Raw genomic sequence first — 64,886 nt, forward strand, 5'->3', positions numbered from 1 at the left:
CATAGGATCCTGCTTTAATGGGGCCAGGATGGCAGAGGAATGTGGTGATTTTGTGGAAGGACGAATAGATTCAGAAAGAAGGGGAGAGAATATCAAAGGGGTCATTTGGGGTCTTATATTTTGACCAGAATGAACTCTGCTCACACTTATCCATAGTCTTTTGCTTTACCTTCTCAACAGGAGCCATTTTTAAATGGTTGATTGTTTTCCCCTTGACCTGAGAGTAAGTTGAATTAAGGAGGGATGCTGGAGCCTCTCTTGTCTGTCATGCCTGAATAAGAAAGAGTAAAAGTAATCCAATGAAATAGCTAAAACAGTGCCCCCTTCCAGTTTAAATTTAGCTCTGTTTGATGGCATCAGTGCCATGGCAAACATGTGGCTTGGGGGCTGGTGGGTGGCAGCAAAGACTGGACGTGGCCTGGATGATGGGTGTGCTTCCTCCGTGGTAGGAGGTAAGCCAAATTCCTACCAGTGGACTTGCCAACCTGTGCACATTAGGAAAGATCAAATGAGAGCTGTGGATGCACACTGCCAATCATCCCAGCTCCTGGGAAACCACAGAAAGCTGCACACACCTCCAGAGGACATGAAGGCATCACCAGCTGAGTCCCCGGCAGCCTTCCTGCTTGCGGACCTTTTCCATCACCTGTGTGCTTTCTGCCTACTGCGAATATCTGCTCTCCCCTGCTGGCTTGTGAGCATCTTCAGCGGGAGCCAAGGCTGCTTCATCTTCAAGAGCAAATCCAAAATGCTTCCAGAATAAGCTCATTCATGAAGAAGAGGCAGCAATGCAGGATCATTCCAAAGCAGAATGTGGAAATATTCCTTTCCTCCAGGATTCTGTTTTCCCTTTCAGTGGTAATATTACAATATGTAACAACCAGGAAGGCACCAGCACCAACCAATCAGAATAGAAGCAGGCTTGTTCTGAAACTGGGTCTTGGGCCACCGGCCCAGCAACAAGTTCCTGGAGCATCAAGTTCCAAGGGAGAGACAGGACAAGGCAAGATTTGCCTAGTTAGCTCAGAATAGCATCCATTTATCCACCAACATGGAAATGTTGACATAAGTATGTGGGCCTGACGCACAGCATGATGGAGTTATAGTGGTTAACATTATCAGTCGTTAGACTCCTGCAGGCCTGAGGCTATGTGCTCAGGATCATCAGGTAGTTTTCCCATTTGGTGGTGGTCAGGGGGTTCACATCTCCAAAACAACCCAGGAAATTTGCCTCAGATATTATCTAGGTACTTCAGAGAGGGGCTAAAGCAGAGGATATGGTGGAAGACCTGTCCTGGGAAGGCCCAGTAGGGTTCTGCTCAGTTCCAGAAGCATTCCAATATTTTAACAACTTTATGGCTATCCTGGTGTGTCCTGCCTGAGTACCAGCCCCTGCCCCTTTCCAGGGACTCTGCTTTTGGACCCAAAGCTAGGGTGAAGCTGGGCCAATGAAAGTTCTACCTCGCACTGGCCTGTGCACTTTGGTAGGAGAGGAGTTGTCAGTGGGCTCAGTCCTAGGGAAGGTGTGAGGGTCATCCTGAAGATGACCAGGGCTTGGTGGCTCAAAAGGCAGTGTCTGGGGGCTTCCCTGATGGTGCGCTGGTAAAGAATCCCTGCCAATGCAGAAGACACAGGTTTGATCCCTGATCCAGGGAGATCCCACATGCCGCAGAGCAACAAAGCCCATACACCACAACTACTGAGCCTGTGCTCTAGAGCCCAGGAGCCGCAGTTATTGACCCACACACCACGACTGAAGCTCGTGTGCCCGAGAGCCTGTGCTCTGCAACAAGAGAAGTCACTGCAATGAGAAACCTGTGTGCCACAACTAAAGAGTAGGCCCCACTCACCACAACCAGAGAAAGCTTGAGTAGCAGTGAAGACCCAGTACAGCCATAAATAAATAAATAAAACATTAAAAAAAAAAAAAAAAGAGGCAGCGTCTGTGTAGCCCTGAGCTGGCAGGACAGGCCACAGCCTTTCCTTAGGCCCAGCAGGCATGGTCACAGTCTTCGGAGCCCAATTTCCTGTGGCCTATAACAGCTCCAGGGAAAGGCTTCCTGTGGCACTAAGACATCAGTGTTCTATTCTGTTTTTTGCCTTGCTGATTTCTACTATTGAAGAAACAAGACTTCCCCTTCCTTACAGCTCTCATCCCCATGAAAACATTTTTTTTTTTTTTAAGGCAAACTCAGTTCTGCAGCTTGCTAGAGCAAGGAAAGGCACTGTTTTAGTTGCATGCATCAGGACAGAGGTAGAGGAACCTTGACACTTGGGATCTTTGGGTGGAATCACAGACCTGGCTGGGGGCGAGGGGAAGGACAGGAGGAGGAGAGAAAGGAAGTGAGCTATTTTCAGTTTGTCAAGAATCCAAATGGAAATTATAGATGAACACAACACCCTTGTGTGGATCTAGAGAAATTCAACTTGAGCCAGCTTAAGGGTAAAAAAAAGTGGAATTAGTTAGCTCATGAAATCAATATACAGGAAGAACTGGGGTGTGCTGAGCCTCGGGGACAGCTGGGACCAGTGCCTTAAATGTCACCAGGACATTCTTGCATGTCCCCAACTCTCACCTGTGCTCTCCCCTAAATATGGGATTCCTTCTCTGGGTCAGTGGTTCTCGACCAGTGATGGAGAGTGACTTTACCCTACCCATCCCTCCCCAATCCCCTGCACCAGGGGACACTTGGCAATATCTGGGTGGACATGCTACTGGCATCTAGTGGGTAGAGGCCAAGGACGCTGCTAAACATTCTACAATGCACAGAACAGCGCCCCCCCTCCAAAAAAATAAAAGATTATCTCACCCAAAATGTCAATCAGATCAGATCAGTCGCTCAGTCATGTCTGACTCCTTGCAACCCCATGAATTGCAGCACATTAGGGAGTGTCCATCTCCCTGTCCATTACCAACTCCTGGAGTTCACTCAGACTCACGTCCATCGAGTCAGTGATGCCATCCAGACATCTTATCCTCTGTTGTCCCCTTCTCCTCCTGCCCCCAATCCCTCCCAGCATCAGAGTCTTTTCCAATGAGTCAACTCTTCGCATGAGGTGGCCAAACTACTGGAGTTTCAGCTTTAGCATCATTCCTTCCAAAGAATACCCAGGGCTGATCTCCTTCAGAATGGACTGGTTGGATCTCTTTGCAGTCCAAGGGACTTGCAAAAGTCTTCTCCAACACCACAGTTCAAAAGCATCAATTCTTCAGCACTCAGCCTTCTTCACAGTCCAACTCTCACATCCATACATGACCACAGGGAAAACCATAGCCTTGACTAGATGGACCTTTATTGGCAAGGTAATGTCTCTGCTTTTGAATGTACTATCTAGGTTGGTCATAACTTTCCTTCCAAGGAGTAAGCGTCTTTTAATTTCATGGCTGCAGTCACCATCTGCAATGATTTTGGAGCCCAGAAAAATAAAGTCTGACACTGTTTCCCCATCTATTTCCCATGAAGTGGTGGGACTGGCTGCCATGATCTTCGTTTTCTAAATGTTGAGATTTAAGCCAACTTTTTCACTCTCCACTTTCACTTTCATCAAGAGGCTTTTGAGTTCCTCTTCACTTTCTGCCATAAGGGTGGTGTCATCTGCATATCTGAGGTTATTGATATTTCTCCCAGCAATCTTGATTCCAGTTTGTGTTTCTTCCAGTCCAGCGTTTCTCATGATGTACTCTGCATAGAAGTTAAATAAACAGGGTGACAATATACAGCCTTGACGAACTCCTTTTCCTATTTGGAACCAGTCTGTTGTTCCATGTCCAGTTCTAACTGTTGTTTCCTGACCTGCATACAAATTTCTCAAGGGGCAGATCAGGTGGTCTGGTATTCCCATCTCTTTCAAATTTTCCACAGTTTATTGTGATCCACACAGTCAAAGGCTTTGGCATAGTCAATAAAGCAGAAATAGATGTTTTTCTGGAACTCTCTTGCTTTTTCCATGATCCAGAGGATGTTGGCAATTTGATCTCTGGTTCCTCTGCCTTTTCTAAAACCAGCTTGAACATCAGAAGTTCACGGTTCACATATTGCTGAAGCCTGGCTTGGAGAATTTTGAGCATTACTTTACTAGCGTGTGAGATGAGTGCAATTGTGTGGTAGTTTGAGCATTCTTTGGCATTGCCTTTCTTTGGGATTGGAGTGAAAACTGACCTTTTCCAGTCCTGTGGCCACTGCTGAGTTTTCCCAATTTGCTGGCATATTGAGTGCAGCACTTTCACAACATCATCTTTCAGGATTTGGAATAGCTCAACTGGAATTCCATCACCTCCACTAGCTTTGTTCGTAGTGATGTTTTCTAAGGCCCACTTGACTTCACATTCCAGGATGTCTGGCTCTAGGTCCGTGATCACACCATCATAATTATCTGGGTCGTGAAGCTCTTTTTTGTACAGTTCTTCTGTGTATTCTTTCCATCTCTTCTTAATATCTTCTGCTTCTGTTAGGTCCATACCATTTCTGTCCTTTATCGAGCTCATCTTTGCATGAAATGTTCCTTTGGTATCTCTGATTTTCTTGAAGAGATCCCCAGTCTTTCCCATTCTGTTGTTTTCCTCTATTTCTTTGCATTGATCGCTGAAGAAGGCTTTCTTTATCTCTTCTTGCTATTCTTTGGAACTCTGCATTCAGATGTTTATATCTTTCCTTTTCTCCTTTGCTTTTCGCTTCTCTTCTTTTCACAGCTATTTGTAAGGCCTCCCCAGACAGCCATTTTGCTTTTTTGCATTTCTTTTCTATGGGAATGGTCTTGATACCTGTCTCCTGTACAATGTCATGAACCTCATTCCATAGTCAATAGTAGTTGGGAAACCCTGGTCGAAGACCAGCTTCCTCTGTATAGTTGAAACTGGCTGCTGGCAGCTCCCAGGCCCACATCCAACAGCTTTGGCAATCCAAGAGGGACTGACACTTGCTCCTGCTGATCCAAATGTCAGTATTCCCAGGGAAGCTCCCTGATTGGCCCAGCTCTGTACAGAGGCTCACCCTAGAGTAGTCAGTAGGTCCGGAGAGATGGGATTTTAGAAGACAGAGAAATGCTTTCTAGAACTTTGTGAAGTTGGGAAGGACCTTTCTCAGAGGCAGGAGAGTAAAGGGCAGGAGGGGAAATGCCCATAAAGTTACAAATGCTATGGTTGAGGAAGTTCAGTTTATTTGGGAGGCAATATCTTTTAAAACTAGGGCTATGGGGAAGCCAGTAAAGACAAGTGGACTTTGGTGGAGTAAAGACTGGGAAACATATTAAATACCAAATCTTTCACTAAAATACCGCACAAGCCAGGCTAGTGTTCCCCATTTCAGGCCCTTTTTCCCAATTCCTCCAATGAAGACAATTCTTGGGGGACCTGTTCTTGCTCAGAATCTATGGGTGGTAAGTGGCTATCCAGATAAACTAATTATTGCTAATGTTTAGGTAGCTAATGAGTTATTCTTTCCAGATGACACAATGCCCAACCTCATTACAATGTGCTTATCGTTTAAAAGGTCCTTAAAGGAGGAAATAATGGCAGAAATTTCAAGCAAATGGGAGCTTGGTGGGAAGATATTTTTGTTTTGGTGTCCTCCAGATTTGGGTCATTCATACAGGTATCAGGTTACACTGTAACTGAATAAGGCATGTTCAAGGTCAACATATTTTGAGATATATTCTAAGGAACACTGAGTCTCTAGGATGGTAGAAGATATTATTGAAAATAAAGATCCCGTAATCGAGTCAGTTGGGAAATTCTGGTGTAGACAACATTTAATAGGTTTCTTTACTGTAAGAATCATAGCTTTTAATGGAATGAGTGTGATGTGATTCTTAAGAATGTAGTATGTAGACTATACAGTATGTAGACTTTCCAAACTTTTGGGGTCAAGGAGCCCCCTTTGTTGAGATGTATTTTACACAGGATGACCTTGTTCACACCTGCTGTCCTTGCATAATTGCTATAGGCATCTACTTCCATTCCCCAAAGTGTACCAGTTTGGAGAGTAAAGTCTATGGTCACCCTATTCTAACAGAAACACACTTTGGAAACCCCTTTCTATTGTCATCATGGAGAGAACAACTTTTTATATCCTTTTATATCAGCCTTTAGATTTCTTCTCTGCTGGAATATTTTTCACTACTTGGGTATCAAACTTAGATGCTTAGTTCTCTATAAATGAGCATAGTGTAAAAATTATTGGGAGCAATCATTTCCTATTGTCCCTCTAGAACACAATTTAGAACACTAAATTGACCCCTCCAATCAATCTTAGCATTAGAATCCCAGAATCAAAGCACAGACTTTTTAAAATTAGACAGACCCTAAGGTCACTGCATTATTAAGGCATTGTTTGTTTGTAAGAGACAGAAACTCCAACAGAACAGCCAAAAACAACATAATAAATTTAGGGAAGAAACTTCTAGAAGCAGAGGACAAAATTCAGGAACCAGCACATCTTTGTGTCCCTTGGGGGCTGGACCATTTCCTGGCTGTTTCCAGGTTTCTTTCTCCAATTATGGTTTGTCTCTGCCTTAGTGTCAATCTGTCCCCCCTGAGACCATGCTGCCTCTGTGGATGCTGGTGATTAGAGAAGACTAATTTATGACCTACAAGTATTTACATAATAAACATCAGACAAAACAATCATTCAAAAATTAGAACCATGAGAAAAAACGTTAAGCAATGTAGAGTGATTTCAAAGGAGAAGAAGTTCAAGACAATATTGTAAGGTCAAAATGTAGGATAAAAATCAGTTCTTGTAAATAATTACCTTGGAAATCCCTTGAATCCCAGATAAAGTATAATATATATGGTTTTACATCCTCAACTCTTGATATGTACAAATGACAGAGGCATGTAGTAACGTGCAGAAAATGAATAATGTACAGAAAAATAGTACATATGCAAAACGTAAACTTCCAGACTTTTTACTTTTATAAAAGGGAGCTGAGAAATGGAAGAATAAAGAAGAAAATAAAGAAAAACTACAGGTGGTTTCTTCAATGGAGCAAGTGCTCAGTTTAGAATTAAGGGATGTGCTTTTCTGTGCTGTACTCAGTCATGTCTGACTCTTTGTGACTCCATGGACTGTAGGGAGCCCACCAGGCTTCTCTGTCCTTGGGATTCTCCAGGCAAGAATATTGGAGTGGGTTGCCATGCTCTCCTCCAGGGGATCTTCCTAACCAAGAGGTTGGACCTGTGGCTCCTGTATTTCCTGCATTGCAGGCGCATTCTTTACCACTGAGCCATGGGGGAAGCCCTAGAATTAAGGGGTATTTTGTACCAAAAAATAGAATCTTTAAATACTAGCTGATAGGGCAGAGGCCATGAAACACAGGGAGTAGAGCTGCATTGTCTTCAGTCTCATGCTCACACTGAACTTGGTTCCTGAGGGAAGATGGGGAAGAGTCATCTGCCCCATTTTGAGTCTGCTTACTTTTCCTTTGGTTTTCTTCCTTCTTTCCCCTCCCCTTAGCCCTCTTTCTCTCTCCCTTCCATCTATCCCCCTTTCTCTTAAGCCAGTGTAGCAGGCAATGTAATCTAGTAGTAAAGAACGTAAGCTACTGGTGCATTAATTTAATTATGACCACAGTCATTATGGAGGGCTTCCCTGGTGGCTTAGATGGTTAAAAATCTGCCTGCAATGTAGGAGGCCTGGGTTCGACCCCTGGATGGGGAAGATCCCCTGGAGAAGGGAATGGCTACCCACTCCAGTATTCTTGCCTGGAGAATTCCATAGACAGAGGATCCTGGTGGGCTACAGTTCCTGAGGTCACAAAGAGTCAGACAAGACTGAGTGACTTAAGCACAGCACACAGCAGTACGCTGTCACTATGGGACCTTGGAAAAGTTACTTAGTCTTTCTATACCTCACACATAAATGATAGGACATGTCTCTGGGTGTTTCTGTGATGATTCAATAAGGTAATGCATGCAGAGCACCTAGAACAGTGCCAGATACTTATCTTCACTCTAATGGTTACTACTACCGTGACTACTATTTGTACTGTATGATAAAGCCAGGAGGGTCTCAGTTCTCTGGGAACCTTTGCTAATGTCCATTTTATTCATTTCCTCCAATCCCCACTGTTTATTTTGCCTGTTTGTTTTTCTTTTAAACCCATCTTTGACTGGTTTGCACCTTATGGAGAGAAAACCTCTTTTGATTCTTTGCTTAGGAGTTCCACTCCATTTCTTATTCATTCATTCATTTAACACATATTTATTAAGTGGCTTCTCTGTCACAGGCATAATTCCAGGTGCTGGAGATACAGCAGAAAACAAATCAACATGAATCCCGGCCCTCAGGAGCTGATACCCCAGTGGGAGAAAGAAGCTGTGAAGGGGAAAAATTCAAGTTTATAATCCAAATGGTATTGTCTTTCTCCTCTCACCTGCTTTAGCTTGCTTGTCTCTAATTTCTTTTTTTTTCTAATTTCTTAATGTAAACTTTTCCCCCTTTTGGTTTATGTGTGAATACCTGAGGAAGTCCCAGAAAAGACTTTAGGCAGCTTCCTTTTTTCTTTTTAATTAGAATACTATGTACTTGAAAGTATTCCTCTGGACATGATATCACTGGTATTTTTAGATATTTAAAGACTATTTTACATAAGCAGTTGCCAGCTTCCTTGCCTTTCACTCCGTTGCTTCCACATGACTTGCTCCCTCCCCTGACGTGTGTAGTAGCATTTTCCTAGGTGCTGTTGGCCTTTTCTAAGCAGGATCCATCTCCTGCCTGGTCTTTCAGAGTCCCTTCCTCTGGTGCAGGCAACAAATCCCAATTTAGCATCACTTGTGATTATAATTAATGTGCTGTTTACTCCCTCTTCCAGATCATTAATGAAGATGTTAAATGAGACCAGAATGAAACCGTGTCCCCGTGGCATCCTGCTAGACACCTTCCAACAACTTGACACCCTGCCATTTGCTGTTTCATTACCCTTTGTTTACCTCATGAGCCCAGGCCCTTGCTTCTCAAAGAGGCAGAAAACTTGATAATTCTACTGCTGCAGAGATGCCACTTTAAGGTGGGGTTTATAAAACCAGGCAGAGTGTCAACACATCTTTCTGAGTTTGAATGAAATGTTGGATTATGAATAGAGCATTGTCAGTAAATACTTGGTTGCTCTCTCTCCTCTCAGATGCCTTTGTTTTCCCAGGACTTTCTGCAGCTGTTCTGTCTTTACCACAGCAGAGAAGGGTAGATGGTTGCTGTCTGCAAAGATGTTGCTTGGATCAGCTTAACTATGAACTAGAAAGATGCTCTGTTACTTGTAAAGACTGTGCTAATGGATTGCATTTCTAACCTCAGTTTTTCTCCCTTTCCTGCGTCCATGCCCTCCCTATGTAACCCTGCCAGAGTCCCCTTCCAATCTAATTCTGACCCAGCCATGTGACTTCCTCTGACAGAAGGGATTTTAGCAGACATAATGCCGTCATTGACTTGAAAACAGTCACTTGCATCTCTCTGCCTGCATTCTTACACCTTCCATAACTGCAGTGAAAACAGGCCCGGGACAGCCTGTTGGAATATAGGACACAGAGACAAGAGCCCAGTCTCCCCAGTTGTACAGTCAGGACAACTGGTGACCTCCAGATATGCATATGGGCCCAGGGTTAGATCAGCAGAACCTCCTTCCTGACTGCCAGATGCGTGGTCAACAAGTATAGTGCTTAGGAGGTTTTGTGGTTGGTTGTCACACAGCAGTAACTGTGTTAATAGATAGCTAATACAGAAGCAGACACGGGGAGTCTCATGGCCTGGAAAACGCACTGACCACCTAGTGGTTTTCTACATAGGGTGCTCTCAACACCATTTTTTATAAGAAAGGAGAAGGAAAAGTTTTCTAAGTAGAGATGCAGAAGTACAAAATAGATCCTAGCATCTGGCTTCAGGCTTTAAAAAGCAAAAACCAGAATACGACTTCCATGTGTTTTCAGCTCAAGATGGTTAAAGCAGGCACAGGTACTATGTGTGGCATGTCATACGAACTCTGACAAGTATAGTCACTTGTATGCAGAGAGGGGCTCTGAGAGCTACAGAATCTGCAGTGCACTGAGAGACTCCTTTTTCCAGTGAAGACGGAAAAGAGAAATGAAGGCTGTCCCAAGAAGAACAAGAGCGCGCTTACTCCCCCTCAACCCTAAACTATGCTTTCTTGCATCTTTTTAAATATTTACCTTCTGAAACGGCCCCAATATTCAGCCTATGGTCGAAAAATGTTCGTTTGGTTTCTGGCACCCTAGTGATAGGTGACCTGAGTGGGATGGGTCAAGCCTGGTGAAGCTCTGTTGCTGCTGTTCAGACTTCCTGAGGGGAAGCCACAGGCTTCTAAAAGGCGGAAGAAGCAGTCTCTAATTTCTCCCTGGGTCCTTTCTCCACCAGGGCCCCTCTAAGTCTTCCTCTTCACGACTGATCCCCCACCCTAGGACCTTGCTAGGAACAGCAGGGAAGGCATGAGCCTCTTAGGCAGAATCCTGGGCCCCTCCCAGATCCACTGAATTTATACTGACATTTTTTCAAGAACCCCAAGGGTGCCATATGCACGTTAAAGTGTGAGAAGCCCTGCCCTATGGAATTTCACACTTTCCAAAAGGAGTAAGTCATTTCTTTTGGGGTCGGTTGCCTCTTCTACATGGTGGTCTTCTTTTTTTTTTTTTTTTTTGAATTTGATTTATTTAGGCTGTACTGGGTCTTACTTGTGGCTGGCTGGATCTAGTTCCCTGACCAAGGATTGGACCCAGGCCCCCCTGCCCTGGAAGCACAGTCTCACCCACTTGACCACCAGGGAAGTCCCAGCGGTGGGCTTCTTGAAAACAGAGTCATATCTTCTGAATCTTTGTATCCCCAGCACCTCATACTGTGTTTAAATATAATAGATGTGTGTGTGTATGTGTGTGTATGTGTGTGTGTGAGTTACTCAGTCGTATCTGACTCTTTGCGACCCCATGGACTGTAGCCCACTAGGTTCCTCTGTCCAGGCAAGAATACTGGAGTGGGTTGCCATTCCCTTCTCCAAGGGATCTTCCCCACCTAGGGGTCGAACCCAGGTCTCCTGCATTGCAGGCAGATTTTTTACCATCTGAGCTACCTGGGAAGGCCTGAATATATAGGAGCTCAAAACAGATTTACTGAACTGAAGTGCGTTGATGTCTCTGGGCAGTCAGAGCCCTCCAGCTTACTTCACTACTTACAGATGGACCTTTTCTCTGCAGGAATTCAAGTCTCCTGGAGTGGACGCCACCTTGAGTGTGCAAATTTGCCCAAAGTAAACTCTGCATGGGCTCTGGGCCAGCTCTGCACACACCAGAGATCTAGGTTGGAACATTGAGATGTGAATCACCACATCAAGTGCCTTTGAATAAGCAAGTTTGGGACCAGCAACCTGCATATATTAGAATGTCAACACTGAACTAAATTAGGGTCCTAGTGGAAAAACTTGCTAGACTTTCAACAGTGGACATAGAAATAGATTAGCAGGCAGGAAGGAAGGGAGAAGGAGGAGGAGGATGGTAAGAAACCAGGAGAATGACAGAGTGGGAGGAGAAGGGAAGAAAAAATAGGCCAGGGCTTATGGGACCTAAATTTTACCTTCTTATTTTCTAGTGGAACTCAGACTTTTTTCACCCTCCTCTCATGGTATTTTTGACATTAAATATCCAATCTCCTCGGCCCCATATCAACTTGAGTAATATACCACAACCAAGGTTGGCTGCGTCTGCTCTCTCCCCTACTCAATTCAAGAATGCTCCTACCATACACTACTATTGGGGTTTAAAAAACGATTTATTTTGCTACACAATTCAGACCTTTGAACCACGCTGGATGCTGGGTGCTTTGTTGACATAGTAGTTAGGGATAAAAGGAGAGTTTGGGGGATTGTGGAATTCTGACTTTCTATAAATCACTAATTTTATTGTAGTAAATAGAGGTCACCTCCTGGAACTTCAATAGCCTGCCTTGAAAAATGGTATGAAACTATCAAAGTCCATCAAAAGGAAAAATAGGACAAACGGAGTAGAGGGGAAAGAATATTTTCTCACTTTCAGCCAAGGCCATGGCAAGAATATGGTCAGTACAGTCAGAGCTACTTTTAAGAGGTTGGCCCAAAACTTTCCCTTGCTTCTTTGAGCATATTGTCTATTAGCCCTGCCCTTGATGAGAAGCTAAAGATGAAGAATGAAGCTGAGGAGGGTGGCGCCTTGAAAATTCAGTTCTGTCCTGAGCTTAGAAAGGCCAGAACATACTCCAAAATCTATGCCGTGACTTGGCTGAGAATAACAAAAGGAGTTGCAAACACAAATACAGATATGGGGCCATGGAGGGCAGGTAAATGATAAGCCAGACTGGGAAGGGTCTGTTCTGAATGGAAATACTCTAACTTGCATTATACAACACATTTTCCACTGCCTTCTTTCTTAGTAATAGCAGCAGTAATGAATGTTCCATTTCCCAGCCAAACTTGGAGCAAGGTATGGCTGATACAATTCACTTCTGACCTTTAAGACATTAGTGGAAGACCATGGGGAGTCTTCCTTTCTCAGCTGAAAGGACAGTCCTTTGCCTGAAGAGATTTTGTCCTTTGCCTCTTTGTGTCCTCCATCCTCTTTTTTTGTCTGAAACACATGTGCTCTGGCTGGATGTGCAGCAGCCATCTCGAGACTGTGAGGACCAAACACCACATGCTAAAGATGATGAAGCAGTCAGACAGAGGAACCCAGGTTCCTGACAGCATCGCTCAGCCTCAGTGTCAGCCTTGGACTTCTGACTCCTGAACATCTTGCTGCATGAGGAAAACTAAACCCTTACTTGATTAAGCCCTGGTGGGCAGATTTTCTTTTGTTCACACATTGATATACTGCCCCCTAGCTCTATCCGTTGTTGCCATGTAGGAATGGTGGTCCAGTGTGGTCAGATTTGAAGAAGATGTAATTCTAGATTGTAAGTCTAAATGTAATTTCCCAGTTGGTGGTTGGGACTAGATCCCAATAGAGAGAATTAACTGAATTATTTGAATATACAATTTCAGTTTTGTGACCTCTGATTTGTAGAGTATTTGTTCTGGGTCAAGTATGATGCCAAACAGGCTATACAGATTATCTCATTTAATCTTTACAATAATGTTGATAGTGATGCTATTTTTGCTTCCGTTTTATAAATGAGGAAACTGAGACTCAGAGGTTAACTTATCCAAGGCTATAGAGCTAGACGAGAAAGAACCATGATGAAAGCTCAGATCTATCTTTGGAGCAGGCATTGGTAATAACTATTGAATCAATCGTCTGTTACCATGGTATGTTGCTTAATGAATTGCCCCACACTCAGCCTCTATCCTCATGCTTCCTGGCTTCCCTGATAGCTCAGTTGGTAAAGAATCCACCTGCAATGCTGGAGACCGTGGTTCGATTCCTGGGTCAGGAAGATCTGCTGGAAAAGGGATAGGCTACCCACTCGAGTATTCTTGAATTTCCCTTGTGACTCAGCTGGTAAAGAATCCACCTGCAATGTAGGAGACTTGGGTTCGATCCCTGGGTTGGGAAGATCCCCTAGAGAAGGGAAAGGCTACCCAGTGCAGTATTCTGGCCTGGAGAATTCCATGGACTGTATAGTCCATGGGGTCAGAAAGAGTCAGACACGACTGAGTGACTTTCACACTTTATTCTCATGCTTCCAGGTTTGTGGGTTGACCGTGGTGGGGTCTACTTCAGGCTGTGGGTTTGGCCGGACAGACTCCAGGTTGGGAGTCAGGTTCAGGTTGACTCCAAGTGTGTGGATCCCAGGGCCCAGGGGAAAGGGCAGTGGCCTTGCAGAGGGGGACACCAGAGTTAAGAACTAAGCCAAATGGCCTGAACATGGAAGGCCTCTAGCAGTGTCATGACTGGCATTCCATTGGCCAAAATATGTTTTGAAACCAAGTCCAATATGGAAGGAGCAGGAACACAGGCTGAGCCCCCAGCGGGAGGAAGAGTAAGTACTGCTCAGTGACGATTCAAACAATGGCAATTATGCTGTACAGTGCTAGGAGAAGCTGCCTTATTGTGATGAAACAAGGACTCCTTTTGTTCCAGTTGCCTGTTTGCAGCACCGACATGTGGTGCACGGACCTGGAAAATGGGGCCCAAAGCCATCCAAACTCAGCTAAAATCAGTTCATTTCAGAGCTGTCATCACCCTCTGATGATGTTAAACCCGGCAAATTGTGGTCCATCTCCAGCTTCCGGGAGGCCACTGGCAGAAGGTGGGGAGGAGTCGGTGGGAAGATATCCCAGTTCCTTTTTCAGGGAAGAGCTCTCATCTCATTCCAGTTTGGAGCGGTGGAAGCTATACCCACGGCCTTCCCCAGCATCTCCTGCCCTGGTTCCTGCCTCATCTCTCTTCTCCCCTTATCATCATTTAGGTTTTCCTTCCTCCTTCTCCAACACTCTGGAAGATTCAGTCACTCTATCACTTCATCAATAGGCATTAATTGACACCTTTTTTATAGCAAGCACTGTTCATGATGCTGGAGACAAGAGGAGAACAGGACTGGTCTGATCCCCATTTTTGTGGAGCTTAAGGTCTAGCAGGAGCAGACAGGTAACAAACAAGTAAATAAAATGAAGGTGGTCACTGCGGAGGGGCAGGGTGCTCCTCAGGACAGACAGGGTGGAGAGGGGAGCAGAGAAAAGGAAGGACAGGAGAGGAGGGAGCTCCAGGCCGCTTGGTACCAGATTAGCCCCTTACTAGGGGAACCCCTTTCACAGGCTGGTTCCATGAAGCTGTGAACTGCTCTACTTCAGTCAGAGGCCACATTCGATTCAGCACACGCTCATGTGGTGTCTTTGTCAGCAAGATCTCCTGACCCCCCGTGCCTTGTATGGTCCTGTGGATAACACGTGAAGGAGATGAGGGATGGGGGATGTGAGGAGGGGGGTACACAGAAACAGGTGGGAAGGAGAACCATAGCAGCTCCCGCCACTCCTTCTATGGGGCAGACTGGGTGGTCTGACATCCCTCTGCAAGCAACAGCTTCATGCAGAAAAATGGGTGTGCCACCTGAGAGAATCCAACCTTGCCTGTTTTCTAAAGCCAAGGTTCTCTGTGGGGACAGGGGTGATTTTGCCTCCAGGGGACACTTGGCAATGTCTGGAGGCATTTCTGATGCCCAGTTTGGAGAGGGAGTGCTACTGGCCCCTAGTGTGTAAGGGCCAGGGATGCAGCTAAACACCCTGCAACCCACAGGACAGAATTATCTGGCTCAGAATGTCCCTAGCGCCCACATGCTCTAGAGAAATGCTTGTTGGCCTTACAGTCATTTCTGCAAGGACTTGATTTACTGTCTAGATACCACCTTGTTTCCCTTGAGGCAGGGAGATACATGCACATCACAAAACTCAGAGAGTGCAGTAGGGTCCATGGTAAAAGGGTGCCCCCTGCTCTTCCCCAACACTCAGCCTGCTTCCTTATGCAGCCCCTTCCATACAGCCTCTGAGGTCTTTGAACAGACTCTGTCAGCCTCCTCCTAAAGTCCCCACTCTGCTCTCCTGCTGCTGCTGCTGCTAAGTCGCTTCAGTCATGTCCAACTCTGTGTGACCCCATAGACGGCAGCCCACTAGGCTCCCCTGTCCCTGGGATTCTCCAGGCAAGAACACTGGAGCGGGTTGCCATTTCCTTCTCCAATACATGAAAGTGAAAAGTGTAAGTGAAGTCGCTCAGTTGTGCCCAACTCTTAGCGACCTCATGGACTGCAGCCTACCAGGCTCCTCCATCCGTGGGATTCTCCAGGAAACAGTACTGGAGTGGGTTGCCATTTCCTTCTCCACCTGCTCTCCTAGACCCCCCAGAAGTTGCTCTCTGTGACCCCTAAGTTTTCCCTCAGGGACTATTTTCTCTAGCCCTGGGAGCAGCTTTAGCAAGCTAGAGTGACTGTCCTGGAAGTAGCCCTCAATCAAAGACAGATGGAACATTGGCAGATAAATAGCCCGACCCCTGACCCCACCGGTGAGATCATTGTGAGGTGAAATTACTGCCCTTTTCTGGACCCTCCCAGTAGGACTGCACGCCTGTTCTTCAGTGGGAACTAGTGATGACGCTCTTAACTGACTCCCTTTCCTTCTCTGCCTACCCAGACATTCCTTGCCTTTCTACTTCCTGTTGGAGTTTCCTGGGATCCTAGAAAATGACATATACTTATATTCCTCTCTTAAAGTATGACTCCAGAGGAACACAAATTAAGATGGCTGTAAATATGTATACATAAACATATATGTAATATACATATGTAATGTAATATATATGCATGTAATGTAATAGATTCATATATATTATATATTGCCTATTGTGCACATTCAAGCTGCGTGCTCAGTTATGTCCATCTCTTTGCAACCCCTTGGACTGTAGCCCGCCAGGCTCCTCTGTCCATGAGATTTTTCAGGCAAGATTACTAGAGTGAGTTCCCATTTCTTTCTCCAGGGTAGTCTTCCTGATTCAGGGATCAACCCACATCACCTGTATCTCCTGCATTGGCAGACAGATTCTTTCACCACTGAGCCACCTGGGAAGTCCACTGCATATATGTATATTATAGATTACATTGCACATGCATATCATATGCAAACATATTACACATTAAATTTATCATATACATGTGATATGATGTATGCACACATATATGTACATGTATATATTACATTATACACACTAAATATTTGTGTCCTTCTCATATTTATATGTTGAAAACCCCCTCTGTGATGGTATTAGGAGGTGGGGTCTTTGGGAGGTGATTAGGTCATAAGAGTGGAGCCCATACAAATGGGATTAATGCCCTTATAAAAGAGACCCTAGGGAGCCCTCGCAGCCTCTTTCCACAATGTAAAGGTACAAGAAGTCAGCAAGGGAGAAGAGGGCCCACATCAGAACCCGAACATGCTGGCACCCTGATCTAGGATTTCCAGCCCCCAGGACTGTGAGAAATAAATTCCTGTTGTACATAAGCCACCCAGCCTATGGTTATGTTTGTTGCAGCAGTCTGAATAGACCAAGACGATATGTGTGTATACATACATACATATATACATAAATAGACATACCTATGGATGTGTGTGTGTGAGTGCTCAGTCGCTTCAGTCACACCCAACTCTTTGTGACCCTATAGACCCACATAGGAAGAAGGTAATGGCAACCCACTCCAGTATTCTTGCCTAGAGAATCCTAGGGACAGAGGAGCCTGGTGGGCTGCTGTCCATAGGGTCGCACAGAGTTGGACATGACTGAAGCAACTTAGCATGCATGCATGCATTGGAGAAGGAAATGGCAACCCACTCCAGTGTTCTTGCCTGGAGAATCCCAGGGATGGAGGAGCCTGGTGGGCTGCCATCTATGGGGTTGCCTAGAGTCAGACATGATTGAAGCAACTTAGCAGCAGCAGCAGCAGACCCACATAGCCTGTCAGGCTCTTCTGTGCATGGGATTCTCCAGGCAAGAATACTGGAGTGGGTTTTCACGCCCTCCTCCAGGGGATCTTCCCAACCCATGGATAGAACCTGGGTCTCCTGCATCTTCTGCATTGCAAAGGGACTCTTACTGCTGAGCCACCAGCAAAGTTCTCACACATACATACATATAAATAAATATATATATATATTTACATGGATAATGATATTCCTCATCTTGCTTTTTCACTTAATTATGCATCCTGTTCCTTGTTAGCATAGAGAGCTATCTCATACTTTTATTGGAAGCATTTGTATTTCATTGTATCATAATGTATGGACATCTGGATAGTTTTTAATCTTCTGTTTTTATAAATGGTGCTGAAGTGACTATCATATATTTGATATAATCTCTTCCAGTGGAACTGCTGGGCCATGTGGCATGTGCATTTAAAATTTTGATGGATATTAGCAACTTTTTCTCCATAAAGCCTATACCAATTTTTATCTTCTCATTAACAAAGTGTAAGAGTAGGAACTCAGTGCTGAAAAGATGGAGCCAAATGTTAGTACAACCCTTGTCCATGCTTTAGTCACTGCCCAAAGCATTTTTCTTTATTCTGTACATTAGAGAAGGATATGAGCTTGGAACACCCAGGCTCTGAAATCACAGGTGAATGAATGCAGCCTGGCAGCACACAGGTAGTGCGTCTGAAAGTGTGATGCTCACATGCACACATAAAAATGCACAGACACACAGACACACACACACACCATAATTCCCATGCTTAGTGAGGTTTCTAAGTCAGATTCAATAATAAGACACTGAGAGAACATATGCATTTCCTGTGACAGCACCCCCTTAAAATGTAATAAATTCAAATGCGTTTGGAGCACTATGTGCCTGGCAGAGAGTCACATGTCTTCGTTGTGTCCAGTTGCCACTTCGCAAGCTTTGTTGATGATCATGCTCTTATGCCTGTTTTTTTGGTTTTTCTGAAAGGAGACTGAGTCACAGAGTTGGCGATTGACCCCGTATCAGTAGAAGGAAGTAGTTCAAATCATGGTCTCTGTAACCCAAACTGCCCCAGTTTAAATCCTGGCTTGTGTTCCTTTTAGCTGGGTAGCTGTAGACAAGTTGCCCTTCCTCTCTGTTACTTCAGTTTCTTCTTCTGTGAAATGGAGACACTGTTGTGAAGAAAAAGACAGAAAATGCTCAGTAAATTTTGAAGAACATCTGTCTGACTCTTCAAGCTGGAATTTTTGTCACTGTATTTTCCTGTATCCCATTAGACCAGTTCATTTTTAAAAATAAAAATAACATGTATACATCTAAGGCTCTAAGAAAATAAGTGAAAGAGATAAATCACAAGTTGTATTTCAGAAATTCTCAAAGTGCACTTGAAAATGTGGCTGGAACCACCCTCATACCTGCACAGCACGGATGGCTGGGCTAGATGATGAGAGCAGATGACACCACTGTGAGTGGTCATGCTGCTGCTGCTGCTGCTAAGTCGCTTCAGTCGCGTCCAACTCTGTGCGACCCCAGAGACGGCAGCCCACCAGGCTCCCCTGTCCCTGGGATTCTCCAGGCAAGAACACTGGAGTGGGTTGCCATTTCCTTCTCCAATGCATGAAAGTGAAAACTGAAAGTGAAAACTGAAAGTGAAGTAGCTCAGTCGTATCCGACTCTGTGTGACCCCATGGACTGCAGCCTACTAGGCTCCTCCGTCCATGGAACTTTCCAGGCAAGAGTACTGGAGTGGGGTGCCATCGCCTTCTCCAGTGAGTGGCCATAATGGAGGCAAAAATCAGCACCGACTGCTATGCTTATCTGCAGAAACCCAGGCTCTCTGCCTTCTAGAATAATTTGATCCACACCATCTGGCAGCTTGTAAGAAGAAGAAAAAGCAGAAGAGAAAGAAGAAACAGCAGCCATGTAGCATGAATGTAATTCCCAATTTGAGTTATGCACTCTCATGTAATATGAGCCAAATTTAAATATGTCAACATCTCAACAATTGCTGATTTTTCAAGTGCTATACTATGCATCTGGCGGGCGCTCATTGAATGCTCTTCAATGATGGTGACGCAAATGTATTTACTAAAATATAGTGTATTGAAAAAATAAATAGTATATTGTGATGTCCTTTAGCTTGCATTTGCATAAATTGGCACTCTCTGAAATAAGTGGTTGAGATTTAAAAGAACATGGTATGTTTTTAAATGTTCAAAGACTCATAATTATAGAGCTTACAAATCCTTTAGTTCATTTCCCTCATTTTAAGTGTAGGAAAATTTAGTCCAAGATTAATTTTTGCTAATGAGAGAGAGAGAATAGGGTGTGAGCCAAGCACCCTGGACACCTAGCAAGGAGGGAAATGGGGGAGAGAGGTGAAGATCAGTGGACGCTGGACCACTCTGGCTCCTGAGCACCCTGCCTCCCTCCTCTCTTCTGCAGTGACTTCCTGGAGAGGAAGCAGGGGGTGTACCTCCTAACCAGGTGTAGTTTCTCCGCTTCTGTCCTTCAGGTTTGCTCTGGGATGGAAACGATGTGTTTGTGGTTTATTAGGAAGGATTATCATAAAGGGAAAGAAGAACCTGTAGAAGGGAAAGATGGAGGGAGAAGATGAGCCATGATGCCTCCAGGAAGCCTCCAGACAACTCTTTGGAACGTTCAGAAGCCAGGGTGTCCCTTCAGATTGTCCCAAGCTGAGATAAGGGGACCTTATAAAGGGGGCCTTTATAGTCCACATTGGCCGGTCATTAGATGTGAGTCACTGCAGGTGAGGTGGTTCCCTTCTGTTCAGGTGGTTCCTAAAGCGAGCTGATAGCTGAGGGCTAGGTGCAATAGCATTCTCAGAATCCAAGGAGAGCCCTCCATGCCTAAAGGAGCTGTTGGCAGCACATCATAGTGCCCATCACACCAGGACAGAGTCTGGTACGGAGTGAGCCATCAGGAAATGTCTGTTGGATGGATGAACCCACCTAAGGCTCAGAACAGAACTGCAAGGATGGAATGGCCTGTCACCTTTACAGTATGCTTTAGGGGTACAAAAAGAGAAGAGTTCAGTTCAGTTCAGTTCAGTTGCTCAGTCGTGTCTGACTCTTTGCGACCCCATGGACTGCAGCACACTAGGCTTCCCTGTCCATCACCAGCTCCCGGAGCTTGCTCAAACTCATGTCCATCGCGTTGGTGATGACATCCAACCATCTTATCCTCTGTATTTCCCTTCTCCTCCCATCTCCAATCTTCCTCAGCATCAGGGTCTTTTTCAATGAGTCAGTTCTTTGCATCAGGCGGCCAAAGTATTGGAGTTTCAGCTTCAGCATGAGTCGTTGCAAAGAACATTCAGGACTGATTTCAGTTAGGATTGACTGGTTGGATCTCCTTGCAGTCCAAGGGACTCTCAAGAGTCTTCTCCAACACCACAGTTCAAAAGCATCAATTCTTTGGTGCTCAGCTTTCTTTATACTTCAACTTTCACATCCATACGTGACTACTGGAAAAACCATAGCTTTGACTAGACAGACCTTTGTTGGTAAAGTAATGTCTCTGCTTTTTTACATGCTGTCTAGGTTGGTCATAGCTTTTCTTCCAAGGAGCAAGCATCTTTTAATTTCATGGCTGCAGCCACCATCTGCAGTGATTTTGGAGCCCCCCAAAATAAAGTCTCTCACTGTTTCTATTGTTTCCCCATCTATTTGCCATGAAGTGATGGGATCAGATGCCATGATCTAAGTTTTCTTCATGTTGAGATGAGTTCACCCAAGGTAAAATAAAACTCCATTCTTTTCTGCCTCTCTAGTATCTGGAATTTCTTCAAGGTTCCTGGGCAATGGAGGCAATCCTGAGCAAGGTCTACCCCTATGATGTGCAGTTCCAGGACAACTCGTGGTACTGTGTTGAAAGCTACTTGTTAATTTCCTTCTTCTTTGGATGCTAGAAAATGCAGACGTAATTGGCACCTCATCTACATTAATGCACAGAACTTTGGGAGCTTCACGACTATGCTCTCTGCCTCCTACCCTCAAACTAGTTGATATCTCTTCCTAATGTGTAGTTTTCCGTGATTCTTATGTTCTAATGTGCAGTTTCCCTGATTCTTATATTTTAGCACTCATTTATGTCTTACTATTTTGATGTGTCTCTGAAAGCTTCTCTGAGCTCTGTGGAACAAGGCCAAGTATGAACACACATATACTGAAAGTTTATTATATTCTCTCAACACTTAGTGGTTGGTATCCAGTCTCACTGACATTGACTCTCATTCTATGACATCAAGGCTAATGGATGAGATCAGCAGGATTATTCTGGGGTCTTTAATGTGATGTCTTCACCTTGGAATGCTCTTTTTTGGCTCAGTGAGTGAGTGAAGTCACTCAGTCATGTCCAACTCTTTGCAACCCCATGGACTGTAGACTACCAGGCTTTTCAGTCCACAGGATTTTCCAGGCACGAGTAGTGCAGTGGGTTGCCATTTCCTTCTCCCAGAGATCTTCCCGACTCAGAGATTGAACCTGGGTCTTCCGCATTGCAGGCAGATGCTTTACCGTCTGAGCCACCAGGGAAACCCTCTTTTGGCTCAACAAAGATATCTTTAGGCAGTTGGAAGCATTCTTTATAAGCCCTACTTGTGTGAACTTTTATGTAATGCACTTTTATTTCCTAGATTTAGTTAATATATTAAATATAGGTCTTAAAAGCACTGTTGCAGTCCTTAAGGCATAACTAAATATTTTCAGCCATTGCCTATTGATTCTGCTTTGAAAATGCTAACGTCCAGACCCTTTGGTGTGAACAACAACTTCTTCAGGTCCCCTGGTCTCTGTAGGGTGGGCAGTACTGGTCTCTGGAGGGTGACAGGTGATCTTAGCCTCTGTCCTTGAGGAGATAGCAACAGCAACGTTCTTAAAGCAAAACTGTCTTTGAGAAAGTCTGCTCACCAACTCAGTGTCATTGAGGCAGCCAAGAAATTGAAGTCTTCGTCCATTTAAGTCTGGGAAAAACTTGCTTTCATCATTTTTAAATTTAGTTTTGGCTGTGCTGGGTCTTCGTTGCTGCACAGGCTTTCTCTAGCTGTGGCAAGTAGGGGGTTACCCTCTAGTTGTGGTGCTTGGGCTTCTCACTGCGGTGGCTTCTCTTGTTGCAGAACGCGGGCTCTAGGGTGAGGGCCTCAGCAGTTGTGGCATGTTGGCTCAGTGGTTGCGGCTCCTGGGCACCAGGGCACAGGCTCAGTAGTTGCGGCCCATGGGCTTTGTTGCCTTGTGACACGTGGGGTCTTCCCAGATCAAAAATTGGAACTCGTGTCTCCTGCACTGGCAGGTGGGTTCTTTACCACTGAGCCACCAGGGAAGCCCTCATCATGTCTGAGATGAATATTAAAAGCAAATGAAGAAGCTGTATGATAAATTTTCTTTTGAAATACAGTTGATTTGTAATGTTGTGTTTCGGGTGTACAGCAAAGTGAATCAATCATACATACATACGTATCCACCTGTATGATGTTTTTTGATGGGACTCAAACCTGGTGCAGCTGAGTGAGATTCAAATTGTAAAATGAAGTGTGAATTCTAACTTATAGCCACTGCTACAGACTGGGCTTTTGGGAATCTACTCCTGACATGCTCTGGCTTAGTGGGTACTGAGGCTGCCGTGGGTTTCTGGATCCACCCAGATATACATGTGCCACTGGTCTCAGAAACGAGTGTCTTTCTCAGAGTAGAGCTAAAATTCTCTCACATCCATAACAGGCTACATGAATACCCTTCCATTCTCTGGAACATGGATCTTTAATTTGATCTTTTGTTTAAGGAAAAATTTAGAAGATTATATGAAGGAAATAGCAGGAAGGCAGCCACAGCAAAAGCTGGAGTTGCCGTGGGCAACACCTTGGTGTCACAGTTGGAAGAAGGAGGGCCAGCCAGGGAACAGGAAGGAGGCGCGTGGTGTCGGGGTGAGTGCCGCCCCAGGCCAGTCTTAATTTTGTTTTTTGTTTATTTTCTCATCTATTCATTCTAAAACTATTTATTGAAACCTTACTATGACTCAGGCACATCTAGTGAGGTTGGTAAAGAACTGAATGGGAAAAGAGAAAGGAGTGTGAAAAGTATTAGAATGAAGGACACGTGGGGTAATAGAGGAGCCTAAAGGAGAAGTCGGAGAAGGCAATGGCACCTCACTCCAGTATTCTTGCCTGGAAAATCCCATGGATGGAGGAGCCTGGAAGGCTGCAGTCCATGGGATCACTGAGGGTCGGACATGACTGAGCGACTTCACTTTCACTTTTCACTTTCACTTTTCACTTTCACGCTTTGGAGAAGGAAATGGCAACCCACTCCAGTGTTCTTGCCTGGAGAATCCCAGGGACGGGGAGCCTGGTGTCCAACACAGAGTTGGACACGACTGAAGCGACTTAGCAGCAGCAGCAAAGGAGAAGCAGGGAATATATCAGAGGAAATTATGTCTAAGAGGAATGGAGATGAAGAAAATGTTCCAGGTAGAGGAACAGTGTGCACGAAAGCCTGGAGAAAGGCTCTCTTGAGAATGAGGTATTTGTGGAGAAGTCCAGTCGGCTGGAGCCCCGAGTGTGAGAGAAGGGGAGGAATGGAGGCAGGTGAACTGAGGAGTCAGGCAGGTGCAAGAGAAGCGGTCTGGGCTTTATTATGGGGTCAGTGAGGAGCTATTTTGAAAGGTCTGGAGTAAGGATAACACAATCAGATTTTTGTTTTTAACAGATCCATAATCTGGGCAAGAGATTATTGCCACTTGGTCTCATGTGGTGACAGCAGCCACAGAAGCGGATGTCCTCCAAAGGTGGTTAGGAGGCAGCATGTCCAGGCTGGGGTGGTCTTCCAGCTGGACTCTAGTACTGAGGAATCGGGAGTGAGGGGCTGGGGTCCTGCTGCTGCGAGTCCCCGTGGAGCTCAATCACCTATTGGATTGTCCCTGATGAAGGACTTGTTTCCCAGGAGTGACTTGAAATGAGGATGAGATCTCCAGGGTGGATTCTTGCTCAGGAAAAATGCAAAACAGAATCTTAGATTGCTCGGCATCTGAACTCTAAGTTGGCCCATGCTGACCACCCTGATCTCTAAGCTGGTCCCACTCTGACCTTGATTTCTGTCGTCAGCCCCTTTTATTCTGAGCAGGGAGAATCTTCTCCTTAAGCAGGGCCAGCCATTGGTTTCAGATGCAGCCTTCATCAGGTGCTTAATGAAGCAGCACCTCAGCTCTGAGGATGTGTGTGAATGAGCTTTGTAAACAGTCAAGGGCCGGATGATGTAGGGCTGGAGGCTTCTCCCAGCTAGATAAGGCCTTCCTCTCACATGTGTGTAAGAAAGTGAGCTTCAGTATTTAGCCTATTAAAAATATATTATGGAGGACTTCCCTGGCAGTCCTGTGGTTAAAACTCTGTGCTGCCAGTGCAAGGGGTGTGGGTTTGATCCCTGTGTGAGGAAACTAAGAGCTCACATGCCAGGTGGCACAAACAAAAATTTTTTTAAAATGTATTACTGAACACCTATGCTATGTAAGGCACCACCAGAGGCACAACCTATACATTATTTGTCTGTCTGTGCTCAGTCTCTGGCACAGGCCTGAGAGAGAGAAGTTGGGTGTTGCTGTACTATGAAATGAGTCTCGAAACCCTCCAGCAGCATCTCCACATTCACGGCTCACCTCTTTCTTACTGCAGAGGTTAAAGCCATGGGCTCCTGAGTCAGGCTTGAATGCAATTTCCCTATGGTTCACTTGCAAGCTTGGCAAGTCACTTTACTTCTGTAAATAAGTCTCAGTGATGTCACCTATCAAATGGAGGAGCCCTGAGGTCAAAGCACCCAAAATTACCACTTTTGTAAGCCCCAAGTTGACAATTTCAGATGAGTTGACCACCTCTGATAGAAGGTTGTTGTGAGGATTATATGAGATTATGTATTAAAATTTTTCATCTAGACCCTGTCACAAGGTAGGGAGTCCTCTTGACCTACTCTTTTTATAATAATAAAAAATAACAACAATGATAATAAAATAAAATAAAATTATTATTTATACTTGGAGAGGACAGTTTGGGATGTGGGTACTGAGGGGGCTACTTCTCCAGCTCTCAGATTCCACTTAGAGTTACCTCTGAGTGCTCCTGGTCTCTTGCCACACCCCTCAATCTTCCCCTTGGAGGTGGAGTGATTTACCTGGCTCGTGAGTGATAGTCATTGGTCCATGTTTTTCGATGGGGAGGAACAAACTCAATGAGGAAACTAGAGGTGTGTATGTGTGTGCCTCTAGTTTTCTCATTGGGTTAGTTCCACTCCACCAAAAAACATGGACCAATGGTATGCAGGGCTTCCCTAGTGGCTCAGCTGGAAAAGAATCTGCCTGCAATGCAGGAGACCTGTGTTCAATCCCAGGGTTGGGAAGAACCCCTGGAGAAGGGAATGTCAACCCACTCTAGTATTCTTGTCTGCAGAATCCCATGGACAGCGTTTGGCGGACTATAGTCCATGGGATCACAAAGGGTCAGGCACAGCTGAGTGACTAACACACACACGTGTGTGTTTGCAGCTCTCTCTGCCCTCCTCACCCTTCACCATCCTGCCCTAGACCAATGCCAGGCAGCCATCCTTCACCAGACATCTGTTCTATAGACTCACCCTCCCCCTGCCCATACCCAGCTTTAAAATGGGGTGTGCAGGAGTAGAGTCAGCAGAAGGAGGAATCCCACATTTAAGTCCTACCCTGCAATCCAGATTTTAGTAGCAACAAAGCAGATGTTTTGATATCCATCTCCTCATTCCTGGCTCTCTCATTTGATTGAGAATTGGAGAGAGTGGAGAGCAGTGTAGTTAATTAGTTCCCTCGGCCCACGCAGAAGGGACCGGACCAGTACCTCCAGGAAGATGTCGTGGCAACAACCTGCTTGGACATGTTGGAAGAAAGCCTAGCCTGGCAGGGAAAGGAGGTAGCTCAATGTGGCCACAGTAAGTCATTTCATGTCTTTGGCTGGGGCTGGCTGGGCAGGCAAGATCAAGTACAGTTGACCCTCAGTATCCCTGGGGGATTTGCTTTCTGTGACTGCCAGAATCCCGATGCCCAAGTCCCTGATATAAAATGGCTTAGTCCAGACAGCCTTCTCCATCCTCAGATGCAATCACTCCAGCATGGAATTCCATTTTGCATCACTGCTATCCAGGGGAGGGAGTTCCAATTTGTGGGGTGGGGAAGGGCAAACATGTCCTTGGTCATCCTAGCCAGAGAAAATTTCCTCACCAGGGGAATTTTTTCCTCAGGCCTCTGCCTTTGAGCATCCTCTCTCGCTTTCTGTCCTTCCAGAAACTTTTTCTTCTCTACCCAAATTCCTGTTCCTTTCTCTCCCTGAGCAGTTCAGCCCCTGCTTTCTCACCCTCTGCCCACCCTGAGCCAAGTCTCTACTCATAGCTCTTCCTCTTGCCCTGCTGTAGCCTCTCTCCTGTGGCTTTTCAGCAGGGCAGAGTCAGGGACTGGCAAAGCTGGATGAGAAAGAAGATCATATCCTTATTGTCACTAGCCTTTAATGCAGATTTAGCATTTCCTTTAATTATGAATGTAGGTAACCAATCACAAAAGTTTCAGCAGAACTTGTGAAAGTGTCATTAACAGAACTCATAGATATTTCCATATCACACGTATGTAATTGTTACAGATATCTCAAAATATCATTAAGATTCACCAGAATTTTGACACTACAGTACTAGACCTGCTGGTGGCTATTACTAAATTGTTATTTAACTATTTTGGTAACTGTGTTTCCATATAACTGATTTCCTTTGACATCCTATGTTTTCATTTTATGCACTTTGGAAACATTACCCTGAGGAATCCAAAGATTTCACCCCATTGCCGAAGGGATCCATGGCACAATATAGATTTAGAATTTGTGCTTTGGTAGAAAAAAAACACTGTGGAAGTTATGCAATTAGTTATTCTTTAACACGATCAATTCCCAGCTGGTGCTTCCACCTGTAGTCAGAGCCAGTGACCAGGAGGGTAGGGACGCGACGGTGGACCCTTGGTCTGTCCTGAGAAGGTGCAGCAGATGGTAATTCCCAAGCTGGCCCATCCCATGCCTTCCAAATGTGAGGCGGACTATTCTTCTGATTGGAGGGGCTGTCTGTTCTTTCTCCTCTTGAGTAACGGAGGGAATGTGATGATTGATGCAGCTTCCCAGGCCAGCTTCTGAGAAGTGAGAGGTGTTACTGTTTCCTCCAGGACAGATCCCAGCTGACAGTCACATCAGCTGCCAATACTGAAGAAAGGAGGCTGATTGCAGGCCTGGCCACCACTGCAGCCAACACAGACCCAAGAACCACCTCACCCGGCCCAGCCTCCCCAGTCTGGAGAGGTAACAGTGATTGTTGTTGCTTTAAGACACTAAGTATGGGAGGACTGGTTTCATAGCAATAGGAACCAGAATAAAAGGTTTCTGGGCTTCCCTCGTGGCACTAGTGGTAAAAAATCCACCTGCCAATGCAGGAGACTCAAGAGACGTGGGTTTCATCCCTGGGTTGGGAATATGATGTGGGATGCGAGATTTTAGTTCCTCAACCAGGGAGCTTAGTGCCTGGACCACAGACCAGAGCCTCCTGCATTGGAAGATTGTAATCTTAACCACTGGACCACCAAGGAAGTCCCAGTTTACCTTATTTTTTAATTCCATGAGTGTAATGAACACTTCCCTATATACCCTGGATGCTACAGCTGTATTTTTTCAAGAAGGAAAACTTTTCCATTTTCAAAAGCACAGTTTTATTTTAAAGAGGGATCTGCTCAGTTCCATAACGCAGTAAAATCTGAAAAATTAGAATATGAAGACCCACTCAGGTTACTAAACAGGTTCTGAGTTAGTGAATATCTGTGCCATTTGTCAGGAAGGTAGATGTGTCATTTTCAATACTGACAAGTAACACAAACTAATAGGAGATGCAGTGCTGCCAGGAGAAAATTCTGCCAAATCGACTCAATGAGTTATAATCATTTATAATCAGTCCATTAATTAACTGGGCACAAAGGATGCTGTAAAGAGTTCAGAAGTGTTTTCCCATGTAGGTTAAATATACCCCTCCTGCCTCATTTGCTTATGTGGATACTTCAGTCAACAATCTTGAATTTTATTCAAAGAAAAAAAGTAAGTTTCAATCTTGTCTTCATTTTCATTTTTCAAAAACTAGATTTTAAAAGAGTCCAAATGAATAAGCTTCTGGTATAAAATAGGAAAAAAAAACCCCAACCTAAAACCAAAGAAGTAACGGGAATAAATCAAAGAACCATGAATAGTCACTGAACATCACAAAGGGACATGGATTAAAGAGGAAAAAAGGACATGTTTTCTGTTTTCAGGCGCTTACATTTTAATCAGCGGCTGACAATGTAATTAAAAAAAGAAACTATATTGGCCAAATGTCAGGATTTGGCTAGGATTTTTATTTCTCCTTTTAGTAGTAGCAACAAAAGAATAGAGACATTTCCAAATTCTGGGCCCTCCAGCAAAATGCTTTAGAAAGCAGCTTTCTAATCATTCTAAAAATTACTCTTAAGAAGAAAAAACTAGAACAAACTAATTGCTCAAGAGATGTAGGCTGATCATAAAAAAAAGCATGTAAGACTACACAGAAGCAAAATAAGATAAAAATTACCTAAAATCCTTCTATTCAAAGATAAAGTGTTACTTTGTTTACATTCTTTTTGAATTTTTATTGCATATGTTTACTTATATATATTTTTCCCAAAATAATATTTTATTTAAAAATTTTTGCTTATTTTTTGTTTTCTTTCTTTCTTTTTGCTGTAGCACAGCATGCAGGATCTTTGTTCCCCAACTAGGGATCTGCATTGGAAAGGCAGAGTCTTAACTACTGGATCTCCAGGTAAGTGCCCCAGATAGTATTTTACATATTGTTTGAAACCTATCTTTACCCTTCTCTCTCTCTCTCTTTTTTTTTTTTTTTTTGAGGTCTGATCTTAAGGACTGATGCTAAAGCTGAAACTCCAGTACTTTGGCCACCTCATGCGAAGAGTTGACTCATTGGAAAAGAGTCTGATGCTGGGAGGGATTGGGGGCAGGAGGAGAAGGGGACGACAGAGGATGAGATGGCTGGATGGCATCACCAACTCAATGGACATGAGTCTGAATGAACTCCGGGAGCTGGTGATGGACAGGGAGGCCTGGAGTGCTGCAGTTCATGGGGTCGCAAAGAGTCGGACATGACTGAGCAACTGAATTGAACTAAACTGAGACGTAGACATAAAAGCTCTTAGAGAGGACAGCCTTCGTCTCTTGGCGATTTACTCCTGGCATTTTTCTTTTGCCTCTTTATTCTCTTGGCCAAAAGTTTAGCATGTTCTGCAGCCTTTTCCTTATTTTTCTCAGTATGCTGTTTCTTCAGCACAATATGTCCAGAACACCTGCAGTAACAAGACACTGAATCTTGGACGCTCTGGTCCTGGGTTTCTTACCTTCTTTGTTTAGGGGCTTTCTTACAACATCTGGGTGGATGCCATCTTTTTTAGAGAGACTGAAAGGTTTACGGATTCTGGAAGCTCTTTTGGACCCCAGGTGATGAGGCATAATAGTGTTAGTGAGTCCAGGAATATCCTTATCCCCTTTTTTGAGGATGACCAAATTGTCAACACTCAGATTGGCATCCATAATGCAACCCCGAACAGATTAGGTCTTTCTTTCTCCTGTCCTCCTTGGTCTGTAATAGGAATGTCCCTTACTCAGCAGCAAGTGGACTTGGCCATGGGTCAAGACACCCTGATTCCTGGGGAAGCCCTGTTTGTTGTTACTGCCGCTAATTCAGACACACATAACCCTTCCATTCTTCACCCAGAGGATCAGCAGCAACTTCTGTGGCCATATGCTTCTTATAGAAGATATGAAGTTTTTGTTCATTGTCCACTTCAATGAGCTTCCAGCAGCCAGTGGCCAGGGAAGAGATGTTCAGCTTTATTCTGAGGCAGCGGAATGCCTCCAAGGTGCCACAAAGAGTCCCTTCCTCGTAATAATAAATCAGCAACATCATGTTTCTAGGGCAATAAATGAAAAATCACAATGTCTGTGAGCCTTCTTATACACAGGTATCCCATAATTTAGTTGACCAACCCCAACTATCGGATAATTTTTTTCCACCCAAAGCAATGTTATAATCAGTGGTCTCATTGTTGCCTCTCTGTCTACATCTTTTACTTCCACAGGAAATGATATGATGGACGAAAGAGCGTAGTGTGTACATTTACGAGAAACATTCCTCAGTTTGAATGAAATTCAAAATATCTAAGTAGTGTATCTGGTGAAGTCCGACAGAGATCTAATTAGCTGTGTGGTCTCAGACAAGTTGACTGCTGAGGGTCACACGGTGGGGAGAATGGCTGCCCTGTGGCTGTGAGGATGGTTCAATGAAATAACACGTGTAGGTGTTGCCAGCACAGTGACTGGCACGTAGCAGGTGTTGCATAAATGTCAAGTCATTGCCTCCCTTGCCCCACCTAGTATGAAACTCAGTCTCATTCACAGAGAGAGAGAGATAAGAGAGAGTAGGAAGAGAAGAGGGATGAAGGAGATGAAAGGGAAGGAGGAGATGGAGGAAAGGAGGAAGGAGAGAGGGAAGAGCAGAGATGGGCGGGAAGCGGGGATTAAGAGAACGGAGAAGGGGCCTACCAAACACAGAACGTATGTCTGCATGCCTCTTTTTGGAAGAAAAGACTCATGGTAGCTTTCATGCTTTTTCCTTTGTTTATTTTTCACGGCTAGAGTTTCCCCCACCCAGCACAGAAGCTTTACAGTGCGTTACTTCAGCATTTCCACCTGCCCTTTGGGTATTATCAAAGGTTAAAACCCACACAACAGGGCAGAGTAAAGCTTGTTTACTTGCAAGATTCATGTCTGGTCTTGAAAGGTATTTTTTCCCCTTGCCCCACAAGCACTGATGAAAAGGAAGATGGATGGTACACCGAGGATGTGGGTGATGCATGCAAATTGGGCTCTGCATGGGCAGCTTGGGTTGGGGAGGGCTTCCTCCTGACCCACATGCACACCTGGATTCAGGTGCCCAGGTGACAGCCAGACAAGCTCTTTGCCTGCCCCCATCTCCCCTGCCACCTTTTCTGGAGACTCTTTCCCAGGCAGGGGTCTCCTAGGAGTCCTTTACACATCAGGATGCATTTCAGTCAACTGCTGCCTTTCCCAGGGGTATCTGCATTTCAGGATGCAGCACTCTCTGTGGGATGCGAGGGTTGTCGGTGTTAAAATGTTCACTAATCATTCAGGCGGCCCTGCTTCCTTCCATGCTTTCCCTCCAGCAGCCATTATTGAGCGCATGGCATTCCAGAATGTGTCCTACACTGAAGCGCCATGGACAAGACAGACAAGCTCTCTGCCCTCTTTGAGCTTACTTTTGGATGAAAAGATAGACAAAACCCAAGTACACAAATGCATGCCCAGTTATGGAGTCGCTGAGAGAATTTACTCTGGGTAGGATGGTGAGGAAAGACCCCTCTCCCCCAGAGGCAGTGATACTTAGCCCCTTTCAATCTTTGTGATTTCTTGGATGTCCAGAAATGAGCGTGTCAATCAGTACATCACTGAGGCAGTGGATGCTTTGGTCTGTTTTAATAATAATAACAACCTACATGTATTGAAAGCCTACTATGCGGTAGGCAGGCTGACAACATTTTGTTGTATCTAGTCTTTATGGCAAACCTTTGGCATAGGAATTACTGTTTTTCAGAAAGGCAGAGAGGTTTTCCCAAAGTCATACTAGAAATAACGGCAGAGCAAAAATCTGAACCCAGCTCTACTTTGCTCTATAATCTGTATCTTTTCTATAACACCATATCCCTCCCCTTCCTGAGAAGAGGTCTCTGACAGCAGTTGCCTTCAAACCCTTATTCCGCAGATGATGAATAGCTTAATATAGAATTTACCTACCTAGACGTGTTTCCAGGCAAATGACAAAGGATTTTTTTCTTTTGCCCCATTTCAAAGAGTCTATGAACCTCGACTTTTTCCCTGATTCTCTATAATCCTTTCCTTTGGCAGAAATAATCCAGTTGAGCCAACCGATGCTCACTTGTGTTGCCAGAGATGCAACAACGGTGGGGGTGGTACCCCATCTCTGCCTGCTCCCTGCCACCCTCTCTTCTTTTCTTCTTTCCATGTCCCACACTGATTTGAATTAAACTGACATAACTGTCTCAAGTTTTCACGTCCCTCCTTGTCCTGGAGCACACCGTCATTAAAGATCCAAACAATAGCCCCATACTCTGGTTCCCCTGAGATGGCAATTATGGAGATTCTTATGCCACTACTAGGACTCAGGAACACTGAGTGGGAAGCATGGCTTTTCAGGGAAGTGCCTGATATTTCACCATTAGAAGTCTCATCAGTTTTCTCTTCTAATACAGGTGCCCTTTTAGGAGAAATGCCTGGAGGATTTCCAGTTAATAACAACATGGATGAATGAATATCAATAGCATTTATATTTATATGGCATTTCCCAAAGTACCCTAGCTTATATTAAGCCCTACGGTTTCCTCCAAAACCATGAGTTGGGCCATGAGCCATTGTTTCCACTACAGACAAAGGAGCGTATAATGTCTGTCTGTATTGATAGGTAAACTGCAACTGGCCCCAGGTCACCTCGCTGGTAATTGATCCAACTGAGACTCAAGTCCAAGGCTTTGGAAGTTGAGGCCAAGTGATGCTTCCAAACACTGTTTAACACTGCAGATCAATTTTTCTGGGTCTTACTGTGGCATCTGACTGGAGAAAGGGTTCAGAGGGAAGGAGGATGTAGGGCAAAGGGAGGAATCCAGCAGGTGAGGACTGATTAAATGTGAATGACTGACTCACTCATTCACACTGAAATTTCACAGTCTTTTACTGAACAGTATCACCTGTTGTGTGATACTACAAGAAAGCCCAAATACAGGAGGAGAATCCTTATATTTGGCCGAGACCTACTAGCACTCTTCTCCCTGGCTCCACGGCTGGACTACATTTCCCAACCTGCCTTGTACTCCATGCCTGTGGTCTAGCTAATGGAATGTGACTAGAAAACCTCTTGCTTCCTGCTCTTTCCCTTTAATGCAGATAAGCATGGAGAGCTTGAAAGCTCTGAATTATTTTATTCCTGCCAGTTTGGAACACCCTTAGACATGTATTTCTATTACATTATACCACTGAAGGTTTGGAGTTTACCTTTTACGCAGATTAGTGTTATCAGCACTTCTTAACCAGGTTGTAGGAAAGAATTGAGACCTAATGCCCTAAGGCATCCATTGTAGGGAATGAATTAATCTCTCTTGTGCATCTAGACTGGTACAAGTTCTACATCTTCCTTAGGAGAATTGAGAGAATAGTCACTCACACAATGTTCCATGGAGTTTAGTTCTCTTGTGGAACCTCTGTTGAGACAGGCTGCGTACACTTGAGCAATCCTTGTCCTCAAGGGGTTTATTATAATCTAGTTGTAGAAACTGATCAGATGTACAAGGAAATATGAAGAGGGAAATTCACGTGGCTTCACTTCTTCCTTACAATAAGCCTGTGGAGAAGACTTTATCTTTTGTTATTTACAGATAAAGAGGTTGTAAATTACGCAAATAAAGGCTCAGCGTTTCTCAACTAGGAGGTGTTGGAGCCAAGGTTGAACCTGTGTCTGAAACAGCTTTCCTAATCACACCTCCAAAACTCTCAGAGACTTTTCCTTATGCCAGGAAGGACTCATGATTCCAGCTACTGCAAAAGAAGCAAGTGTAATCTCCTCTCTATGCAATTCTCTGTTTGGCCCACAAGGACCAGAGGGCGTTTCCCTTCGGGAGAAGGGTACTTCTCTCACCAGCACCTCTGGTCTTGGTCATGCCTGAGATGCTCTCTCCATAGATTTTTCCTGTCTTGGGCCTATTACGGGAAAGAGATAATAACATCATTGAAAACCATTTATAGAAATTAATGGGCTTCTGAGGTGGCACAGTGGTAAAGAATCTGCTTGCCAGTGCAGGAAATGCAAGGGACAGAGGTTCAATCCCTGGGTGGGGAAGATCTCCTGGGGGAGGAAATGGCAACCCACTCCAGTATTCTTGCCTGGAAAATTCTGTGGACAGAGGGACCTGGGAGGCTACAGTCCACGGGGTAACAAAGAGTTGGGCATGACTGAGCACGCAGCCCCCATACACAAGTATAGAAGTGACCAGGTGTGAAAATAACAGTCATCCTAGATTCTGACTTTAGGAAAAGGGGACTGATTTATGAAAATTTTGGGAGGTACGATTAGGAAAGCAAAGGATTGTTAGTTTACAGAGAGAATTAGGTTAACTAACAACCATCTTCCAAAAGCTTAATTAAGTCTCTCAGCCCTCAAGTGAGACAAGGAAATAATTGATTTCTGCATTGCTGATGGGAAAGTGGTGGGGGGAAGTAATTCACCCATGGCCAACAAGGGAAACAGCATCTGTCCTGAGATTAAAATGTATGATTTTCTGGTTCTTGGTCCTTTGTTTCACTTTTGAGTCTGGAATGTTCAAGGCCCAGAAGAATTTTGTGTGTGTGTGAGAACCCCAGAGCAGGACCATCAAAAGATCCTTTGCAAGTGAGAGACCAAATAATTAAGGATTCACTCCTTAGTAATTTTCTGCCCTTCAAAGAAGTAACACAAACAGTGTGCTGCTTCTGAGCATCAAGGCCTTGTGGGTTCACGTGAGTTCATTTTAATAAGTGCTGGCACTTCTCATTATAAGTTCTGTCCATCACCCAGTGACTTGTGATGCCAGAAAATTTTTGGAGATCTTAAAAATTTAAAGCAACATCCAGAACAAGCTAGACTGAAAGAGATCAAAGTGGGGGGGAAAGAAGAATAAGTAACAAAGGAGGAGGAAAAAGCTTTCTAGAACTATTGAATTCACCAATCACTGAATGCTGTGCAAGGAGGTTTTCAAATGTTTTGCACAAGAACTGCATGTGATAGGCATTTAATTACTTTATATCAGTGTGAAAACCGAGACTGAGATGGAAACCATCTTGTCCAAGTTACATGTAAAATAGATAGCCAATGGGAATTAGCTGTATGGCTCAGGGAACTCAAACAGGGGCTCTGTGACAATCTAGAAGGGTGGGATGGGAAGGAGGTTCGGGAGGGAGGAGGCGACATGGGTATACCTATGACTGATTCATGTTGATGTTTGACAGAAGACAACAAAATTCTGTTAAGCAATTATCCTTCAATTAAAAAATAAATACTTTTTTTTTAAAAAAAAGAAGGAACAGGACCAGTATTGGAATCCAAGTTGGCAAGTCAGCCTGTCAACTTAATGTGTTAAAAACAAAAAACAAACCCTCCATACCCTCAGAAAACAAAACAACCCAGTCCTGTCCATCTCTCGCATGACTTTCTTTACCACGCACATGGATTCCTGCACTTCTAACACTCTGGTCACCAAACGTGTGTGGGTATTTCCTGCACCAAGCAATTCTCTGACATTGGCTGGGTATCCTCTAATTTAATTCAGTTCCGACACTGCCTACCTGAAGAGAATGTCAGATCCCACAGGTTCAGGGTTCAGCTCTCTGAGACCGACACCCACTTCAGATGCCAACCTCAAGTAGTAGGTCTCCATGTCACCTACAACCTCTGTCCTGTTTGGCTACAACTCAGAGGTTCTAATGACTTCTTCCTCCTTGTGCTGTGCTTAGTCACTCAATCATTTCCAACTCTTTTTTACCCTGTGGACTGCAGCCCGCCAGGCTCCTCTGTTCATGGGCATTCTCTAGCCAAGAATAAAGGAGTGGATTGCCATGCCCTCCTTTAGGGGGTCTTCCCAACCCAGGGATTGAACCCAGGTCTCCCGCATTGCAGGTGGATTCTTTACTGTCTGAGCCACCATGGAAGCCTGGGAAGCCACCAGGGAAGCCCGTGAAGTCTCATGACTTCTTCTTCCTTAGATCTGACTAATTTGCTAGAGTGGCTCACAGAACTCAGGGAAACATTTATTTAGGCTTACCAGTTTATTCCAAAAGGATATGATAAAGGAAACAGATGAACAACCAGATGGAAGAGATGTATGGGGCAAGGTGTGCGGGGAGGTGGGTGGAGCTCCCATGACCTCTCGGGTGTACCACTCTCCTCGCACCTCCACCTGTTCAACAACCTGGATGCTCTCAGAACCCCATACAGCTGAAATTTTATGGAATACTCATCACATACATATGATCAATCATTAACTCCATTTTCAGCCCTTCTCCTTTATCAAGAGAATGGAAGATGTGGCTGAAAATTCCAAGCTTCTAATGGTGGCTTGCTGTTGCTTGTGACCAGCCCTCATCCAGGAGTGGACCCAAAAGTCACCTCATTTGAACAAAAGATGCTCTTATCACCCAGCAGATTACAAGGGTTTCAAGAGTGCTGTTTCAGGAACTGCAGTCAGAAACAAACATTAGAACAAAAGATGTTCCTAGTGCGTTTATCACTTAGGAAATTACAAGAGTTTCAGGAGCTCTGTGCCAGCAGCCAGGGGCAGAGACCAACACATACTTTCTACTGTCTCACACTTAACTGCCCTGTACTGCCTTCCACCTGCAGATCTGACTAAGAGGCTAGGAGGAGGGCTGTCAGAATTCCTGTGCTTACATGTCTGTTTTTCTCTGCTTGACTGAAAGCTCTTGAGGCCCAGAATCAAGATTTAGTATCTTGGTATCTCCAGAGCCTAAAGTAGTTGGTGAGAGCAGTAAAAGTTTGCTGCATGAATGAATGGACATTTGCAATTAGTTATAGGCCAAGAGTCAAATATCTCACCCTCTCATCTAATCCCAAGTCTCTCAGGCTCTCAGAATATAGGCAACATCGCTCACCCTCTCCACCCTCCCCACATTCTACTTTATGGGCCAAGGAAATCTAAAGCTGTCTCTGGAATGTCTGGAAATTTTAGACAAGTCACATCTGGATTATGAGACTCAGTTTCTTCTCCTGTAAGTGGATATTTTGATTTAGGGAAGGATGGCAGACAAATTTCTTCAAGGGCTAGACAAGTACAGAAAGTAAGTGACGCAGATATTTGCTGTAAGACAATCAGGAGTAGTGACCACGATGGCCAATATGGAAGGGTCCCTGAGACAGAGAAAGAAGCTATAATTCATCTTCAGTTGATTTTTGTTTTAAGGAATTTTTTGTGTGTGTGTGGCATGTGGGATCAAGTTCCCTGACCAAGGATTGAACCTGGGCCCCCTGCACTGGGAGCTCAGAGTCTTAACCACTGGGCCACCAGGGAAGTCGCGCCAGCTGATTATTATATGGGAATGAGGGCTTTTTTCCAAAAGATGTGGAAGATCTGGATTTTTATGTGAAAGCTTCCAATTCTTAAATGTAGGCACAAAATTTTTCAGAAACATAAAATGAGCCAAACTCAACACATCTGTGTGCTGAAATCAGCCCATGGACCTCCAGGGTACAGCCTCTGGTCCAGATGATGTCTGAAGTCCTTTCCAATCTGGAAGGATTTGGCCTGGTGGTAGATTGTCTCTTCAATCCGTGTGTTTTTGGCTCCCTGGTCTATTTCTGCTCCAGTTTAAGCAGAGTGGACGAGGGCTTAAGTGTAACTGTGTTTATAAACACCCTAAAGAATTCCATATGGTATGCCGAATGTGAAGTTGGCTTAATTTGAAAAGATTAAATGTGCTCAGGCAATTGCAGAGTTGTCTGTTTCATAAATCAATGCAATTTGTTGGTGGCAGGCCGGCGAGGGATGAGCTTTGGGAAGCGCAGCTGGTGTGACCAGTAAGCCCAGTGGTAGGGACATCAGAGGCGAGTTGTGTGACAGTAGCTCTCCTGAACATTCAAACATCTTCCTCTTTGCAACACACACACACACACACACACACACACACTCATGCTCCCCTTCTCCCTTCCCCCACCCCCATTTCGTTTCCTACTTCTTAATTTGAACCTTATCCAAATGAAAAAGATTTCCTTTACACATTCAGGGACAATGCAGGAAGTGCTCAGCCATCCTGGACCAGCTTTCTCAACAGATAGCGGCCCTTGCAGTCATGCAGAAGCCCTCAGTTAGGAACCTGAGTGGGGCTGTAGGCCTGCCTCTGGCATTAACCAACCACAAGATCTTGGACAATCATTTCCCCTCTCTGAGCCTCACGTCTTTAGCTGTAGAATAATGGGAATGAACTTGGATGTCTTAGGTCTCCTGCACCATTAACAATACTCATTATCTTTGATCCCCCAGGAGGCAGGAGAGGGGAAATCTCTCCTGTTTTCTCCTTTAGCATTGTTTCTGCTTCAGATGATGGGCAGCAGCCTCTTGGCCTCATGTTTAGGCATGGGAATAATCTTGGCTCTTCTCTTCTGCAGAACCACCTTAAGCAGGTGGTTGGGAAGTTTGGTGTAATGTGTGGTGCAAGCTTAAGGTGGACCTTGAGGCATCTATGGATCCCAGGTAAGCCTGGAACAGAGGCCCTTCACCATTGACTTTTCCTCTGTCATTTCTGGCACAGTTTCAGGAGCAGAGAGTGTCAAGCTCATGTAATCAGGTGTCCTGATTGATACTTCTTAACCCTTCAGAACACAAAGAAGGAAAAGAAGAGGGAAAAGGGTATGTGAGTTAGACCTGTGGTCACAAATAACAGAAAAGCAAATCACTGCGGGGTAAACAATAAGAGGATGATTTAACTAATATGAAAAGGATCCCAGCGTTATACCAGCAGCTCCAGGAATGGATAAATCATCAACTCATTGACATCATTAAAGTCTCAAATCTCTTTCATTTTTCTATTTTGTGTCAAGGCAATTCTCCTCATTATAATGAAATGGCTGCCACGGTTCCAGGATTCATGTCTTTGCATATCAAAATTTCTTTTTTGTGTATCTTTCATTTTCCAGTAAGACAACCCTCCAATAATTCTTTTAAAGTCACAATGTCCAGAAATGAGTCTCATGCCTGTCCTTAAGACCAATCATTAACAGGGAAGTGAAATTACTGCCCTTTGCTTAGATCCCAACAATCCTGATTCACCCTAAGCGGGGGTGAGGCCCTGTCTCCTCTGAGGTGCAGAGGCCCTACACCTGAACAAAACCAGGGTCAGAATTCAAAAAAAGAGGACAGGGGACATGATTGTTAGAAAGACTACCAATAACATCTCTTTTCTTTACCTTCCTCATCTCTACCTTGGGGCTGGGAGGGAGGAAAGAAGAAGAGTAGGAAAAAAGAGGAGGAAAGAGAAAAGCAGGGAGGAGGATAAGGGAGAGTAGTAGTTTTGGAATCAAGCATCCTCTGGTTTCCATCCCAGCTTTGCCATTTCCTAGCTGTGTGCTCCTGGCATGATCCCAGGCATGTCTAAGTTTGGGTTTCCTGACTTGTAAAATGGAAGTAAGGTGGGATTTTCATGAAACTAAATAATAAGATAAATATAAGGTGCCAAGCATAGGTTTTTTTTTTTTTTTTCCACAAAATAATGTTCAATTAATATTAGGAAGAAGAGAAATAGAAGTAGGAAAGAAGCAAGACTTTATAGAGGGCTTTACAGTGTGTGTGTATATATATATATGTTCAAGCTGGTTTTAGAAAAGGCAGTGGAACCAGAGATCAAATTGCTAAAATCTGCTGGATCACTGAAAAAACAAGAGAGTTCCAGTAAAACATCTATTTCTGCTTTATTGACTATGCCAAAGTCTCTGACTGTGTGGATCACAATAAACTGTGGAAAATTCTGAAAGAGATGGAAATACCAGACCACCTGACCTGCCTCTTGAGAAACCTGTATGCAGGTCAGGAAGCAACTGTTAGAACTGGACATGGAACAACAGACTGGTTCCAAATAGGAAAAGGAGTACGTCAAGGCTGTATATTGTCACCCTGCTTATTTAACTTATATGCAGAGTACATCATGAGAAACGCTGGGCTGGAAGAAGCACAAGCTGGAATCAAGATTGCTGGGAGAAATATCAATAACCTCAGGTATGCAGATGACACCACCCTTATGGCAGAAAGTGAAGAGGAACTCAAAAGCCTCTTGATGAAAGAGGAGAGTGAAAAAGTTGGCTTAAAGCTCAACATTCAGAAAACGAAGATCATGGCATCTGGTCCCATCACTTCATGGGAAATAGATGGGGAAACAGTGGCTGACTTTATGTTTTTGGGCTCCAAAATCACTGCAGATGGTGATTGCAGCCATGAAATTAAAAGACATTTATTCCTTGGAGGGAAAGTTATGACCAACCTAGATAGTATATTGAAAAGCAGAGATATTACTTTGGTAACAAAAGTCCATCTAGTCAAGGCTATGGTTTTTCCAGTGGTCATGTATGGATGTGAGAGTTGGACTGTGAAGAAAGCTGAGCACAGAAGAATTGATGCTTTTGAACTGTGGTGTTGGAGAAGACTCTTGAGAATCCCTTGGACTGCAAGGAGATCCAACCAGTCCATCCTAAAGGAGATCAGTCCTGAATATTCATTGGAAGGACTGATGCTGAAGCTGAAACTCCAATACTTTGGCCACCTCATGTGAAGAGTTGACTCATTGGAAAAGAGTCTGATGCTGGGAGGGATTGGGGGCAGGAGGAGAAGGGGAGACAGAGGATGAGATGGCTGGATGGCATCACCGACTCGATGGACATGAGTTTGAGTGAACTCCGGGAGTTGGTGATGGACAGGGAGGCCTGGCGTGCTGTGATTCATGGGGTCGCAAAGAATCGGACATGACTGAGCGACTGAACTGAACTGAACTTACAGTGTATAAGATGTTTTCACAAACATTAGCCCCTTCCATCTGACAGTCAAGTCACAGATGGGATGTGTTTATTGTTTCCGTCTAAGGATATTGAAGCCACAGATCAGGGACCACATGTATTATCTTGCTTAAGGTAGTAAGAACAGGGTGCAGGTCTTCAAAGTCCAAAGCCCCAGAAATATTCAGAAAAAAAGTGGTAAAAAATAAAAAGGTGTGTTGAGAATAAAAGCATATTATTATATTTGGAAAACACATTGTGGGGAGGGAGAAATCCTTACAATGAAAAATCAGGTTGTTGGCATCCACCTAATACCCAAACCTCCATCTTCCTCTACTTAGAGTCAATTCAACAAGTATGTTGAGCACCTGCTGTGTACAGGGAAGATGGCTGGTCTCCAGAGGATACAGAGATGGCTGAAATACATCCTCTGTACTTAAAGAACTCAGAGTCTTGAAAAAGCAGAGTCATTCTACTGATCTAAGCTTTTCAAAATGCAAAGTATTTGAATTAGTACTCCTTTTCTTCAAATTTTTACCTTTCAAATCTTGTAGCTATCTTGTAGCCCACAACCCCTCATGGTCAAGGCTGATACAGACTTTGTGGAGGAGTTGGGTACAATGGAGCTGGCTTCGATATTTTCTGTGGTTTCTTCCAAATAGAATAGTCTGTGAGAACAGGAGATCAGCTGTGTCAGAAAGCGGTTCTGGGAGTTCTGGTGGTCTGGAAGAGGGTGGAATCTTCCTCACTGAGCCAGCCATCTCCTCTCCCCAGCCTGAGCCAGGGTCAAGCCAGCCAACCCTTACCCATCAGGACTCCCACTTGGAGTAAGTGGGCCTGTGCTTCACCCAGGCCTGATCTTGACGGATCATATCTGGCCTTGGGAGCTCCACGGTGGGTGGGTGGGTGGGGGTCTCAGTGACTCAGCCACACTCTCCAGACCCTGTTGGGCATCATCACCTGAAAAGAATTGCCAGTGCTTCCCCAAAGGAGGCCCTTAACCTCTGAAACCCAATCTTCTTCCCTGTTCCAAGCAGAACTGATTCCTTTGGACTTCTGGTTCAGAGATAACTTAAGTCAGGTGTGGTGTATGTGATGATGAAACACTCTGCGGTTCCCATGGTCAAGAGGAGCGCAGAGCTTGGGTAGCCAGGCCGTGGTGACATGGGTATGAGCTTGAGAAGTGAAAGTCAAGTGGTGGGAGCAGGCTGATACTCTCAGAGGGGTTGTACAGGGCTATGGGGCTGGTTTTGAACAGCAGGAGCCTCTCTTTCTCAAGACAGCCTCGCATTTTACTTAAAGAGCTCATACTTTGGAATTGTGTCTGATGACTGAGACTCTCCAAAACCAGGGCACCAGCAAATCCAGTGCCTGGTGAGGGTCCACTTCCTGGTTCTGTCTCTTTTATAAGGGCACTAACCCCATTCATGAGTACTCCTCCGTCTTGACCCAATCATCTCCCCAAACCATGGGAGCTCAAGTGAGACCATAGGATTCACCATAACAAAGTAGCCCAGACAGATAGCACTCTAGTGTCTTGTTACAACTCTCCCCAGGAGAGGCATCAATATTGCCTGTTAGTCATTCTTCCTGTTAATACCTGGACTTTGGGGTCCATGCACTTCTTCCCTCCCCACTATAAGTCCTCAGACAATGTAGGTAGCATTTCACGTATAAAAGGGAAGCGCTGTGTTTAAATCCTTTTGAACGTAGGCAACATGAGGACATGAATTTTTTATCCTGTTGTGCGTGTGGTCACACCAAACCACAATGGAGGCTGAGGAATGTCATCTAGCCTGGGATTTGGGAACCTCTGAGGCAATCAGCCCTTCTGATTGCCAAATAACCCTCACACCATTTTTTTCCCACGAGAGACTATACTGACCAACTCTGTAAGGGGGACAGTTGAAAGCCTGGCCTAGTTACTGTATCCAGCTCAGTATTCCAAGTCTCTGGGGGGATATGTAATGTCTCCACAAAGTCCAGATGCAGAATTTCATGTTCATTGACCTGTGAACTAAAAGGACAAGTTATCTGTCACCACCCTCCATGTACCCCACGTGCTTTGATGGAACAGGGATGGGACAAGGAAACAAGCAGTCCCATTCAGAAAAGTGCAGAGTAGAAGTCACTGGCCCATGGTCCATAGACTGTACAATCTTGCCAAGCAAGAGATTCTGCCAGGTAGCAGGGGAATTTTCTTGATCAGACCAGAATTAAACTCCTTGGGGAAAATTCCCTCATCCATTGTTCTCTAAGATCTGTTATTCTATTGACATTGTGGGCCGTTTGTTGTGGGGTCTATCTTATGAGTGTAAGATGTTTGCCAACTTTCCTGGCCTCTATCCATTAGGTACCACTGGGCAGAGGCATCTCTGCCCCAGGTGTGACAATCGAAACTGTCTCCAGGACTCCACTGGTGATCCAGTGGTTGACAGTCCATCTTCCAGTTCAGGAGACATGGGTTTGATCCCTGGTGGGGGAACTAACATCCCACAGGCCACGGGACTACTGAGCCCGTGAGGCCAAGGCAAGACCCAACACAGCCAAATGAATAAAAATTTAAAAAATGTTTCCAGACATTGCCAAATGTCCTATAGGAGCTAATGGTTTTAGGTGTGAACAAAGTCCTGTATTATGGTTTTTTGAGCAAGTCTGTCCTCTCACAATCTTAGTAGGATTCTGATCTACATGTGCCCAATTAGTTCCATGAACATAACAAAGGCTGAAGCTCTTTCCTAAACAAAAATGTTCATGAGTGATTTATTTCTTTGCATCCAAGTATTTTTTTCTACTGCATAACATAGTCTTCGTTGCTATAGCTTCTAAAAGCATTTTTCTTGCCACTTGTCACTCAACACTAATTATTAATAGTTGGGCAGTGGGCAGCAAGAAAGCTGATACTGGAGACTGGAAAGACTCATGTTGACAAAGGGCCCTGTGATACTTCAAAAGACAAACAACCAAAACAGAGCCACATGTTTTAGGCTTACATCATGGCAGCATGCCACTTCAAGGTAAACTTCAGTTTAACCGAAGTTAAACTGTAAACTTCGGTTTAATAAGTCCCTTTCAAACAAACCTTTAAGTTGTGAAATCTCAAAGATTCAAATGTGCGCCTTCCCTGAAGGTCAGGAATGAATGAAATTGCAGCTTCCCTTCCATCTCCTATTGTTGATGATCCTTCAGCTCTACCATCTCCCACCTTCTCTCCTATAAACCTACTACAGTACAGTGCTATAAGCCAATTGTGTTGGTTGGGTACCTAGGTTAACTTTGTTGGACTTATAAACAAATTTGGCTTATGAATTTGCTCTCAGAACAGAACTCGTTCACGTGTAGGGGAATGACTGTATTAGTAAAGGAATGTTACAGTAGTACCCCACTTCAAAGTATCCATTTCCCTATTGTTAAGATATAAAAACAGGTAATGGTCTTTTTTCCTGGCCCTCTTTCCCTCTTGTCTATCAGTGATTAGCTGGGATGGCAGATACAAAGCTAGGTTGGCTTCTTCATGATTAGGAAGAGAATCAGGACCTGGGATGTTGGGCTAAGCGGAGGGCAGAGAGGAAGGTATATGAGCAGGCAAGGGGAAACTCGAGGGGGTGGAGGTGGAACTAGATGGAGCCTGGAGCAGCTTCCAGGACGGAGTGCTGATTTCTGAGGTCCGGTGTGGGTGAGGCTGCACAGGCCAGGTTCCTTCAAAGGGTCTGGAATGAGGTGACCACAAGAAAGTCACCAAGAGAGTTCATTACTTCCATATTCAAGTAAGCCAGATGAACTCGGAACTGCTTCCAATATTTCATTTCAAATCTATATGTATGTTTTATGTTTAATAAAAGGAAATTGAAAGATAATTAATATTTCATTCTGATTAGGAAAACAGTAAATAAAAACTGAACTGAGATTAAATATTCAGCCATAGGGGAAATGTTCAGTACACTGTGATATATACATACTATAGAAAACTGTGCCATGGTTAAACTTGTATGTACAATGTGATACCATTTACATTAAAAAGAAAACTCCACACTATTGCTGTATGAAAATGTTGTTATGTAAGTAAATGTATGGGAATTGATATGAAAGGACCCACCAATCAAGCTGCTAACTGTGGCTGGGCTGGAAGGGGCAGGAAGGGTGATGGTGCAGAGCTGGGTGATGGTGCAGAGTTGGGTGATGGTTAAAGGGCTTTAAAAGTAACAGTTTTCCTGGAATAGCATGTAAATAACATTTGATAAAAATTAAAAGAATGAAATGGGTCTCTTTGTACTGATAGATACTGGTTTCTTTTTTTCCACCTTACTGGTTTCTTTTTTTCCACCTTGAAGGAAACTATTAACTGTATTTACCTCTGTGGGGTATGGACAGAGGGAGAAAGCATATGGGAAGTTCCACTATTAATTTTGCACTTCTCTAAGCTCTCAATTTTCTAACCATGTTTATATGTTGCATTTTCTTCAACAGTTTTCTGCATGATAAGAGGATAAACCTCTTCTTCCTTTTTTCTTTAAATTCAACTCTATTAAAGTAAACTAATAACATGTTACTTTAAAGGAACTTACATGAAGTAACATGTGATCCTGGTTGATAATTTTGAAAATATAAGAAAGCATAAAGAATATACTTTAAGTCATGCATAGTCTATCAGACATGATGTTCATTAATAACATTTTGATGATTTCTTCCAATCTCTTTTCTTATGTCTGTTAATGTTTATTTTAATAGGATTGAGTTATATTTTGCATTCTGTACTGTACTTAATAAGGTGTTATGAAAATTTCTCATACCATTAAATATTTTTTAAACAATGTAATTTGTAATCATTATATAACAGTACTATACATACATGAACATCCCCTACTATATGTACATATATAAAATCATAATTTGATGCCAATAGTTAAGCACTCACAGTATTTAGGTTCTGCATAAGGACTTTACCTATATTGTCTCATTTCATCCTTCCAACAGGTCCATGGGGTAATGTATCATCCCCATTTTATAGATGAGGAAGCAGAGGCTCAACTAGATTATAGGTAGAATTAACCCAAGGTGTCAAAGCTAGTGAGTGGCTAAGCCAGGTCTCTAACGCCTATTGTCTTAACTGCTGTGTTAAAAAGCGACTACCAAAATTTTTAAACCAACTTCCTTTTGTTAGATGTAGGTTTGCTTTAAAATTTTTACTATGTTGAATAACCTAGTGATGAATATCCTTGTACATGTGGCTTTGGCCACATCTCAGAAGTCCTTGCTTAGGTTAAATGCCTCAGGGTGGAATTACTAGGTCATAGGAGAACATCTTTCAGGTTTTTGCAACGTATTCCCAGACCCTTTCGCAGGGGTACTTTGGAGCCGTAGGCAAACCCTTCCAAAAGAAAAGGGTAACTCTGCAGGAACAAAGAACTGCAGAGATCATGGCCCTCCTGGGTTGAGGGCTGAGCTGGAGTCCGCTGACTTTGTCTTCTAAGTGATGGCACTCAAGTCGCACCTGGCGCCTGGAGAGTTTTATTGAATTTCCCTGCAATGCCATTATGCTCCGCAAACACCGAGCCAGGCCCCTATTACAGCAGGTAAGCGCACATCTTGCTACAAGCCTCCTTTCAAGTTTCTATTATTTCAAATGTCAAATGCACTTTGCCTCAAGCCTTTTCGACCTTTAATTTTTAAATCCACATGCATTTAATTTATTTATTGGATTTCTATAGGACTTGAGGGAAAATTTAATTCATATACTTCTGGTTCATCTTGGCTTAACTCATTTGATGGCTTAAAAAGCTTTGTTGGCTCTCTTAAATAAGAATTTTTTTGTGTTGGTGCAGCTTCTTTTCAGAGATAGGATGCTAGGGAGGGGTTTTTCTCATTGAAAAGATCAGCACAAAGCTAGTAAGGTGATCAACTTGGGAAAGGGCAGGCTCCCAGTCATTCTTTAAGACTTTCTGCCTGGTCGAGAAGTTACAAAACAGTACAACTAACTGGTAAAGCAGCATCCTTTTCCTTGACCTCATTAGATTAACTTGGGAGCCCACTACTGCTACAGCGATGTGCCAGGAACCTCAGGGGCACCCCAAATTAAAAAAATTTTAAATTGCATTTCAAAATTTAGTAATGTGCTCATTCAAAAAATTAGTTGGTGACATCTGAACTCCCCAATTTGTCTTTCTTACTAAGATATCTGAGTGGAGATAATTCCAGCCCAAAGTAGTCCAAATTTGATATTTTATTAAGTCATTTCAGTCCAAAGATGGGTATATGTGTTATTTCCATTAAGCTTTGTTCTGTTTTGTTTCTCCTTTTTTCCTTACTATGGAAATTTTTAAACATTGAGAAAAGATGAAAGAGGCGTATGGTGAATGCCCCTATACACACACCCTAATCCTACAATGATTAACGCTTTGCTCTCTGTGCTTTTTCACATGCCAGTCTCTCTCTATATATACCTGTCATCTCTTTATACTTCTTAGTGAATTTCAAAGTAAGCAGCAGACATCAGTAAACTGCATTTCTAAATCTGTTAGCATGCCAATATTAACTAGAGTTCATTATTTAATTACATTTTTTCTTCACCAGGAAAAAATTATGCAAGTGAAATGCACAAATCTTCCTTGTATCATCTAATGGGTTTTGATTAATATGCTCATTTGAGTAACCAAATCCCACCAAGATTTATCAATTTCCTCAATTTCTAAATCCCCCATAGAACTTCTTTGTGTCTTTTGGCAATTAACTCCTCCCCATCCCTTGCCCCGGGTAACAATTGCTCTAATTTCTATCACTATATGTTAGCTTCGCCTATTCTAGAACTTCATATAAATAGAATCAGACCATATGAACTATTTACTTAGTCAAGTTGCTATGGCTTCCTGTTGTAGCTACAGCCCTCCTGGTTGAAACAAGAACTATTTAAGGTTGACCTTTCTTGCCTTATGTTATAAATTGGAGTTTCTCAGGAACACATTGAAAATGGAAGTGAAGGCACTAGTGGAAATAATAGCCTAGTTAATGCCTTGCTAGAATGGTATTAAATATGCTACAGAATTATTCTCCTTAATAAAGGGACAATCAGTGGAGAGAGGCTTGCAAGCTGTATTTTGGAAAGAATCTGGTCCCTCTTGACTTACCATTCTGCCTGTCAGAACCACATGGACCTTCAGTGTGCTGGGATTTTGTCCCTTTCGGTATTAACTTCCAACCAAGTCAGAGGTCAAACGAAGATTCCACTGTTCTCCGAAGATCCGGGCAAACCCTTCACAACATGAACAGGAAGGTCTAAGTCCAGCTATGGTGATGTTGGAGGTGGAGCAGGTCACCAGTAGGTGGCGCTCTTCCTCTGAACCATGACCCAGAAGTGCCACCCAGCCCTAGCTAAGACCAGAAACCAGCCTGCAGAGAGGCCCTGCCTTCTGAAAGTGACAATGAAAGGAGTCTTTAGATGCTTCTAGTTTTAAAGGCTGCTGAGTCAGTCCTTGATTGAAGTCCTTTGAGCAAGCTGTATTCAGCCATTTCCAGGGCCTGTTACCTTGAAGCAGAATTCAGGTTTCCTAAGACCAGAGGTTATGGGATCTTTTTAAGTAAAAGGATGCTAGGTGCATATCAGTGTTAATTAGTACTAAAAAGTTTGGGAAAGAAAAATCTGGGAAGGTGAATTGGAAGACTTGATAGAATCTGTATGTTAACCAGAGATAAGAAATTCAGTTCTTTATTCTTTTATATATTTATTCAGTTCTCAGCATTAAGGAGAGAGCAGAGTACTTAATTTGTTAAAAAACAGTTGTTGGAGTCAGGCATACCTGTGTTGAGAGAACCATTCCCTGGGTCTCAGTTTTTTTCATTGGTAAAATGAAGACTATCTACTCACATCATAGACATTTCATTCCTTGATTCAACAAATATGTATTGAGTGCCCGCTGTGTGCCAGGCACTGCTCTAGAGCTGTGGGCCCCGTGTGAAGAAGGCAAGGTCTCTGCTCTCATGAGGTCTCTCTGTTGTTGTTGTTCAGTCTCCAAGTCGTGTCTGACTCCCTGTAATGCCATAAACTGCAGCACGCCAGGCTTCCCTGTCCTTCACTATCCCTCAGAGCTTACTCAAACTCATGTCCATTGAGTCAGTGATGCCATCCAACCATCTCGTCCTCTGTCATCCCCTTCTCCTGCCCTCAGTCTTTCCCAGAATCAGGGTCTTTTCCAGTGAGTCAGCTGTTTGCATCAGGTGGCCAAAGTATTGGAGCTTCAGCTTCAACATCAGTCCTTCCAACAAATACTGGATCTCTCAGGCAGGCTATATTTTTGAAGATGATTGTGCCAGTATATTCCAGCCCACATTCTCTTCTTTTTTAAAAATTTTAACTTTCTTTTTTATGTCAAGAATCCTTGCCAACAATGAAAACAAACCAAATCATGAATAAATGCCTACTTAAAAAAAATTACTTTATTGAAGTATGATTGACATTAAAATAAACTATACATGTATACTCAGTTCAGTTCAGTTCAGTCGCTCAGTTGTGTCCGACTCTTAAAATAGATAACCAATGCAAGTTTGATGCATGAAACAGGGCACTCAAAGCTGGTCTCCTGGGATAACCCAGAGGGATGGGGTGGGGAGGGAGGTGGGACGGACGTTCAGGATAGGGGGACACATGTACACCCGTGGCTAATTCATGTTGATGTAGGGCAAAAACCACCACAATAGTGTAAAGTAAATAGCTTCTAATTAAAATAAATTAGTTTCATTGAGTTAGACAAAGCTGTGGTCTGTGTGATCAGATTGGCTAGTTGTCTGTGATTGTGGTTTCACTCTGTCTGCCCTCTGATGCCCGCTTTCAGTACCTACCGTCTTACTTGGGTTTCTCTTACCTTGTATGTGGGGTATCTCTTCATGGCTGCTCCAGCAAAACGCAGCTGCTGCTCCTTAACTTGGACGTGGGGTATCTCCTCATGGCCACTGCTCCTGATCTTGGACGTGGGGTAGCTCCTTTTGGCCGAGGCCTTACAAGTAGCTGTGAAAAGAAGAGAAGTGAAAAGCAAAGGAGAAAAGGAAAGATATACCCATTTGAATGCAGAGTTCCAAAGAATAGCAAGGAGAGATAAAGAAAGCTTTCCTCAGTGATCAATGCAAAGAAATAGAGGAAAACAAGAGAATGGGAGAAACTAGAGATCTCTTCAAGAAAATTCTAGATACCAAGGAACATTTCATGCAAAGATGGGCTCAACAAAGGACAGAAATGGTACGGACCTAACAGAAGCAGAAGGTATTAAGAAGAGGTGGCAAGAATACACAGAAGAACTGTACAAAAAAGAGCTTCATGACCCAGATAATCATGATGGTGTGATCACTGACCAAGAGCCAGACATCCTGGAGTGTGAAGTCAAGTGGGCCTTAGAAAGCATCACTATGAACAAAGCTAGTGGAGCTGATGGAATTCTAGTTGAGCTATTTCAAATCCTGAAAGATGATGCTGTGAAAGTGCTGCACTCAATATGTCAGCAAATTTGGAAAACTCAGCAGTGGCCACAGGACTGCTCACAGGAAAAGGTCAGTTTTCATTCCAATCCCAAAGAAAGGCAATGCCAAAGAATGCTCAAGCTACCGCACAATTGCACTCATCTCACATGCTAGTAAACTAATGCTCAAAATTCTCCAAGCCAGGCTTCAGCAATATGTGAACCATAAACTTCCAGATGTTCAAGCTGGTTTTAGAAAAGGCAGAGGAACCAGAGATCAAATTGCCAATATCTGTTGGATCATGGAAAAAGCAAGAGAGTTCTAGAAAAACATCTATTTCTGTTTTATTGACTATACCAAAGCCTTTGACTATGTGGACCACAACAAACTGTGGGAAAATTCTGAAAGAGATGAGAATACCAGACCACCTGACCTGCCTGTTGAGAAACCTGTATGAAGGTCAGGAAGCAACAGTTAGAACTAGACATGGAACAACAGACTGGTTCCAAATAGGACAAGGAGTATGTCAAGGCTGTATATTGTCACCCTGCTTATTTAACTTATATGCAAAGTACATCATGAGAAATGCTGGGCTGGAGGAAGCATAAGGTGGAACCAAGATTGCTGGGAGAAATATCAATCACCTCAGATATGCAGATGACACCACCCTTATGGCAGAAAGCAAAGAAGAACTAAAGAGCCTCTTGATGAAAGTGAAAGAGGAGAGTGTAAAAATTGGCATAAAGCTCAACATTCAGAAAACTAAGATCATGGCATCTGGTCCCATCACTTCATGGCAAATAGATGGGGAAACAGTGGAAACAGTGACTGACTTTATTTTTATGGGCTCCAGAATCACTGCAGATGGTGACTGCAGCCATGAAATTAAAAGATGCTTACTCCTTGGAAGGAAAATTATGACCAACCTAAACAGCATATTAAAAAGCAGAGACATTACTTTGTCAACAAAGGTCCATCTAGTCAAGGCTATGGTTTTTCCAGTAGTCATGTATGGATGTGAGTGTTGGACTATAAAGAAAGCTGAGTGCTGAAGAATAGATGCTTTTGAAGTGTGGTGTTGGAGAAGACTCTTGAGAGTCCCTTGGACTGCAAGGAGATCCAACCAGTCCTTCCTAAAGGAGATCAGTCCTGGGTATTCACTGGAGGGACTGATGTTGAAGCTGAAACTCCAATCCTTTGGCCACCTGATGTGAAGAACTGACTCCTTGAAAAGGACCCTGATGCGGGGAAAGATTGATAGCAAGAGGAGAAGGGGATGAAAGAGGATGAGATGGTTGGATGGCATCACCGACTCAATGGACATGAATTTGAGTGAATTCTGGGAGTTGCAGATGGACAGGGAGGCCTGGTCTGCCGCAGTCCATGGGGTCGCAAAGAGTCAGACGTGACTGAGCAACTGAACTGACTGATGTCTGGCTTACTTCACTGAGCGTGATGTCCTTCAAGTCCATGTATGTTGTTGCAAAGGGCAGGACTTCTTTCTCTTTCTCTCTTAAGGCTGAATAATATTCCATCATGTATAGATGTAGATAACGTTCTCTTCTCTTATGATGACACTGCTGGCACTTCTCTATCTTCCTGAATTGGGACAGGCCCGCAGCCGAGGTGGAAGTGATACTGTGTAACTTTGAAGTCTATGTCACAGACGTGAGACAGCATTCTCTTGATCCTCCCTCAGGACACGTGCCTTGAGATCCCTGAGCTCACATATAGGCTACATCACTTGCTGTGGTGGAGGGACCACATGGAGGGACTACTCAGAGATAGAAGAAGGTGCCCAAAGAGCCCAGTTGTTCCAGCCTTCAGCCTTTGGGTGTTCTATCTGAGATCCCCAAAAGATCAGCATCCTCACTGTGCCTCACTTGACCTCCTTACTTGCACAGTCTGAGCCAAATAAACAGTTGTTTTGTCTATCAGCTTTGGATGATCTGTTATGCCACCCTATTAACTGGAACAGGCTGTATGCTAGTTGGGCAGGCAGAAGATAAGCCAGCGAACAAATAAACAAACAAGGTGTTGTCAAACATGGCTGTAAAGAGCGGAAAATAAGATGCTAAGACTGGAGCGTGTGGAGGGAGGGGAAACCCTAGACAGGCTAAGGAAATTCTGGCAGAAGAGAGAAGGTGTGAGCTGTGGAGATGTTCACATACAGAAAAGGGCAAGAATGAATTTTCTGGGAGGGACAGGCATAACAGCAGGGGCAAAGGCCCTGAGGCAGGCTGAAGCTAGACACATGCAAGGGACTAAACGATAGCTGATGTCTCTGGACGATAGTAAGAGAAGGATAACAGTCCCAGCTGAGGTCAGTGCAGACAGAGGACCTCATATATGGACTGGTAGGTCAGAGCTAAGGGTTTGGGTTTTTATCCGAGAATAATGGCAAACCATGGGAAGGTTCTTAGTGGTGGAGAGATACAGTTTTATTTACAAAGTAACAATGTCCCTTTGGCAGCTGTGCGGTGACCAGATTGAAATGTAAGAACTGAAGCAAAGAGGCTAATTAAGAGGCTTCAACCTCCATTCAAGTGAGAACCCATGGCAGCTCGGACTGACCTAGAAGTAGTGGACATTTTAATATCAACAACAATGGATAACATCGCCTGAGTGGTTCCTATGTTCAGGCACTGTTTCAAGTGCTTTACATGGATTATCTTGTTTTGCCTTCACAGCAATGTTATGAAGTGGGTTCTATTATTATCCCAAATGAGCAGTCAGGTACTTTGCCTGTAATAAGTGGTGGAGGCAGGCTCCTAGCTCAGGCAGGACCACTGCTGACTGCTGCTTCCCCAGATGGAATCCAGTGGGAGGATTCAGGATATTCTGGAGGACTGGTTGCATGATTGGGGATTCGGAGGAAAAGAAAGAGCTCAAGGCTGGGGCTTGTGTTCTGACAAGGGCAATGAGGGTAGAGGCAGTGCCATCTTTTGAGATGGGGGTGTCTAGGGGAGAAGCAGAGGTGGGGAGAGGCTAGAGTTCTCTCATTCTAAGAATGAACAACCACAGTGATAAAATGAGCATGAGTGCATGTTCAGTTACGTCAGACTCTTTGGGACCCCATGGACTGTAGCCTTCCAGGCTTATCTGCCTACAGAGTTTTCTGGGCAAGAATACTGGAATGGGTTGCTATTTCCTCCTCCAGGGGATCTTTCCAACCCAGGAATCGAAGCCGTGTCTCTTGTACCTCCTGCATTGCAGGCAGATTCTTTACCACTGAGCCACCTGGGAAGCCCTGTAGAATGAGCATAATCAAGGTTAACGTTTATGGAGTGCCTACCATGTGCAAGGGAGAAGGCAATGGCACCCCACTCCAGTACTCTTGCCTGGAAAATCCCATGGACGGAGGAGCCTGGAAGGCTGTAGTCCATGGGGTTGCTGAGGGTCGGACACGACTGAGCAACTTCACTTTCACGCATTGGAGAAGGAAATGGCAACCCACTCCAGTGTTTTTGCCTGGAGAATCCCAGGGATGGGGGAGCCTGATGGGCTGCCGTCTATGGGGTCGCACAGAGTCGGACATGACTGAAGTGACATAGCAGCAGCAGCAGCAACCATGTGCAAGTACTCAACCTATAGCAATTTGATTTGGCAACAACTTCAAGAAGTAAGGTAGTATTGTTTCCTCACCTTAGGATGAAATGAAGCAGCAGGGAGGCTGAAGAAATGTGCTCAAGGTTACAGAGCTAATAAATTGCAGATTTGGGGTTTAGTTTGATTGGCTGTCTGCTCTAACACACTGCTTGTCATTAAATGAGCAAGTGTTAAGTACCAAGCAGAGAGTCTAATGCAAAGTAAAGTGAAAAGTGAAAGTGAAGTAGCTCAGTCGTGTCTGACTTTTTGCGACCTCATGGACTGTAGCCTACCAGCCTCCTCCATCCATGGGATTTTCCAGGCAAGAATACTAGAGTGGGGTGCCATTGCCTTCTCTATAAATGGTAGTTATTATTATTGTTGTTGTTATTAGTATTCAAATGTGGTTGACCTTCTCTGATGTACGTAACAGTGTGTTACTAGGAAATAGAACCCAGTCGGTGCTGTCAGAAAGATGCCATGTCTACAGGAAATCCAGACACTCACATGTGGAAGTTTAAATGATTCAAGACAACTACACAACAATACAAAACAGCAGTAGAGGAGGTGCCTCTGGGCAGTATGTGATGAAGTGCTGAAGGGATGGCATATATCTGGCTATACTGATTTTTTCAAGTATCTGGAGGAATTTTAAAGCCTTGTGCCAGGATTATTAACACATGGGTTCGCAACAGGGAGATTCCTTCTCTATGATTCATTGTGCCCTGTCAGGACCCAAACCAAATGTCAAAGATTGGAATAGTGACATTTACACCGTTTTAATTACCCAGCAAGATTAGTGTTTGTGGACTTGTTAAGCAGTTCCCAAACAAAGCAATGAAATTTAATGGTTCTGCTGTGCAACAAAATTCACCCCCTTTTCATTTCCTTCTCCTTTTTTCTCCCTCCTGTCCCCTTCCTCCCTTTGGAGAAGCAGTAGGAACAAATTTTTACTAGTATTATCAAGACAAATTCCTTGATGTTTTTATATAATAAAAATGAAAAACATGGGCTGCTCCCACCTTTCTTGCTTTTTGTAATGTTATTTTTTCTCTGTGGTTCCCAATATGCCAGAGATTCAAAGCAATAAGTCAAGCTGTGTTTGGAGGAAGCTTTTCTCATTTCCTTAATTTTTTCTTTAAAGGAAAAAACCCCTAGAAAATTTAGAAATGTGTGCGTGTTAAGTTGCTTCAGTCATGTCTGACTTTTTGAGACCCTATGGACTGTACCCTCCAGGCAAGAATACTGGAGGGTTTGCCATGACTTCCTCCAGGGAATCTTCCCAATCCAGGAATTGAACCTGCACCTTCTATGCTTCTTGCATTGGCAGACAGGTAATATAAACAAACACACAAACAAAACCTCACATAATCATGCCACTCCAGTACAACGGCTGATCATAACTTGGTGTATTTCCTAAGGACTTTTTATTTTCCTGTGCTTTAGTGTGCTTACAATGTTGTGTCCTGTTTATGTAAATGTTTATTGGGTATATTTTTCTATGCCGTGAGGTAAAACTCCAAATTTTATTAGAACAGTGGATGAAATTCCCTTAATTTCTAAACAATGTAAATAGATCACTTTTAGAACAAGGAAATGAATGAAAAATTAAATACATAAACAGCGTTACTCTTTCTCTTAACATTAAACTTGGCGAGGCCTCGTGTCTAAGGGTTGAGACTTCTGGCTTTGCCACTTGCTAGCTGTGTGACCTTGGACAAGTTACTTAACCTCCCTGGGCTTGAGTTTCCTCACCCATTAAATGTCGATAATGAGAGTGCTACTTTGTAGGAATGGGATAATGTACCTGTCACATGATGAATGCTCAATAAATGTCAGCAATCATTACTATTATGATCATTATTATTTAAAGTTCCAAACATGATTTTGGTAGAATTTGCATCAGATTGGGAATCAGAAAGTTTGTGCTCCGGACTTGAATGAGCTGTGTGCTGCTGCTGGTTTCTGTTAACTGTGAAAGTGAAAGCGAAAATGTTAGTCACTCAGTCATGTCTGACTCTTTGTGACCCCACGGACTGTAGCCACCAGGCTCCTCTGTCCATGGGATTCTCCAGGCAAGAATACTGGAGTGGGTTGCATTCCCTTCTCCAGGGGATCTTTCCGACCAGGGATCGAAGCCCCGTCTCCTGCATTATAGGCAGACTCTTTACCGACTGAGCCACCAGGGTCCATATGGTTCTTAACTGTAAAACAGTGTTATATACTTGTCACACCTCTTTCACAAAGAACTCAGAATAAGATACAAAGCTCTACAAATGCATATAAGGTCACATGTCCTCCTTGTGATCCGAGAGGCACAGTCCCGTGGCCATGGCTGGGGTGGGAGGTGGAGGAGATCGCAGCAAGTCTCTGATGATCAGACCTCATTCCAGAGCCAGGTTTGCTACTTAGAACAATGCCGGAGGCGCACAATGCCAGGCAGAGGTCGGCGAAGGCTTCCCACCTTGTGCTCTGGTGTCCTCTTCCCTACTCTTTACAAAAGGTGCAGAGCCACCCCTATCTGCTGTGTTAAGGAAACCTCTACCTCAGGCTTTTCTCTCTTTTTTTCCTCATGTCTATTTATCTTAGGTATTCTATCAATGTCACGTGCACAGCTCAGGTTGGAAGCTGTCAGCATTTCCCATTTAGGCTGCTATTTCCAGGGGATGGTAATTTGATCGCAACATTTGTTCTGGGCAGCAACAGGCCAAAAAGAGGTCTCGGTGCAAAAGCATCTTCCACCCGCTTAAAAACAACAGCCACCGCAACGCACTCCTTATGTGACCAATTTAAAGTGATGGAGGTCGACACAAAAAACACTGATATTTTAAATTCCGGAAGATGGAGGGAGTTGTTCTGACAGTGCCGTGAAGTTCATGGCTGCAGGTCAGCCAGAGTTCATTCTCAAGTATCCCAGCATGGTCGCAGGAGCTGCCAACCCTCCAGCCAGGTCCTGCTTCTGGGGAAAATGGGTAACTGCCGCTTCCTTGCCTCTCCTCTCTGTCGGGAATGGACTGGTGAAGAAGGGAGATCACGGTCAGCTCCTCTTCTTTGGGAATCTGTAGGCTGGGCAGAGAGCAGAGAGGGGAAGTGGCTGTTAAGAGGCTGACTTCTTACCTTTGCATACCCAGCCTGAATCACCTGCATCATCATGAGAGCCCTGAGCAGCACCCGGGGGAGTGACTGACCTCCTGCTTCAGAGGCTTGTTCATTCAAGTGTTATTTACTGAGCACCTAATGCGCTTCTTGCACTTGTGTCTTGCTGGATGTGTGAGGTTGAACTGACATGCTCCTCTTCCCAGGGAGCCTCGGTTGGTGTGGAGGTGTGTTCCAGGTGAATGTACAATTACACACACCATCAGGACCACCAAGGGAAACCAGAGGCTGCTTGGAGAGGCAGGATTTGGAGCCTCTCTAACTTTCTAGAGAAAGTGACATTTCACTGGAGAAAAGAAGGCAGGGAATAGTTTAAGAGGCAGGTTTGAGATCAACACCATCTTTTGAACAGTTAGTATGTATATATACCAGGCATCCTGTTGCGTTTCCTTTGTCTGAGTTGGATATGAGACTTAGGTATCTATTCAAACTGCTTAAATGAAAAAGGATTTGTTGAAAGGAGGAAGTTGGTAGAACCCAAGGACATCCAGACCGTGCAGGGAGTGGCTTCTTCCCTCTATCCCTCCAGGACTACCTGCTAGGGTTGGGATCCTGGCTCCCTACTTGGCCTTTTCTGATGTTGTCCCAGGAAGGAGGTTGAGGCACCTCACTACAGCCTGGCAGGCTGGGAGCCTAGGCTCTGGGCCTTTGCTGGTGGGGGAGGGAGTGGGACACAGCATTTCCTGTGGTGTTTGGCTGGAGTAGGATATTTGTTTTCTGTCTTGCTTGGCTTCCCTGTCCTGGTCATTTTGGCAGAGAGGTAGGGACTTTTGGTCTGTATCTATTGATCTCTCATCCATACTAACCAGGCTGGACCCTGCTCAGCTTCTGAGATCGATGAAATCAGGTGCGTTCTGGGTGGTATGGCTGCAGACTTGGTCTGTATCCACTGGTGCTTCTGGATTTCTAACTTCTTCAGGATCCCATCTGGGATGTACCAGGCAAAGAGAAAACCCAGGCAAAACATTCCCCAGCCATTCAGCCTTCTTTCAGAGACTTCTGTTCATATGATGTCTAGGGTTTTTAGTTGTACTTGCCATGAGGAATGGGAGACAGTCAGAATGAATGTCTACTGGATCCTTCTGAAAATGAGTCAGTCAATGACCTTCTTTTTTTTTAAGTTTTAATTAATAGTTAATTTTTATTGACTGGAGGGGTCTTTAAATTCTGCCATGCTTTACAATTTACAAAAGTCTCACACAGGTGATTTCACATAATCCTATATTAACACTTTTTTCTCCCTTGCCCCCTCTTTTGCCCCTCCCCCCTTCCCGCTCCCCACTGGTAACCATCCGTTTTTCTCTGTATCTGGGAGTCTGCCTCTTTTTGTTTGTTCCATTCACTAGTTTGTTGTATTTTTTAGACTTCGCATATAATCAGTCACTTCTCTACTTTAACAGTCCGAGTCAGATTCTGTTCTTTAAAACTAAGATGTTATCTGACACAGAGTTCTTAATGGTGAATAACAGAAAACCACTCAATCTAGTTTTAGTAGACCATGACTTCCCCGAGGTCTGGAGCCAAGCTTTAGAATCTCTAGGAGAGCCAGAGAGGACTCGTGAAACCAGCATCTGGGCTCAAACCACATCTGGGAACAGTTACAGTCGTGATGCCTCTGCCGCCACCCCAGGGCCATCCCCGGACACAGGTGCTGAGCGTGCCTTCCACTGCCCCCAGAAGCAGAAGATTCTACCGTCATCGTTGCCAGGGTGAATTCCATGTGGCACTTACGACACTGCATCACGTCTTCTGAGTCAAAGTCCATTACATGGATGTTTGGAGGCCAAGCTAATGTGTGTGTCCTGGTCACAAGGGAAGCTGGGAAAAAATCAATTTGGGCTTCTGTCTTGTGAAGGTGAGGACATTTTCAAAATACAGAAGGGGTTCTGGGTGGCCCCAGGCGTGACAGGTGTCCACCACAGAGCTTACTTAACAATGTAGGTGAGGGCCCAGACGGCCCAGACTCAGGAGCAGATAGAGGAGATGAAGAGAAAATATATCTGAAAGATAGTGAGAAGGCGAAATCACTAAAAATTCATAACAGACTGGGTGTGAAGCATGAGTAAGAGGGAAGAATCTAGTTACTAGTCAAATATTTATGATTTTAAGCAAAAGATGTCCAGTTATTGAGTCCGTGGCTGATGGAGGATCCAGTTACCAAGTCCTAAGACTTTTGCTGGGAGTAATTTTCCTGAAGAAAATTACAGAAAACAGAGCTCCACTGGTTTTCAGCATTACCAGCAATTGTTATTGGACCTTTCAACAAGACTGACTTTAATTTTATGAGTGCTACAAGCCAAGACCTTCAGAAATAAGCTAAGCAGATCTTCAAGACAAACATATCTGAATAGTGTCTTTCTTCATGGTGTCACGATACAGATGCTTTCTTTTATCATCCTTATATATAATCATCTTCCTAAATATAATTGAAAGATTTGTCATATCTACACATATTAAGTAAATAAGCAATAATAAAACAAATCCCTATATCAATACAAGGATGAAAGGCTAAGACTGAGTAATGAGGACAATAGGTCAGAGCAAATTATAAACTATAGATTAAAGAGGCTAATGGAATTGAGTCCAAATCTTAGATATGATATTCCTGGCATAACATGAGAGAACAAAAATGGGATGGACTGTGTACATGTGTTACTGTGGACTAATTGTATCCACCCATCCCAACATATGGTGAAACCTTAAACTCCAAACGGAGAAGGTGATGGCACCCCACTCCAGTACTCTTGCCTGGACAATCCCATGGACAGAAGAGCCTGGTGGGCTGCAGTCCATGGGGTCACGAAGAGTCGGACACGACTGAGCGACTTCACTTTCGATTTTCACTTTCATGCATTGGAGAAGGAAATGGCAACCCACTCCAGTGCTCTTGCCTGGAGAATCCCAGGGACGGGGGAGCCGGGTGGGCTGCCGTCTATGGGGTCACACGGAGTCGGACATGACTGAAGTGACTTAGCAGCAGCAGCAGCAGTAACCCCCAAAGTGATGTGTTTGGAGTGGGATTTTATAGGATTAATTAAGGTTAAATGAGATCATGAGGGTAGGGCCCTGACCTGAAAGGATTGGTGTCCTTGTAAGAGAAGATACCAGAAAGCTTGCCCTCTCTCTGCCATGTGAGGACGCAGTGGGAAGGTGGCCCCTGCAAACCAGGAATATAGGTATCACCAGAACCTGACCATGCTGGCACCCTGATCTCAGACGTCTAGGCTCCAGGATTGTGAGATATAAAATTCTGTTGTTTAAGCCACCAAGTCTATGATATTATGGTACCCTGGGCTGACTAAGACATATGTACTGTACATGTCCAGTTATCAAGACAGAAAGCTGTTTTCCCAGTTCTGAGCTCCAAGAGTAACCCAGCCTGAAGGTTACTTAGATAAGAGACATCCAACAACATATTAAAATTTTATAGCTGTTTCTCAAAAAGATGACCTTAAACAGTTCTGATAAAATAGTTGATGCCTGGAAGTTAAATTACAGCTCATTGCAGAGATTTGGGGGACTAAGTCATATCGCACAGGTTCTGAGCTTCCTGGAATTTGATAAGAGGTGTGCAACAAACAGATGACAGTTGGAGTTTCCATCAGCATCTGGGAATTGGCATTATTTTCAGCCCATATTTTCTGTGTGGCAGCCCATAGGTTGGAACACTCATGAGAGTACCGTTGTGTATGTGTGTGAATCTCGCATGTGCCAAATGACAGCAAAGTGATGAGCACAGCTTCAGAGAAATGTCTGATCAAGGTCACATGCATACAAAAATACCTTCAAGAGCCAGACAGGTGGGGTTGTATGAGGAGTGGGCCCAGAGGGTGCACACCTGGTCAAGAAGAAGCAGCTGACTTTTTCAGAAGTGAAGAAACGCACTGCAAGAATATTCTGCATGTCAAAGCCATCTATGGGCAGCATTCATCCAGAGACCCCCCACCCACCTCACCACCCCACCCTGTCCTCAGGCCTTACAAGCTACAAGACTGTTACTCTGAGGTTTCCATGATCCCGTCCAAATCATGGCTAACAATTCCAATGAAGAGAGCTGGTAATGTCCACAAAGCAACTCTTTAAAACAGTAATGACCTAGCAGGACTTTGTCACACGAGTTTAGAGAATGGATGTCCTCAACTCTGCTGCGGAGTGAAGTGCTCTTTTTGCTCTTCATTTGCTTGGGCGTGTTTCCCAGCCGTGTGTCCTTCAGCAGGGTTTCTAAATGGGTTAACAACACCTTCCCTCAAAGTGCTTGGTCAGGATATTTGTCGCTTTTTCACAGCCATGGAAAATGCACACAGGGATTGAAAGGCCCAGTTCATGCAACATTGCTCAAAGGATTTGAGGATTCCATTACTGCACAAATCCTTTAATTAAAGCCTGTTCCTCCAGGCCCCTGTTGCCCGAGCCCAATCCATAGTGTCCCGGGCGACCTTGGGAGAGTTGATTAATTGACGAGTTGGCAGCGCAACCATTCCTTCAAAGATCCCAAGATATATCTGCTAAACAAAAGTGCCCCCGGACACCGTATGGGCCTGCGTTTGCAGTGGCTCTTAAAATTTATCTGCAACTTCTCCCCGGTGTGACTAATGTCTGCTGCCTTCTACTCAGTGGCTGTTTCGACCCTTCCTCTCTGAGGCAAAGAACTCTTCAGAGAGGAGGTATTTTTGGAAACTCAAGAGGGCGTTTTTGCAATTTGGCAATAAGAAGTAACATTCTCCACTGGGCCCAAATTACAGTTGATATCAAAGGAGCCAGATTTTTGAAAAATCTCTCTGCCTTGGCTTTTCAGGGATTCAGCACTAAGCAATTATATCTGGAAGCACCAACATCTAGATTCTGCTTATCAGAACAGTGAATTGAAGGGAATCTGGATAACAGCAAAGTCAGGCGGGAGCATTCTTCCAAGGCAACTCTTAAGGGTGACTCTAAATGTTTCTTCTTGATAGCTCTGGGTATTCTCCCTTTGTCTTTGTCAGTATGCTATGTATCAGGCTCTAGTAAAACTGGGTGCTGACTCATCTTTTCAGAAACCTAAGAAACAAGAGAATTCAACCAAAGGCAAACTTCTAAAATTGTCTGAAGAGCAGTGCATTCTGTGAAATTTGTCTGTCTGAGCACAAAGATGGTTCAGTGCATGTGTATTTGAGAGGAGACCATTGAAAAAAGCTGTGTAATAGAAGAAGAATTTGGAGTTTCTGAGGCAATCCTGGAGCAAAGCAGTAAGAAGGTGAGAGTAGGAAAGAGGAAGGAAAAGGAGACTGGAAGGAGGCAGAAGGCTGCCCAGTTGTGTTAGGACTCCTCTCTGAACCACATCCTCCCATCTTCAGAGGATCCCACCAACCAGGTACTCCCCTGTCTTCTTTTTTTTTTTAGAACAAAGAACTTTGTTGAGTATAGTTGATTTACAATGTTGTGTTAGTTTCAGGTACATGGCAAAGTGATTCAGTTATATATAAATATATATATTCAGTTAAATATGCTGTGCTGTGCTTAGTCGCTCAGTAGTGTCCAGCTCTTTGCAATCCCATGGACTGTAGCCTGCCAGGCTCCTCTGTCCATGGGGATTCTCCAGATAAGAATACTGGAGTGGGTTGCCAGGCCCTCCTCCAGGGGATCTTCCCAACCCAGGGATTGAACCCAAGTCTCCTGCATTGCAGGTGGATTCTTTACCATCTGAGCCACCAGGGAAGCCACCAGTTTTATATATACATATACATACACACACACACACACATATATATATATAAAATTCCCTTTTCAGGTTCTTTTCCATTATAGTTTATTACAGGATACTGAATTTAGTTCCCTATGCCATACAGTAGGTCTTTGTTGTTTATCTATTTTATATATAATAGTGTGTATCTGTTAATCACAAACCCCTAATTTATCCCCCACCAGATGGTGATTGCAGCAATGAAATTCAAAGACGCTTACTCCTTGGAAGGAAAGTTATGACCAACCTAGACAACATATTAAAAAACAGAGACATTACTTTGCCAACAAAGGTCTGTTTAGTCAAGGCTATGGTTTTTCCAGTGGTCATGTATGGATGTGAGAGTTGGACTATAAAGAAAGCTGAGCACTGAAGAATTGATCCTTTGAAGTGTGGTGTTGGAGAAGACTCTTGAGAGTCCCTTGGACTGCAAGGAGATCCAACCAGTCCATTCTAAAGGAGATCAGTCTTGGGTGTTCATTGGAAGGACTGATGCTGAAGTTGAAACTCCAGTACTTTGGCCACCTCATGCGAAGAGCTCACTCATTTGAAAAGACCCTGATGCTGGGAAAGATTGAGGGCAGGAGGAGAAGGGGATGACAGAGGATGAGATGGTTGGATGGCATCATCGACTCAATGGACATGGGTTTGGGTGGACTCTGGGAGTTGGTGATGGACAGGGAGGCCTGGTGTGCTGCAGTTCATGGGGTCACAAAGAGTCAGACACGACTGAGCGACTGAACTGAACTGACCCTTCCCCAAGTGCTCTTTTAAAAACCAAATACATTCCAGGGCCCCACATGACCCAGTCTCAAGTTGATGTCATGAGCAAAGTAACACGTTATGCTAGCCACGATGAGTACCTAATTCCAAGCTTTACTTGAATGCCTGTAATCTCATACAAGGAAATGCAGTTAGTAAACCTCATGAGAAGGACTATAGAGCGATGCTGAAAGCATGGACCTTGGGTCAGGAAGCCTGAGACTTTGAACTTGGTCCTGCCAATTATAGGCTGTGAGATCTTTGCTGAATCACTTAACCTCTCTATGCTCTGCTGTGCGGTGCTGTGCTAAGTTGCTTCAGTCCTGTCCAACTCTCTGTGACCCTATGGACTGTAGCCTGCCAGGCTCCTCTGTCCATGGGATTCTCTGGGCAAGAATACTGGAGTGGGTTGCTATGCCTTTCTCCAGGGGATCTTCCTGACCCAGGGATCAAACCGCGTCTCTTAAGTCTTTTGCATCGGCAGGCGGGTTCTTTACCACTAGTACCACCTGGGAAGCCAGTGCTTCAGGTCTCTCGTCTGTAAAATGAGGATGATTGCAGTATCTACTAATTAGGATGGTGATGAGAGTGAAATGAATTAACCTTTGTCAAGCCTCAAAACAGTACCTGACACATAGGAAAAGCCACATCAATCTTGTAAATAAATAGTAAAAATAGTAAGTAAGTAATTACATGCTAGAATCCACTTTTTCTGATAGTCAACTCAAAAGAGTGTTTCTAATTTTCCTCTCTGTCATTTCTTTTTCATCACTTTCTTACTCTTTTCTTTTACTCTTTCTCTTTGAGAAAAAGCTCTGCCTTTCCTGATGCAATCCCCACTTTTGTCACCTCATCTCTTGCCAACCCAAAGAGTACCCAGATCTACCTGCAAGGGGCCTGGAAGGGGTTGGAAATAATAAGACAGAAAAATGCAGAGTAAAACGTGTCAGAATTTGCCCTGTTAACTGAGGATGAGGGGGTGGGGAAAATGCCATGAATTTGTATTCTCAGATAATATTTTCCTCTTATGTTTGATGTGAGTGACCACAGAGAGGGAACTGAGGAGGGTGCT

General features: G+C 44.1%; 1 long non-coding RNA gene and 1 pseudogene across 1 annotated transcript; one reads left to right on the forward strand and one right to left on the reverse strand.

Moving 5' to 3' along the window:
• The first annotated feature begins 7,660 nt into the window (after positions 1 to 7,660).
• LOC132345578 (uncharacterized) lies at positions 7,661 to 9,301 on the forward strand. Its single transcript, XR_009495030.1, has 3 exons — positions 7,661 to 7,903; positions 8,227 to 8,352; positions 8,812 to 9,301. It is a non-coding gene; the product is annotated as an uncharacterized lncRNA (long non-coding RNA).
• A 4,327-nt stretch (positions 9,302 to 13,628) lies between these two features.
• LOC100138258 (small ribosomal subunit protein eS6-like) lies at positions 13,629 to 30,539 on the reverse strand (annotated as a pseudogene).
• Positions 30,540 to 64,886: the final 34,347 nt, after the last annotated feature.

The sequence above is a fragment of the Bos taurus genome, chromosome 6, assembly GCF_002263795.3.
Source record: "Bos taurus isolate L1 Dominette 01449 registration number 42190680 breed Hereford chromosome 6, ARS-UCD2.0, whole genome shotgun sequence".
Taxonomy (NCBI): Eukaryota; Metazoa; Chordata; class Mammalia; order Artiodactyla; family Bovidae; genus Bos; species Bos taurus.